Source organism: Solanum lycopersicum, chromosome 9 (assembly GCF_036512215.1).
Source record: "Solanum lycopersicum chromosome 9, SLM_r2.1".
Lineage (NCBI taxonomy): Eukaryota > Viridiplantae > Streptophyta > Magnoliopsida > Solanales > Solanaceae > Solanum > Solanum lycopersicum.
The window spans coordinates 64,711,438-64,783,526 of NC_090808.1; the positions used below are offsets into that span (position 1 = coordinate 64,711,438).

The 72,089-nt window shown below is 32.1% G+C and overlaps 4 protein-coding genes and 1 pseudogene across 7 annotated transcripts; 3 read left to right on the top strand and 2 right to left on the bottom strand.

Moving 5' to 3' along the window:
* Nucleotides 1–4,604: 4,604 nt before the first annotated feature.
* On the top strand, nt 4,605–14,415 carry LOC101255032 (long chain acyl-CoA synthetase 6, peroxisomal-like; annotated as a pseudogene).
* A 1,390-nt stretch (nt 14,416–15,805) lies between these two features.
* LOC101257894 (chloride channel protein CLC-d) lies at nt 15,806–29,400 on the top strand. 3 transcript variants are annotated; one of them, XM_004247322.5, is made up of 23 exons: nt 15,806–16,688; nt 16,986–17,058; nt 20,618–20,839; nt 20,926–20,972; nt 21,058–21,156; nt 21,508–21,582; nt 21,951–22,039; nt 22,441–22,581; nt 22,656–22,726; nt 22,809–22,888; nt 23,036–23,185; nt 24,016–24,075; nt 24,168–24,242; nt 24,841–24,992; nt 26,056–26,191; nt 26,273–26,404; nt 26,904–26,981; nt 27,063–27,118; nt 27,240–27,326; nt 27,415–27,571; nt 27,791–27,892; nt 28,109–28,155; nt 28,940–29,400. In XM_004247322.5, the coding sequence occupies exons 1-23, from the start codon at nt 16,512–16,514 to the stop codon at nt 29,013–29,015; spliced, it is 2,382 nt and encodes a 793-aa protein (XP_004247370.1). In that variant the 5' UTR covers nt 15,806–16,511; the 3' UTR covers nt 29,016–29,400. The 3 variants fall into 3 exon arrangements, with proteins under 3 accessions (XP_004247370.1, XP_069144807.1, XP_069144808.1); XM_069288706.1 differs by having other exon boundaries at nt 28,109–28,150; XM_069288707.1 differs by lacking the exon at nt 28,940–29,400 and adding an exon at nt 28,234–28,504 and having other exon boundaries at nt 28,109–28,150.
* A 151-nt stretch (nt 29,401–29,551) lies between these two features.
* Nucleotides 29,552–31,573, bottom strand: LOC101258187 (mavicyanin). The gene is made up of 2 exons (XM_004247323.5): nt 31,228–31,573; nt 29,552–30,105 (listed from the first exon to the last, which is right to left on the bottom strand). The coding sequence occupies exons 1-2, from the start codon at nt 31,412–31,414 to the stop codon at nt 29,741–29,743; spliced, it is 552 nt and encodes a 183-aa protein (XP_004247371.2). The 5' UTR covers nt 31,415–31,573; the 3' UTR covers nt 29,552–29,740.
* Nucleotides 31,574–35,279: 3,706 nt separating this feature from the next.
* On the bottom strand, nt 35,280–41,296 carry HT2 (hexose transporter protein). The gene is given in 5 exon segments (NM_001247856.2): nt 35,280–36,415; nt 37,184–37,475; nt 38,338–38,462; nt 40,084–40,406; nt 41,056–41,296. Coding segments are annotated over 5 exon segments (1,572 nt in total). The 5' UTR covers nt 41,192–41,296; the 3' UTR covers nt 35,280–35,719.
* Nucleotides 41,297–63,073: 21,777 nt separating this feature from the next.
* LOC101257597 (protein TIME FOR COFFEE) lies at nt 63,074–70,430 on the top strand. 2 transcript variants are annotated; one of them, XM_010328252.4, is made up of 13 exons: nt 63,074–63,664; nt 63,743–64,288; nt 64,391–64,587; nt 64,670–64,904; nt 65,004–65,388; nt 65,486–65,546; nt 65,633–65,740; nt 65,826–66,135; nt 66,211–66,277; nt 66,396–66,465; nt 66,555–66,914; nt 67,054–69,589; nt 69,730–70,430. In XM_010328252.4, exons 1-13 carry the CDS (start codon nt 63,562–63,564, stop codon nt 69,771–69,773), a joined length of 5,022 nt encoding a protein of 1,673 aa, XP_010326554.2. In that variant the 5' UTR covers nt 63,074–63,561; the 3' UTR covers nt 69,774–70,430. The 2 variants fall into 2 exon arrangements, with proteins under 2 accessions (XP_010326554.2, XP_010326556.2); XM_010328254.4 differs by having other exon boundaries at nt 69,759–70,430.
* The last annotated feature ends 1,659 nt before the right edge of the window (nt 70,431–72,089 follow it).

Consider the following 72,089-nt stretch of genomic DNA (forward strand, 5'->3'; position numbering starts at 1 on the left):
ACAACATACAAACTCATTTAATAAGTTATCAAATAAGAAACAATCTCTTCTCTGTTTTAAGCGTGTCTTTTTATCTCATTACCGAAACCTTTCCTTATCTCTTTACTCAATCAAACACCATTTCCCCACTCTTGAACTGGTAAGTTTTCATAAATCATTTCAAGTTTTTTTTATATTAATAATTTTCTTGTGTTGACGGTATCAAGAACACTGTTGGTGTATTGACGTTTATCAAGGTTTTTGAATGAAAAAATTGTACTTCCAAATCATGATTATTAAAACTTTTAAAACTTTTTTTTTAATCAAAAGTGATATATTTTGTTGAAATGAATTTTTTATGAAATTTTATTAATTTGATGTTAATTTCACATGCACATTCAGATATTAAAAACAAACTACATTAATTATTTAGTGTTCAAATTTAGAGACCACATCTTAATATTCAGATGTGTATTCAGATTAAATCACCTAATTTTAATGCAAATTTTAATATTCAGATGTGTATACAGATTCAGACCTCTTAATCTTAATGGAAACAAATGAGACCTAAGAATGACAATAATATTGAATATTTGTACTTTAGTTTTACATTGGTTTAGACAATTAAAATACATAATCTAATTTAATTTTCCTTAATTATTTAAAAATGTAACTAATACTTATTAAACTTATTTTAGCATGATTTAGTACTTTTAAATTATGATTATTTTCATTATAACTTTACAATATTTATTTTATATGATGATTTCATTATTATTTTTAGTGAATATTTTTGTGTCATCAATACTCATCTCATATTTTGTGTTATTTTCTTAAAAAACACCTTAGATAATTGTATTTTGGTTGGACTAAATAAATATTTGAAGCACAAGTTCATAATATGTTTGAATGCAAACTTTACCGAAAAATTCAAAAACCTGATAAAATCCGAAGTTTATTAGTTTGGTTTGATTTATACATTAAAAAATTCGACATAATGGTTGATTTGGTATTTGAAAAACCCGAACCAACCCGAGGTTGAAAAATCCAAAAAAATCATAACTTTATTGATTCGCTTTGGTTTATAAATTTAAAAATTTTAGATGAATGGTTTGATTTAAAATTTGAAAAACCCGAACTAACCCGGTCATATGCACCCCTACTTCCTCACATCCCTATAATGTACCTCATCATCCTTAAAATGTACCTGAACTTAGATGAGGCATGTTATAGAGGTGTGAGGAAGACGTCATTAAATTTCGTACGGATAACCCTCTAAAACATGACGTCTATAACATGCCTCATCTAGGCTAGAATGTGTCATTAAATTTCGTACGGATAACCCTCTAAAACACCAAAAATTATCTCAGGTGTTTGGAAGGATATGATTGGAATAATTATTATTATCCAACCCTTTTTGAGAAAGTTGTTGTTTTAGAGGTTATCTTCGTGACGGTCAGATAACCTCTCCGTCACATCGTAATCCTTAACAACTTTATCCGGCATATTGAAAGTCCCAAGCCAGGGGTTTCTCCTCTAAAATCTCTAATCTCTATTGCGTACTTTCCCCATAATATCTTTCTCACATCCCGTACCTTATAAACCCTATAATGTACCTCATCTTAGATGAGGTATGTTATAGAGGTGTGAGGAAGACGCTATGGGAAAAGTGCACGACAGAGATCAGAGATACAATGGGAGGATCCTTCATTAGCTTGGTACATTCTAAACACCGTAGAAAGCTGCAAGGGCTTATGATGCGGCGACGAAGTTGTTTCTAGGCTAGAAGATGTCACTAATTTTCGTAAGGATAATCCTCTAAAACACCAAAGATTGTCTCTGGCTTAGAGGGATAGGATTGGAATAATTATTATTATCCAATCCTTTTTGAGAAAGTTATTGATGTTTTGAAGGTTATCTTCGTGAAGGTCAGACAACCACTCCGCCACATCATAATCGTTTACAACTTTATTCGGCATATTAAAAGTCCTAAGCCAGAGATTTTTCCTCAGGAGTCTATGAACTCTATTGCGTACTTTCCCCATAATGCCTTCCTCACATATCTATAATGTATCTCATAAAACCTATAATGTACCTCATCTTAGATGAGGTATGTTCATCTTAGATTAGGTATGTTATAGAGGTGTGAGGAAGACACCATGGGAAAAGTGCATGACAGAGATCTAAGATTCAATGGGAGGATCCCCTTTTAGATTGGTACATTCTAAACACAATAGAAAGCTGTAAGGGCTTATGATGTGTCAAAGAAGTTATTTCTACGCTAGAAGGTGTCACTAATTTTTGTAAGTATGACACTCTAAAAAACCAAAGATTATCTCAGGTTTTGAAGGATAGGATTGAATAATTATTATTATCCAATCCTTTTTGAGAAAGTTGTTGATGTTTTGTAAGTTATCTTCGTGACGATCAGACAATCTCTCCGTCACATCGTAATCCTTAACAACTTTATCCGGCATATTGAAAGTCCCAAGCCAGGAGTTTCTCCTCTGGTTGAGATCCTCAGTTGTGTACTTTCTCATAACGTCTTTCTCACACACTATAATGTACCTCATCTCAAGAAAATCGTTTCCTTTCTTTTTCATCTGAAAGGAAATAATTTTAAAAAAATATTTTTGTGTATATAGAAGAATAAGTGAGTAAAACAAAAGAAGCAGAGTGGTTTATATAGCTGTCTCTAAAGGGAAATTTGTGTGGTCCACTTAATTACATGAAAATATAATAGATTCTTTTAATTTCGAAAAATGACTACATTCCAACTTCAATGTTTATTAGATTAGATATACAAATTAAAGAAAGATTTTTTTTATGTTGAAAAATCTTAATAATAATGTGAATAGACAATATAAGATTTATTTATTTATGTTACAGAATCCGGATAATAATGTATATTGATATTACAAGATATTTTTATTTATGTAACGGAATCTGAAAAATAAAACATAATTTATTTATTTATTTATTTTGTGTGTGGGGGTGGAGTGGTGGTGGGGGGGGGGGGGGGAGGGGGGAGATAAGAAGGTAATGTTAATCCAATTATACCCATGACTCTTAATTAACAGAAACTGAAAATGTTAACTTTTTCTTACACAAACTAAGTAGTGCTACTCCATATTTGAACTTGTTATGTTATATAACATGTTGTACATCTTATTTTTATGTTATTTACTTAACCATATATAAGAAAAAAGAATTAATGTCCCTATTATATTCTTGGTAATAATTGTTTTCGAAAACTATAAGTACTTTAATTATGATATGATGTTATGATTTTTCAAATACCAACTAAGGATAAAATAATTAAAACCCTTCATAATTAATGTTTCCTTAGTACAAGGTAGAGATACTATAAAATAAAATTTTAAAGTATGAAACCATTTCATAGCAACCTAAGATAGATTTAACAACACAATTGGTTGCAACAAATATTGAACATATGGAAAATAAATTAACCATAATGAAAATTTGAAGAAACAAGAATATTATTGATAAACAATATTATAGGTACAATTTTGTTCCTCTCTTGATTCTTCTCTCTTGAAAGTTCTCTAATTTAGTTGAAAAAAATTCTCATTGAAGGTGAGTTTCGAACTTGGGCCACTCAAGACAAGCATAACACTATATATCGCTAAGCTCAATTATGTTAAACTTAGGCATGTTTTACAAACTTCAAAAAGGCAAAATGATTACAGAAAAATGAAAATGCTCAGGCAGGGAATCAAACTGGGGCGAGAGTTTGTTTGTGACTGCTCTAGCCATCTACACTACGGGTTATTTTAATTTATTATTTTAGGGTGTCCATAATACACTATATATCAATATAAGTGAAAACATTACGTGTATATATCGTATAATTTTTCGACGAAGGGTGTCCAAAACAAGGTGGCTCCGCCCCTGAGAGTAGCCTCCTGGAATCTTAACTAAAATCGAATACATCTTGTAGAGTCTCAACTAGAGTTGGACACCGTCTTGTAGAGTTCCACAAATTTGCAGTGTCTATAAATGTCTTCGACTTCAAAACTTCTCGAAATGCAGACTTAATGATACTCAAAGACGAGACTCAAGGTACCTTTCACCTTTGCAATTTTATGGCTTTAGATTCAAAGATTTGATTTGTACTAAGAGAGGAGATGGACATATTTGGTCTCATTGGGGGTGCCATAAATCGTAAACAATAAAATTTGTTTCTTCTGATTCGTCTTTTTAAAAATAAATTCACTGCTCTTGTAGAGAAATGTGTGACGTTTGATCCACAAGCTTTCTTTGGCTTCTTGACAGAATTTTAGTGTGATTTCTAAATTATGTGGACTTCTATTTATAGTTATAGAACAAAGAATTTATGATGAGAACATGCTTCAATTTAAGTGATGACATAGCAAAAGAAATAGTATAAAAACAAGTTTCTTTCGATCGATCAGATTTAAGTGACATAACAATATGATTGATCGAAATACACCACTAGTAGATGTGATACTTATTTTGACACATGAACTTTGATCAAATAAATTGTAAAAGGATTACAACAATAAACTTTATATTACAATTAAAATAAGGAACTAGTGTTATATTTAAACTTGTGTAGTGTATTGAAGTTGCACATTGATGTCACTCATTATGTAACAGTAACATGCATTTGTAGTTGAATTTAGGTGGCAAAACACTACATACAATCACAGTGACGTCGTTTCAAACGGATGGATTCCCAAGCTGAACGTCGTTTTCGAACTATTCGCAACCACCTCACTTCCACCGCCGCCGTCGATCAAGAGCAGCCGTCACTTCTCCGCCGTAAAAATGCCGCCGGCGACTTCTTCTTCGGTATTCTTGCGCACCCACTTTTCTAAATGAGAATGCAGCTGTATATACCTTCTTTGAAAATTCAATTTCTTAAGTAGCATTTCAACTTTGTGTAACTAACTGGGGAACTATATATGGGGAAATAAAAAAACAAGCTAAATCTCCGTATATGCTGTAAGATGAAATTAATCATTAAAAGATTTGGATAAAACAAAAAAAAATGCAATCTTTAGTTGAGATTGACATACACATACTCCTCAACTCCATGTTTAACATGAGTTGTACCTGCGTTTAAATCTGAGATCAAATCATCCACAAACATAATCAGAATTTAAGCTATTTACAATGTGCCACATCACTATCCTTTTAGGCTATAATCGATCAACATAAAGTCCGAATTTAACATATGTAGGTTTGATTTGGTCTACAGCTGTGTAGATTTGGGGGTGGGGGTGAATATTGATGATCAGGAGATTCACATTTCCAACCAATGTACTTGATCATTATCAGGGCTGAATCGAAGTGTCGGTGAATAGAGGAGATAATGAGTAGAACTATGAGTCTTGAAGAAAATGATCATTTGCATGTTAGGTACCTGAATAGAGACCCAAAAACAAATCAAAGATTCACCAAAAACTATCTGTATTCTTTGTAGTACCAACTATGAAGAGTAAATCCTTTCTCCTAATAATTGTTGTTTGGTTTGTCATTTAGGACATGAGGCATCTCCTCTTTTTGTCAACTAGGCAGTGTTGAAAAAGGAGATACTGCTATATCTGGATAATTCCAACTGGTATCCCAGATCTCTTGGTACCTAGTCTTGCTTCTCCAACTCCCTAGGGAAAGCTAGAGATCTTCCCCGTCCCCAAGCCGAACAAAACTAAATAGATAGCAAATGGTCCTTCAAAAGTAGTTTACATCTTACTTTATATCAGACTAGATCCATACCAGGTATAAATTTGGAGAACTTCTGTATGCAGCCTGGTAATGTAAGTTGAACTATTTGTTGGATTTACTGATTTCGTATTACACTTCCTCTACATGTTGGTCTGACCTCCATTTTACCTAGCTTGTTGTTTCAGCTTATTACTTGGAGATCAGACTACCCTATTTTCTGTTTCTTTATCTATCTATCTATCTCCCCTCCATTGGTTCTTTGCTAATTATTGAACTTTCACCAGAGCAAGGATTTAGTTATGCGCTCCCTGAAGAATTGAAGACAGGAAAATGGAATGTGTACAGGTCAGAACAGTTAGTTCAAACTCTTCATGTATTCGACACATTACTGATTTCTAGTTCTTTTAAATCCAGATCTGCTCGCTCTCCAGTGAAACTTATTAGTAGATTTGCAGATCATCCTGAAATTGGTACCTTACATGACAATTTTGTGTGAGTAATCAAACTTGCTTGATTGACTCCCCATTTTCCTTTTCTTCTCAAGAAAATTCACCACAATTTGAATTCTTTTTCATCTTTTTTGTTTTGATTTGTTTGTCTGGTTAGGCGATCGGTTGAGGCATTTCCAGACTGCAATTACGTAGGATCACGAGTTCAAGAAGATGGAACAGTAGGAGAGTATGTTAGCCACTGGAAGCCTGTAATTGAGCTTATGATTTATCTTCAAGGCATACTCATCCAATGTAACATACTCTACAGGTACAAATGGATGACATACAAGGAGGCAGATACTGCACGGTCAGCAATAGGTTCTGCACTAGTTTGTCATCAGATACCAAAGGCAACTTACTTTATCAATTTCTTAAACCAATTTGGAAGGCTTTCTGTTCTCTTTCTGAATTTACTTGTTCTCATTTTTCAGAAAAACTATAAGAAGTGAATATTTTCTGTTTATATACTAATCATTTTGATTCCTTCGCTTCTTGACAGGGATCTCGTGTTGGTTTATATTTTATCAACCGACCAGAATGGCTGATAGTCGACCATGCCTGCTCTGCGTATTCATTTATTTCAGTTCCTTTATACGATACTCTTGGTTGGTCTTCAGACATTATCAAAAATAAATTCATTTGATATCTTACCAATGTTGCTAAATCTCCTAAGCCATAAAATTTGTAGGTCCAGAAGCTGTAAAATATATTGCAAACCATGCAGCAATTGAAGCTATATTTTGTGTGCCAGAAACATTAAATCATGTGAGTTTACTTGCAAGTTCTGTTGAGGTGACATGGAAGTGGAAGAATCAAGCAGTTACCAATATAGGCTTTAGACCATTTTTGAGGTTTAACTGTTCACTTGCAGATAGAATATTGGAACACGTTTTACTTGCTATGATTGTCCCATTTGAATTGAGAATCTGATGTTTTGGATCTTCTTTCTACTGGCAATATTTTGTTTTTGTTCTTCCTGATGATTGATTTACTAAAAGATCCTAACTTTCCACCGTCATAGGTGGATTATATATTTTAAAAAAACTTAAAATCAACATCCTGGAATTTGGCAAACTTTAAATGCAGGGAAATAGAAAGAGATGTACGTGATAGACCTTTCTCTTCTGTACACTGCTTTCCTTGAAGTCACTGTTGAGGTTCTTATTTATGGGATTACTCTTCAAATTGCAGTTGCTTAGCTTCGTATCGGAGATTCCTTCGCTGCATTTAATTGCGGTATGCAAAACTGTCGCTTTATGGTGATTGAAGTGGTGCATAACTATGATATTGCCGATCTGCAATTCATCGGTCCTCATCTGGCTTGGGTATGATGTAGGTTGTTGGAGCAGTAGATGGGAGAATTCCATCACTTCCACCGTCATCTGGAGTGGAGATCATATCATATTCAACACTACTTAGTCAGGTGATTATATATACTCAAAGTCGTATTTTTATGGTATGAGAGTTTTAGATTTTGTGCCTAGTAGGAATGAGAAGATGCAGAGATGTGAACATGGTACGTATGGTAGTTTTGTGCTGCATATGATCTTTCACATATCTGAGTTAATGACATGGGTGGAGTTGCAAGAGATATATCTATAAGTTGTAATTTCACTAGCAGCACTGAAAATGCCTACTAATGTATTTGTACTTCAATACTTGATTGTTAAGGTTTCATAGTATAGTTAATGATTTTCTTTCAGGGTCTCAGCAATCTTCAGCCCTTTTGCCCACCAAAACCTGAGACTGTTGCTACGATATGCTATACGAGTGGTACAACTGGGACCCCAAAGGTACATCAGAATATCATATACTCAATTCTAAATGTTATTGCTTTCCAGAATTGAAGCAAATTGCATTTCTTTTATCTAACTGATAGGGTGCTGTTTTGACCCATGGAAACCTGATTGCAAATGTTGCTGGTACGAGTATTGGCATCAATCTATACTCTTCAGATATGTGAGTACTAGTGATTATAATAGCCCAAATATCAGCATGAATCACTTTTTTGTTGAAAGTTCTGGAGCTAAACATCTCTTACACTCAGTTGAAACTTTCTAATGAAAACTGTAGATTTTTCTGAAACCTTTATCTTAATTTTAATAGTTACATATCATATCTTCCGCTGGCACATATATTTGAGAGGGCTACCCAAGTATTGCTGGTCTATTTTGGAGGAGCTTCTGGATTTTATCAGGGAGTATGAGACTTACCATAGAGTACTTTCTGGATTTTCTTTTAGCAGTCCTTGCATGAACCGTATCTGTCAAGTCTAAAGATTATTCTAGCTCGGATTCGTCGATTAATTTTTTTCAAACAATGGCTTGAAAACATGAAATAAAAGTAATACAACCATTGGGGGGGGGGGGGTATTGCAAAAGCATAAAGCTGTTCATTGCTGGAATCAGTATGTGAATTGTAGGTTGGAAGTCAATGATATCACTGTACAAGAGACTTAACTTATATAGATAACGTGAATTGCTTGTTTTAGATTCATTTCATTTTTACTGATCATGATATTTGCTACTTTGTTTACGCTTTGTCATTCTTTCTGCTCCTTTTTGTTTCTAATTTCTGAATTCCTTCTTCAGGAATACTGCATACTTGTGAAATCAAAGAAATAGGACTATAAAAGTAAAGGAAACTAAAGCCCCTTAAACCTTAATGAAGTCCAGCTTTAATTAATCTATATAGCATTTTCCTCCTCAAACTTTTTAAAGTTTTTGGACTCTCCATTTGGACAGGCTGTTGCAAGTACCCCCGGGAAAAAGTAGAAATTCTATGTATCTAAATTGTTTTCTTTTATTCTGAAGTTTTTTAGTTTATTTTTTCCCTTTTCGTCTCTGTTGTTTTATTCTTCTTTCCTTCTACCACCATTGCACCAGAAAGTGAATTCCCCTATCCTTCTCCTCCTTGTCCCAATCTCCCTTTCCTGTTGCTTTAGCTCTATGTCTTACTCTTCTACTTGCCTGATCATATCCTCTTAAGGCTTCCTTTCATCTTCCTCTTGCTTCTTCGCCAACAACAACTTTCCATTAACTTTCCTGCTGGTTACTGCTACTTTTGTTTCTTCTTCACCTGATTATCCACATCCCTCCTTGTCCTTATTCTTTTCCACCCTGTTGTCTAATTTTTACTCTTTTTGTTTCTCCCTTTGTCTTGTTCACCGTGCCTAGTGAAGTAGCTTGGTAGTATGAAAGTGGTGAAAAGGTAGAAAACCAAAAAGGGAAATGTAAAAGAAATGAAGTAAGGGCTGCATTTGTGTTTCTACTTTCAAAGGGGAAAATTTTCCACAAAATTATGAAGGACAAGAATTAAACTTAAGTTGATGGAGGGAAAATGTGCACCTCCTAAAGGTAAAGGTTTTATTTTTTGCTTGATGACATTTAGGAGATATTATTTGGACAAAAGATAGTAAGTCTTGAGACTCAATTGTCTACAATATTCTAAGCAATGTCTTCACACTTCTCTAAGGAAATACTTTGTTTAACTTTACTATGCATTCAGGATAATCTGAAACTAGTGGATGATATGGCTGTATTAAGGCCCACTGTCTTTTGCAGCGTTCCTCGGTTATACAATAAATAATATGCCAGGTAATTGACTCTTGATGCTGATTTGCTATATGTGGTAATTTTAGTTTTATGTGATCCTCAATTAACTTAGATGCTTCCTTTTGCAGCATTATGAATGTTGTGAAGACATCTGGTTCTCTGAGAGAGAGGATATTTAATGCTGCTTATAATGCTAAGAAGCAAGCAATTTTTAATGGTGAGATATTTTTACCTCTATCGAGTAATAGATGGCTGCACCTGTGCATCTTGGACTTTTTCTATCTGGGTTGCATCATATAATGTTTCTTTAGGATTTAAGATTGTTTCCTTAGAGGTCTATTTGTATGGAGATCGGTGCATATGGGAGTTAAGATACACATTGTTTCTATTATGTTCCAACACATGTTTAATGTCCTGTTGAATCGCTAATTGTCTCGCAATTGACAAGAATCATTTTTTCATTATGTGAAGTGACAAGAACCTTTTATCAGGTAGCTTTTGATAGTGCAGCAGCATTACAGATAATACTGATTAAAGCTGACAAAAATGTGTTTCGGTTTAGTGAAATTTCTCGAAACATGATCACTGCATGTTCTAAATTAGGACTGGTAAATTTTTCATTTCTCATGGGTTTGGAATATAAAATTGGTAAGAGTTTCAACAGCATGCTACATGTGCTTGCATGGGTTTGGCCCTGTGTCAGCTGAAGATGAGGCTTCAACAACTATTTGTGTCAAGTCTCGCATTAGTGGGATATGGTGAATTTGGACTCCTTGTATGGACTTGGGCGATCCTTCCATCATAAGCTAGCTTTTGGGGTTGAGTTAGGCCCAAAATCCATTTCGTTACATCGTAGCAGAGTCAGACCCTTCCCCAATTTATGATTTACTGACGTTGGGCTTCCATATTAAATTGTCTACGCTCTAGATGTTCAGTCTCGGGTTTGGAGCGGGCTGTTAAGTCCCACATCGGGTGGGATGTGGTGAATTTGGACTCCTTATACGGACTTGGCAACCTCCCCTCATAATCTAGATTTGGGATTGAGTTAGGCCCAAGACCATTTCTTTACAATTTGTAGCTTGATCTGCAGTCAGTCCCTTTACCAAGTCCACCATCCATGTCTAGTATCTCTCGATATTAATTTAACAGCTGTTACAGAAGTGAAAAGTTGGTGGATTCATGTTAAAAACCACCTGTAGTATGACATAGCCACAACTTTTCAAAAATGAAACACTATGATCTAGGCAGCTTGTACTGAATGCTTCAGCCCTCAATTACACCAGTGAGGTAATTCTTTTTTAATTATAACGCTTCTTGACAAGTTATGTTTTGATGCTGACATGTTATTCTATACGAAGCCCTTTAGTACTTCATTGATTTTGTGAGTAAATGTATAAAGTTCAACTACCTTGGAAGCAGCTCTTTGATATGGACTCTTGACGTCTCCTTAACTGTAAATTCATTTCTCTCTTCTCGGTAAGATGGGAAAAGGGAACTAACAACAACTATACCTTAGTCCCAAACAAGTTGGGGACGTTTATATGAATCCCACTTTCACTTAAACTCATTTCATATCATCATACTCAATAAAATAAAATAAAATAAAAAAACAAGGGAACAAAGGAAAGAAAAATAACAGAAACGTGGGAAACAATCAAACTCCTGTGCCTTTTTGTTTGGGCAGGGAAGCTACTTAAAGGGGATAAAGACTCACTCGTTGACTATTTTAAGAAAAGGGAAAATGAGAAAGTACTTTAATGGACGTATTAATGTCTTTGTTTATGCGGTTGGGGATGGCGGGCTTATATTTTCTCTAACTAGCTCGCAAGATAACAATTTGTGCTTGCATGTCAGGGTGCTTTTAGTTTTGATGCTTTATAGTTGGATTGCGCCGTTGGTGCATTTTTAATTAATAGTATTGACCTTCCAAACAGCTCTGTAGGTTGAAATCCCTTGCATTTCTAGTAGGATTAACTTATGAAGAGAAGAGAAGGAAGACACATCTCTCTTTGCTGTGATATATATATATATATATAAGATTCATATTTCCTTTTCCAGGAAAGAATCCATCCCCATTCTGGGATAGATTGGTATTCAACAAAATAAAATCAAGGCTAGGAGGAAGAGTTCGTTATATGGTCTCAGGAGCTTCACCGTTATCTCCTGATGTAATGGACTTTTTGCGGGTGTGAGTTGAACATGTTTGACTTCATCAAATTTCTCCAATTATGATCAACTTATGAACTTAAACTGAGACCAGATACTTTTATTGTATGAAATGAGCTAAGCAGTTTTATTGTTCAGATGCTTCGGTTGTCAAGTTATAGAAGGTTATGGAATGACCGAAACTTCCTGTACTATAAGTAACATGGATCAGAGTGATATCTTATCTGGTCATGTGGGCTCTCCTAATCCTGCATGTGGTTAGTACAACTTCAAGCAAGTACTTCTTTCCATTTGTCTTATGACTGGACAAGGACTAATTATGTTTTTTTTTTTTTCATGTTTTAGAAGTAAAGCTTGTTGATGTCCCTGAAATGAACTATACATCTGAAGATAAGCCTTGTCCCCGTGGTGAGATTTGTGTAAGAGGCCCCATAGTGTTCCAGGGATACTACAAGGATGAAGTACAGACGTAAGGGCATTTCTTTAACTGATTCACCCTTTTGTAGTTTGCATATAAGCAGGGAACCGTCCAAGTTAAATTTTGAAATTATCCAATTACATTGTTCAGGCGAGAAATGATTGACAAAGATGGATGGCTTCACACCGGAGATATTGGAGTGTGGCTACCTGGGGGGCGCTTAAAGATAATTGATAGGTGAGAGGATATCTTATAGTACCTGCCTTGGAATTATTAGAACGATCCCTAGGGTTCATAGAGGTATTGTGAAGTAGTTTTTCTTCCTTTGTTGCAATCTAATTTATGTTCCTTGAACATGGAGAATTGACAAGGTTGCTTCTTGTTAACTATAATCCACTTTACTGAAGTTGCATGGTATATGGAGGTCAGTGGCTGCTTGTAGAAAGTCTTACATTTTGCTATTTGTTGGCAGGAAGAAAAATATTTTCAAGTTGGCACAGGGAGAATATGTAGCTCCTGAAAAAATTGAGAATGTTTATGCAAAGAGCAAGTATGTTGCACAGTGCTTTATACATGGTAAGAGCAGAAAATCCCATAATCCCCCCCCCCCCCCCCATGTATGGCACCTTTAGAAGACCTACTATACTCTTGTCTGCTTTGTCAGGTGACAGCCTGAATTCCTCTCTGGTAGCCATACTGTGCGTGGACCCAGACATGTTTAAAGCATGGGCTATAAATGAAGGCATCAAGGTGACACCCTGAATTCCTCTTACATCTTCAACCTGCTCCTATGAAAAAACTGCACAGATTTACACTATTTGGTTTATGTTGTTATACAAGGAAAGAGATGAGAAAGATCAGAACAATATTCATCATAACATAAGCTGGCCAGAAAATATAAGGGAACCTGAAAGACCATCTACCTTCTGAATTAACTATGTAGAACAGGAGGTGTGACCGGGTTCTTTATGCCTCCCATGTAAGATGAATTTGTGAATAAAGGGATGAAAATATTCATTACTGATTCCTCTCCTTAGAATATACACATCCTGAGAGTAGATGGTAGAAAATCTTGAAAAAGAACAAACCAAGTCCATTATCTTTTCACCTCCTTACCAAACTAGAGGAAAGACCCCTCTTTGATTATTTGTCTTGTCTACTCTTCCCTCTAACCTACATGTTTCCTTAAGAAACAACTCCATACTTTATCGACGACAAAATTTTCTTTCTTAACAGCTTGTAAAATCATAATATCATACCTTTATTTTGGCATTAGTTAGTTTCTTTTCTTTCCACAATCGTACACGACATTTGGAATGTAAGAAGTATGCTTGCACTTGTGATTATATTTATTAGTTTTGTTTGTGATTATATTTATCTTGGCGGGAGCAGAATAAAGACGTGAAACAGCTCTGCACTGATCCAAGAGCAAAGGCTGCAATATTGAAAGACATGGATACCGTTGGAAAGGAAGCACAGGTAATTTGAATTCCCCTGCAATGAAATGTAGTTCCTTGTCTATTCAACATGTTTTTCATGGCAAACAATTTGCAGTTGCGAGGCTTCGAATTTGCAAAAGCTATCACTTTGGTGCTTGAGCCTTTTACTTTGGAGAATAATCTGCTTACTCCAACTTACAAGGTAAGTGTTGTTTCGCGATTATTATACAACTAGATAAAGTCTCCATTGCTCAAATCCTTTTCTGTATTTCTTGTCCTTTTTTCAGATAAAAAGGCCACAAGCAAGAACATACTTTGCTAAAGAAATAGCTGACATGTATACAGAACTCTCAACATCCAATTCTTCTCCAGATAAAATCTTGTGAAAGACACAAATAATATTCTGATCTTATGCTGTGGAAATGTTGTCCATCTCCCAATGGAACTGTATATTTAAGTTAAAGTTAAAAATTGACGTGTGGATATTCCTAGAATTTTAACACATGAGTTTGTCACAATAATTTGTTCGTTTGTACACCTTTTAAACCGTCAGCACTGCTCCAAGATTTTGTGTATATCGATCGAAGATCATGATGGAGCGATAAGTATTTCTCCATCCTTAATCAAGATATTGGATTTGAGCCTTGGTGTATGAACTCATCTTTGATAGGGAACACTTTATCCTAAAGTGGAACTTTGAACGCAATTCCAAAAGCTGGACAAAATATGTTGCACATTTATCTGCTTAAATTTTAATTGACAGAGTTATACGGTATGTTTACTGGTCAAGCCGTGGGAAGTGAAACTCCAAAACACTGTCCTAAAACTAAACATTTATATAAGTTGAAGCCTGCTAGTGAAATTTCATTATCTTGGAGTTAGAAATCTACACAGATTTTGAAGTTTGAAATTGTATAAACTCACGAACTATAACTTATACTAATAAAATTCAACAACATAGTTCTATAGTCCAATTCTAACATTGAGTAATACTTAGAAAATTCTCCAGAACTTTCACTCACATTTGTCTTTGAAGTCGTCAATATTAAGCAACTATATTAAAATTTCAAACTAAAAAATTAAATTTTAGGACATTATTTTTGAAGTTTTTTACCCAAAAAATGAACTTTAGGAAACAATATCCTGAAGTTCTTAAATAAGAAACAAAATTTCAATAAATATTATTATTAAGTTTTGAACTAAAAAATTGATTTTCAAAACATATTATTCTGAAATTTGAGGAGAGAGAGGAAAAATAAGCAAATATCAACTCTCCTTTAAATTGTGGCTAAGTATTAGAAAGGTATGAAATGCGGATCTCCGGTAGCAAATGAAGTTTTTGCCATGACATGATTTTTACGATTTTCTTCGTGATTTTAAAGAATTACAAATACACTTCTATTTTTATATATATTTTTTCATATCGAAAAAAATATATATAAAAATATTAAAAGGAAAAACATTATTATACTTTTTTTTTCTATGCTGTGATCTAACATTTCCACTTCTATTATTAACCTTATCAAAAAATAAAAAGATAGCAAAATGATGTGATCAAGAAAGTGATTGAACTGGTCCATTATGTTTGAGGTATATTCAAAATCATCATCTAAAATATGCTTCTGAGCAATTCAGTCCTCTACATTTATCAAAGTGAATACTTTTTATTTCTGTCAAATATTTAATATTTACCAAAAAAGTTTCATTAAATCTCAAAAATATAACACTAAAAGCCACACAAAAACAACAAAAATTGCACTTAAAAGTTGAAATACCAAATTCAAAATGTTGAAAAATCACACCGTAAAATGTGTTATTCATGTTATTATTCCTTTTCTTTACGATTTTCATAAATAATTCTATTTTGTATTTAATAGTGACCAAAAATGTCTAAAAAATCAAAATTATTAAAAAAAATATATTCAATGACCTTTTTGGATAGCATCCTAAATATAAAAGCACTACTTTTATAGTTACAAAAAGAATCGTAGTGCATGATTAATTGAATTCACTCTTATAAAAGTTATCTTTTCCAACAATAATTATGTGGCTCATATATGATATGTCCACTAAAATAAGTCTTTTTTGTTGATAAATAGTTATTATAAAAGAAATAGTAGTGCAGGATCTAATTTATGCGAAAATTAAGATATATATTATGTTTTAAGTTGTTCTATGTTTTCAATTTTATTCACTTATTTTTATACTTTTTTCATCATCTTTGTGTTCACTGAAACTATTATTTTAACTTATAATTAGATAAACTACTGTTACTATAACAAACTCCATTATCATTGCAATTTGCAAAATGAAGTATGATTTGAAAATTAAAATATTCAAATTTAAATTAACATAAATACAACAATATTTTTTTTCATAATTTTGATTTTGTTAAAAAAAGAACACCCATCTCCCCCAAAATATAATTTTACCCCAAAAACAGAGAGAGTAAACTTCTGGTGGACTCACCGGACTGGCAGAATCCACAGGGAAAAATACATCAATTTGACGAATCTAAGTTTACTCCTTTACGCATCCGTCACTTTCCTCCATTATTCTCGAAGAAGAAAAGGAATTTCTCATCACCCATAAGTAACATTCACACCCAAAAACCCAAAAAAAAAAAAACCAATCTTGATCCCAATTTTCTCAAAACTCGCCTCTAATTTTGGGGTTATTCGACGAGGGGTTCGAATTTTTGAGGTTTTGGGGGTTCATAAGACCTATATATAGTGTATCAGGGAGGTTGAAGATGTTATCAGATCATTTTCAGAACGGGGTGGAGACGGCGAAGCTGATGTGGTCACGGATTCCGGCGACAGAGGAGGAGGAAGTCGGTGAGGTGGGTCCATCAAGAAAGGGTAATGGGAGCACTGTGGAAAGTCTTGATTATGAAGTTGTTGAAAATTTTGCTTATAGGGAAGAGCAGGTGTGTCTTTTCTAAAGCTCTAGTCTTTTTCTCTGTTCAGTTTCAACAAAAAAGATAACAGCTTTATGTTGCTTATTCAAAAAAAGTACTAGTTCTATATTAGGAAAATCTGGTACTATCTGAATGGAAACTTACAGAAATGCTCAGTTATTGTTCTAAATATACTTGTTTTTATAGTTTATACTAGTATTGTAAATGGAAAAAAAAAAAGAGAGAAAAAAAAGAAGAGGCTAATTGTTTTACATTTGGAAAATAAGATAGCTGAAGTTGTGTTTGATGTGTGTTTTATATGGACAGGCTAAAAGAGGAAAGCTTTATATGGGATATGTTGTTTTGGTTAAGTGGTTCTTGGCGTTGCTTATTGGAATTGGTGAGATTTTTTATCAACTTAATCTATGGTTATTTCTCTCTATGCCCTATAGAAATAGATTATCTAGGGTATGTTCTTATCCCTGGTACCCCATTTGCTTCAAATTAAAATTGTTTAGAGTTAATTTTTTGCTTCACATGGATGTGTGGGAAGGAATGGAATTTTATGATACCAATTTTCTGCATATGAGTAGTTCTAACCTTGAGGAAGGTAGAATGGTTGTTTCTGATTGATCATCGGCTCAAGAGAAGTTTTTTCACAAAAAAGGTTTGGCAAATACCAGAACAAAAGATATAGTGGAAATATGGTAGAAAGAGAAGTAGTGACAACAAAATAATAAAAATAACCCAAGTTAAGGAAACACCAATAGTAATACAATCGAAGCATAAGAAATAATAAAGATACTGATAAGTAGAAGAGGGAGCAGACAAGATGCTCTAAGCTAGAACCATGCTTTCCCACAGAAAGAGAGAGATCGCTCTACTACCTGCTAAACCTCTACCCTAATTTTTGACCTCCATGTTTTCCTATTTAGAGTCATGTCCTCAGTGAGCTAAAAATGTATCATGTGTGGAAGCAAGCTGGGCCCTATTTTGAGAAGTTGGGGCGAAGAGTGCATTTCCATCACAAAAGAATAAAGCCACCTACAGGTTCTGTGATGATCTTATTACTTTGTCGCATCTCTTCAATATGACTACAATAACTATCATAGTGATCTTCTTTGGTACCTACTTTTATGGCAGGATCCAATTGATCATGAAAATTGTAAGATGTTTGTCTTTTGTATCGTATCAAGAGATTTGACATAGATAAGATCATCGCTTAAAGAGTTACGTTGTCAAATTGATCTCGAAATCGGTTTCCAATAGTAGTTGCTGCCCAAAGGTGCTTTATGAAAGCCTGTCCCCTATGGTTCATGTCTAATCACCTCTCCAAAATTCAACTCTGTCTACTTTACCTCGCCTTAAACCTATTCTTGCACCTCCTCACTGGGGCATCTGTGCTCCTCTTTACATGCTTGAATCATCTCAGTTTCGCTTCCCTAATGTTGTCCACAACTAGAGCCACTTCCACCTTGCCTCTTATATATTCATTCCTAATTTTATCTCTCATTGTGTGCCCACACATCCACCTAAGCATCTCCATCTCCACCACATTTATCTTCTCAACGTGTGAATTCTTGACTGTCCAATACTTTCCCCCTACGACATAGTTGGAGCAGCATCCACTCTATATAACTAATTTTTAGATCTTAGTGGCGCATTCTTATCACATAGGACACCAAATGTAAGCCTTCATGTCATTCACTCAGCTCTAATCGTTGATCTTCCCATTTCCTTGTATTATTGACCCAAGATACTGTGTATCAATCTAACTTCCACATCTGCCTCATGTGATGGGCCACTGACCTCACACTCTATATACTCTGTCTTAATCTTGCTCAACCTAAAACTTTTAAACTCTAGGGTTCGTCTCCAAACCTCCAGTCTATCGTTAACTTTGCCACGTTTCTCTTCAATCAATACTATGTAATTTGCAAATAACGTACACCATAGTACCTCCCCTTGAATGTGCTGTGTCAATTGATCTATCACCAAGGCCAATAAAAACGGGCTAAGAGTTGATCCACGATGCAACTTTTGGGATGTGTCCGAGTCTCCTTCCATTATTCTTACTCAAATTTTGGATCCATCGTACATGTCTTTAATCGCTCTACTATATGCCACAATTACACTTCCAGACTCGAAGCATCTCCATAAAATCTCCCTAGGTACCTTGTCATATGCTTTTTCTAAGTCTATGAACACCATATGCAAATGTCTTTTCGTATCTGTATATTGCTCTGACGATCTCCTTAGAAGAAGTTGAATGGTTGCGTTAGTTGTTAGTTAGAAATAGACACACCCCTCCTCATCCTCATCTTCATCTCTATTACCCTCTCCCAAACTTTTAAAGTGTGGCTCGGTAGTTTAATACCCATGTAGTTGTTGCTATCTTGAATATCTGGGGCCTGTTGAAAGAAAAAACTCAGTTGTTTAGCTTTCATATATGCCATTTGGAGGATCTATTTTCACACGATTCAAGATTGCACCTGAGCAGATCCTTCTAATATTTAGGTCATCGATAGTAAGGCTGCGTTATACAAATCAAGGGACAGAGAGTAGAGTTGAGAAGAAAAAATAAATTTCCATAATCACATGTGACATGTGTCATATGAACTATTTTGTTTTGTTGACTCCTGAATGGTGCATGTCGATAGGTTGACATATAACTATTGTCCATATTAAAACTTTAGCTGAAACGTTATTGGAGGAACTAGGAAGAATAAGTTGTTTATTTTACCTGCTTATATCGTCAGCAATAGAGAACTGGCAATCTTGAAAAGGCATCTTTTGTCAACCTTTGGCATGTCCTGAATGAAATGGAACAGAAAAATTGAGGTGGAGGATCCATATACCCTGCCAAACTAATTTGGATTGTGGAGTAGTTGATTGATTGATTAATCTTTGCCTGGTTGATGTTATTATTTATAAATGTAAAGCCAAGACAAATATAAATCTAAAGCTAAGACAAAATTTTCTCTCGTTCTGTTTCTATTTTTGGAGCCATTAAAGTCCTTCATTTTATTGTAAAGGAATATCTCAAAAATCATTAATTACTGTGCTGGGTTTAGCTTATTCTTCATTAATGGCAACTCACATTTAAAGAAGAATACTGCAATACTTTTGAGATTTGCAACTTACATTATATATACTATATAGCGTAAATAGTTATTGTGATAGCCAGACATATTTCAGAGTAAATGATTGTATACAAGCCATCAAGGTAATAATATTATTATAACCTTACCATATCTCAGGAAAATGAAAGAAAAATTTAATTTAACCAAATGAGATTATAGTGCTTAAGTCCATTTTGGCGGTTTCATATGTTGAGTAATGCTTCATATTTTAGATCGTGGGTTATTCATCATTTTCCAAACTATTAAACAGGTAAAATTTTCTCATGTAAAATTCCAAATGCAATGTTCATTATCCATGGTTTTGGTGTGTAGAATAGCTTTTAGAAAATGAACTTGTCACTGCCCCTTTGTAACTTGCCAAATGATTATATTTATTGCATTAGTTGGAGCTTTATCATAGTTTAGCACCTCAGAAGTAATCTCTCTCTCTAGGAAAAGCCCTTTTCCAGATGGAATGATTCTCTTTTCATGGGCTGGAAGTTTCAGAGTAGCTTAGTTCATCATCTGAATCCCGTCCTTCAACGTGGATGTTAGGACCAATCTTGTTGTAGGAGTATATGGGTGATTGATGAGCCATGAGTTTATATCAATTATGGAAAATCTGGTGATTAATATTTTGGAGGGTTGTGATTCATATTCCCTTCTTGTTGTGTTCTGAAATGGTGGAGTTGTGAGAATTAATAACATGCCTCAGTGAGCAAGACTTGGCTACCATTTCGTTCTAGTAATCTTATTCTTTTCTATTTTTGTAATTCAATAAGCATTTGATCTAATAATCGCTTTCTCATGAACTGAGTCCTATTCCTTTGCTCTCAGGCACAGGACTTGCTGCTGTTTTCATTAATCTTTCTGTTGAAAATTTTGCGGGATGGAAGTTCTCATTAACATTTCAAATTATTCAGAAGTCATACTTTGCTGGATTTCTGGTGTATATTTTGATCAACCTGGTTCTAGTATTATCTTCTGTATATATTATCACATGCTTTGCACCAGCAGCGTCAGGATCGGGAATTCCTGAAATAAAGGGTTATCTAAATGGTACACTTGTACTTTCTGGTATTAATTGTTGAGTCTCTGGCTAGGATAATATCTTATGGGTTACTCATTTTGGTCTGTATGTGTAGGAATTGACACACATGGTATCCTTCTTTTCAGAACTCTGATTGGAAAGGTATGATAGCACACCTAAGCTTTGATCGGGATTCTCCATCACTCTTAATCAGATAATTTGTTGTTATTCTTACTCGGTCTTTTAGATTTTTGGAAGCATAGGTTCAGTGGGAGGTGGTCTTGCTCTTGGCAAAGAAGGGCCTCTTGTACATATTGGTGCTTGTATTGCTTCTTTGCTTGGACAAGTGAGTATTACTCCTATTTTTTTATTCTATAACTGCATTATCCTTTTTGATTTGTCATGAATACAAATTTTATCTTATATCTTCTTAGTTTTGGCAATGGAACATTTGTTACTATATTCTATGCTCTGTTACTGCACTTACATTTTGATTTTCCATGAGCCCAAATATTATCTTATATTCTGAGTTTTCGCAATGAAATATTTGTTGCTGATTCTATGTTCTGTTTGTTTTACCTGGTCATTTGGATCAATGATCTGATACTTGTTTCTTTATTGGTGATCATCTAAAATATGTTCAGTATTAACTTCCAAATGTCATGCTGAATGTTCATGTATTTTGATGTAATTACAGGGTGGATCCACAAAATATCACCTTCGGTCAAGGTGGCTCCAAGTTTTTAGCAGTGAACGGGATCGTCGTGATTTGGTGAGTGACTGTTGTCTTTTTGGATCTCTGAATTTTGTAATATAAGAATATTGTTAAGGATCTCTGGACCTGTAGTATAATATCAATCCATATAATTGTGATAAGGATATGTGAAAATCTGTAAAAATGTTATCACTCTTTCCAATTTAGGTTAGATCGTGTAAAGCTTGAGGTACTAATCTAGCTGAACATTCTTAATGTGTTCTTTTCTTCTTTTTTTTTACTTAAGGTGTCAACTTTTTATGAATCTTAGGAAGTCCTAAAAAGATTTGGAGATGAAAGCTAAGAAATGGTTTTTAAAGTTCTCATGATGAGAGGGGTTTCCTGTGCTGTAAGAAGTGCTTACTCCTTTGTATCTGTTGACTCAGGTGACTTGTGGATGTGCTGCTGGAGTTGCTGCTGCCTTTAGAGCTCCAGTAGGTGGTGTATTATTTGCTCTTGAAGAGGTCACTTCTTGGTAATTGTCATCTCTCCTTTGAGCTTCTTTCATGTTCATCTAGTGCAATTTATGAGATATCTTCCGTGTTGAACAATTTCTACTTCTGCATACTTCAATTTTTGACATTGCTAATGAGCAGTATCTAAACCATCAATGTTAAGCCCATTGCTGTTATGATTAATCGTTATATTTGCTGGTAGACTGGTTTTTGAATAAGCACAGACACGGTTAGCTTTCACTTTGTACCTATTTCAATGTGATGCTCTTTACTAGAAACTATAATCTATTTGAATTATTTTATTCTATCAATCATAAACAACACAATGCTTTTACTTCCACTTGAGTAGTCGTTAGCATGTTCTGCAATGTGAAAAATTATATGCTGTCTGATCATATGTTGTTTCATTATTGATCAAAAGGTGGAGGAGTCAACTAATGTGGCGGGTGTTCTTTACCTCTGCAATTGTAGCTGTTGTTGTCCGTACTGCAATGGGATGGTGTAAAGATGGAAACTGTGGTCATTTTGGCGCTGGAGGCTTCATTATATGGGATATCTCTGGGTTAGATTCTGAACTCATTTAGGTCTTCTACACTATATCCTAGTTACACTTTTGACATCTTACAATTCTCTCAGTGGTCAAGAGGACTATTCTTTTGAGGAGTTGTTGCCCATGGCATTTATTGGAGTTATAGGAGGTCTCCTTGGTATGTATGGTTGATATTAAGATGTTGAGACACCAGAAGAGTATGGTCGGTAAATTAATTGGTTACACGTTGACTTTTGCAGGAGCGTTATTCAATCAGCTTACTCTCTATATGGCACACTGGCGTAGAAATTATTTGCACAAGAATGGAATTCGTGTGAAAGTAAGATTACTTGTTAAGAACAAGAATTTCTACTTCATCAAAAAAAAAAAAAAGAATTTCTTGCAGTTGTATATTCTCGTCTTTGAAAATGAGTATGCATTTCCTTGCTAAGCTCGATGAACTAATTTTATGGTCTGCCACTCTCAGATTATTGAAGCTTGTCTCATCTCTGTGATAACTTCAGCTATTTCATTTGGATTGCCACTCTTTAGAAGATGTACTCCGTGCCCTGAAGCCGATGCTAACTCTGGCATTGAATGTCCGCAAGCACCGGGAATGTTTGGAAATTATGTTAATGTAAGGTCCTCCATGACTTGTATGAGTTATAACTTCTGTTTTGTTTTATCTTTATTCAATCATTTAATTTCTGTTACTTTGCTTTTATGATTTTATCTTTTACATATTTTTATGCTTGAAATCTGTTATGCTGCAAGTGGTTGTCCTTTCTAAATCCAATGCACATAGCCACATACATGTTAATGCATATCAAACAATCAATGTCTATTAACGGGCCCACAAGCTGTGACATCTGGAAGATAGAGTCAACTGTCTAATTCTTAACTAATCTATTCTTTCAATGGTTATTATTGATACTTCTTATATTATTCTTCAATACAGGCTAGGTCCTGCTTGGGTGCTTAGCATGTAAATCACTTGTGAAGAAGTAGAGTAAAATGTGTACCGTCTCTGGGATATGGTTCCGTGATTCCTATTGTCGTGTTTGTTTCAAGTCTATGTTTTGTTAAATAGGTCAAACATTTATCCCTCTAGCTCCAAGTAGAAAGTTCTAAATTAGAACCTGTTTATGATAATTAGGCATTTGCTGTGCATTTAAATCTGTTATGCATACTCCATCCAGGACTAGCAGTTGGTTTATGATCCTGGCTTGATTAATTATGTGCTGAAATTTAACATCCAAATAAGTACTATATAGTATTTTCTCTCAAAGAAGTAGCAATTATGTGCTGAAAGTTCAAATCCGATTCCAGGCTTCACTGAAATATCGTGAAATGTTTCATTTTCCTTTGTGGTGTTGTGTTGTATTGTTATTGCTTCTATATTTTTCTTGATATCCAATTTTGCTTTCTTCTTTTGGGGGTGATATTTGGATTTTGTGCATTTTGCAGTTTTACTGTCAGAACAGCAAGGAGTACAATGACCTCGCAACCATATTCTTCAACACTCAGGTCTTTAAACAATTCCTGAACCTGTGTTTAATTGAATAAAAAAGCTGTGGATTTTCCTTTCACTGAGCTGTATGCATCATGCATGTCTGCAGGATGATGCTATAAGAAATTTATTCAGTGCGAAGACAGCTCATGAATTCAGCGCTCAAGGCCTACTGACATTTCTGGTATTTCTACTTGTTAACTTTCTCCCTTCCCATTTGTGTGAATGATAGCTTCATGTATTTTATGTGTTCGTCCCGACTATTACATTTGGGTGAACTGTAATTGCGAATTTGCATGAAATTCATGTGCTGAAAAACTTGGCAAATTATGGTATCAGTATTGAGAATCTGAATCCCCATTGAACTGCTGCTTCTGAAATTTAACATTGTTAAAAATTTCGTAATGTTGTCTTGAGTTTAATTCAAATCTTCTTCCTTCTACCGGGATGTGAGTTTCTTGTGGGGTGGATAGGATTTTCTTATCTGCGCTTGAACTTCCTTTTTTGTAAAGCTATAATCAAATTAGTGTTCAGAGCCACTCAATGCTATTGTTGTGCTCAGAGTGTGTTGATTGAACTCTAATTGATGCTCGAAACACTTATCTTTTTCAACTCTTCAAATTTTATGCATATCTGCCAATACTGCTAGAGTTCTGTGCTTAAGTGCACTCTGTTCTCATGTTTATGCAGTTCAGGGAAGAAAGCTATAGCAAAAACCTCTCTCGTGTCTTCATGGGTTACAATTATGTGGGAAATTAATGTTTGGTGTATTTGTCTCTCAGGTTATGTTTTATACCTTGGCAGTGGTGACCTTTGGAACTGCAGTTCCAGCAGGTCAGTTTGTGCCAGGCATCATGATAGGATCAACTTATGGACGTCTTGTTGGCATGTTCGTGGTTAGCTTTTATAAGAAGCTGAACATTGAAGAGGGGACGTAAGCATTTCTTTCGTATTTACTCCTTCGTTTTAGCCATATACATTATAGATTTATTCTCTGGTGAAAGCTTCGCATAGACGTACTGGAATTAAGTTCTTTTTTCCCCTTCAGTTCAAAAAGTGTGTTCCGCTTAATTCTGAGTTCCTCCAAGTATTTAAGTACATGATCACTATTGGCCTCTCATCTGTCACTTCTTAAAGAGGTGAGATATCACAATTGACTGGAGCAGATCCCCTGATGTTCAAGGAACAGAGCATAGTATGCTTCTTGACTTTTGATATAGTAAACAATTGGAGGATTACTTTTTCGAAACCACAACCATGTCTGGAAATCCTACATTCATTTTGTTTCTTTTATTTTTTCTTCTGGTATATTAGGGGGTGGGGGTGCAAGAAGAGAGTCAATTACTAGGCCTCTGCTCTATTCTTAACAAAATCAGACCTAGTCTCAGAGGATGTTCTGAGAATCTCCCTTGCAGTTTACCTCCCTCGGCAGAACCATCATATTACAATGGTGTCAAAGGAAATGTGAGTGTTTCTGCATTGTATCAGCTTGACTTGACTATCGTTGTGGATGATCATCAAGATAATATCTTTTTAGTTACTACTGGTGGTGTGTCGTACTCTCTTTATGCAATATACTGGGATTGTGTAGTCTCTGTTGTTGTCCATTGGATCTATAATCAATAAGCAAATAAAAGGTTATGCTGATTCTGCAACATTAGTCAGTTAAGACCGGCTCGTGTCATAGATGGCAATTAATCTAAATTACCAGTTGAAAGTGGTTTGGTCTTCCACCAACTTGATGTCGTTAGATCTGCAAGCCCCCCCTCCCCCCCCCCCCCCCCCACACACACACACAAAGAGAAGGCTAGTAGGTGTTTAAAATATTTTATCTTACGTTATCAAAGGAAAAAAATATGTTCAGAAATTTTTAAGCTATTCCACTTATTACTTTAAGGTTTTAGATTCGATATTCTGTTGTTTTTTTTCACATGACTCTACTCCTTTCTCTTCACTCACCTCTAAAGTCTACTAAGCTTCTTTTGTTGGAATTATAGGTATGCTCTTCTAGGTGCTGCATCTTTTCTTGGAGGCTCTATGCGTATGACTGTATCTCTCTGTGTCATCATGGTGGAGATTACAAACAACTTAAAGCTTTTACCTCTAATAATGCTGGTTCTTCTCATCTCAAAGGTGCTTTTTGATACTGGCTGGCTAACAATTCTCTCCGGCTATCTTTTTATTCACATAGGACTAAGGGTTACCCATGTGTAGGCTGTTGGTGATGCTTTTAATGAAGGATTATATGAAGAGCAGGCTAGATTAAGGTCAATTCCATTACTTGAATCTAGACCGAAGTATCAAATGCGCTATATGACGGCAAAAGAGGCATGTGGGAGTCAAAATGTAAGAATTTCTTCAGTGCCCTTGTCATGTTCTGCTCCAACTAGCAGAGGCTTGTTTCCTTCTTGTTCAGAATCACATTTTTTCAGAATTGAGCTAAAAGACGACTAGTGGTTTCTTTACGTTTTTCTAGTTGGAGTTAGTAAACTAGCATTTCTGCTAAAAGCAAGTGAAGCAGCAGCTCTGTATTGCAACAATTCCATGATATTTCAAGAATGAACTCTACTTTTATGCAGCACCATCTGATTTGACCATGACTAGTACCTTAATGTTAAAAAGAAGCAGAAATTTACTAGAATTCACAGAGTCCCTCTAAGATTAGAAGAGGGTTATATTTTGTATTTTTTGCTCACTTGTACAGAATCCCAGCACTACCTTTGGGGTTTTTATGAATACAATTATTACCATTTCAAAAAAGAAAAATCTCGTCTGACCCACACCTGTGCAGTTTCTGCGCAAATTCTAGCTCGCTAATCACACCCCTAATTCCTGCATCTTTTAGGTTGTATACTTCCCTCGGGTTGTGAAGGTTTCAGATATAGTTTCTATTTTGAGGAGCAATGACCACAACGGGTTCCCAGTAAGTTAAACTCTGTCCCTGTGCTTTGTTCAATGCAAGCTATCTGCATGTTGGATCATTCTTCTGACTCATTTACTTTAGGTTGTTGACCACTCAAGAAGTGGGGAGACACTTGTCATTGGACTTATACTAAGAAGGTGAGAGATAGTAATGATCTTTTCTGATATTGATGGCCTTATTTGGAGATAAGATATTTCTAATGCCAGAAATCAGTAGAGACTTGAACAAAATATTTATTCAATCTTGTTGTTTATGCAGTCATTTATTGGTACTTTTACAATCAAAAGTTGATTTTCAGCATAGCCCTTTACCCTGTGATTCAAGAGGTGATCTTTTGCCAATCAGGTAAACTCAGTTTAACTATTACAGCAGATCATTAATTGGTGCTTCTTTGTCCACTACATGAAAAATTTACAGATACTGTATTTCTCAGGCACAACCTTTGTGAATTTGTGAAACCCGTTTCTAGTAAAGGGATATCTCTCCGTGATATCCATTTCACACCAGATGATCTAGAGATGTACATTGATCTTGCCCCATTTTTAAACCCATCTCCGTATGTAGTCCCAGAAGACATGTCATTAACAAAGGTAACATTGTAACTTATTCTAATTCTTGCTCCTTCGTTAATTTGCATGGAGTTATTTTGTCAATGCTTGCATAGAATTGAAGACAACATGACAAAAGTAGGCTTAATTGTTGTCTTAAGGTTGAAAACAAGAATTCGTTCCTACACATGCCCTTGAGATTAAGTTTAGCCATGGTAACATCAGATAATCAAAAAAATTATTATTCTGTTTCTGCTACAGGTATATAATCTTTTTCGCCAACTAGGACTGAGGCACTTACTTGTTGTTCCACGTCCTGCTCGTGTTATTGGCATGATCACTCGAAAAGATCTGATACTTGAGGTACCTTTGCTAGACCACCTATCTTCATTTATATTTGATGTTGTGATTTTTCAGTTCAATCAATGCATCTATACAAAGTCTGGGATTAAGGTAGAGGGGTGGATCCATACTCCCTCGAGTTTCGAACCTGTGGACCAACTGGAGATTTCTCAGCTAGCTATTTGAAAAAAGTGGTTTTTTTTAATTGCTGTTGATAGTCTGTACATTATAATGCAGGATAATGATGATCCAACGGCTGTAGAACTCCAATCAACTAGTGTAAGGTCTCTTTCTTTATTCATACTGATGGCCATCTATCTTGTTTTGATTTGCTTAAAAAATATTCTGTTTCAATTATGTAGATGTGCGCCTAATTTTTCCCCAGCCTCCAGTGACAGCTGCTACACAATTACCTAAAATGTCTAATCATACTCTGATTTCTCAGAAATGAAAAAAAAAAAGTCTGGCAGCTGGTCTGGACACCATACAACATCAAAATCAGTGTAGTCCCGCAAGTGGGGTCTGGGGAGCGTAGTGTGTATGCAGTCTTACCCCTACCTTCTGAAGGTAGAGAGGTTGTTTCTAAAGGACCCTCAGCCCAAGTAACACATGAGAAACAGTATAAAAAGGAAATACAGTAGTGAAGAAGCATTGTTGAAAATAATGGAGAAAAGAACAGCAAGTCATAAATAATATGATAACCTTAGCAAACGGTAATAAAAACGAAGTACTTCAAAAAAAAACAAAGAACAAGGTAGTTGGAGAGTGTAATCATGTAAAGCCATTGTGCATCATATGTAAGTCATCTCTCTTCTGTTTATCCCCTTCTTGGTTCAACTTTATAGCAGATTGGTGAACTCCATTGCATTCTCTTCACTTGTAAGAAGGTTGTTGTCATTGCAACTCACCTGTTGCATTGCCTGTGCATTCTTGTATTGTTCTTTCGTGCTAAACTTACCGAATAAATGGAAAAAAGGAGTCATTATTCCATCAAATCAATAAATGGCTGGTCCTGTATTTACTCCTATAAGTCGAAAAACTGACATGACATTTTTGTTTGTTATTCAGAGGTACACAATCTAACCATAGAGTGATCAAGAGGAAAGGAGATGCACAACAGCCGCTTCTTGATGGTCTTCTTTAAAGTAGAATCCCAGCGATGCACTGCTGTTTCTGCAGTGAAAAGTAACCTTCAGCGTCCCCTCTCAAGATTTGGTGGCAGTAGATCGCACTTCATAATCTATCGTCATTAGATTCCAGGAAATGTATAGTGTATTTATTTCCCCTTGAGAGTCATGGGATTATTATAGCAATCAGTTCAATTTTTTATTTTATTTTTTGTATTTCTTGCCAATGGTTGTATGCGAAATTAGTCGAAAAGCTGTGCTCCTTTTCATGGAGCAATAGTTGGAAGAAAGTTGACACTGTTACACATATTCTTGGAATTCTGAACCTCTTGCAGCTGAGGCTCTCTCTTTGTGTGTCACATTTATTGTCCATGGAAGGAATTTAAATGTCTTTTGACCAAACTTATGAGTAGTTATGAGTTAAAAGACAATGTTTTTAACATCTTTTAATTTTGAAACATATTTACACATGCCACACTACATATACAGTGTGTATGTGTGTGTACAAACATTAAAATTCTGTTTATTTGTCAAACTCTGTGCACAATCAATGTTGTTGTAAATGCTTTTCATTAAGGGTAAAATGATGAGTACAAAAAGGAAATGATATGAAACTGAAAATACAGTCTTATACAAGTTTTGTGTTGCCACATGACAAAACTGACAGAAAATTGTCTTACAATTATTACATTTCTGTAAAAACAAGAGAAATGAGTGTACTAAAAGACTATTTGTCCCCTCCTCAAGCAAAATTGACAAGAAGAACTAAAGCAACAGCCAAGACAAGACCAGTTTTGCTAGGAAGCCAATAAGAAGCATGACTAGGAGAAGGTGCAGGCACTGCTACAGCAGGGATGTGACTCAACAACGAAGGAGATTGAGATGGAGACACAGATGATGAGACACGAAGAACATTGATGTCGACTTTCTGTCCTGCTTGGCAATGACCAGGCACACCACAAAGGAAGAAATGATGGCCATGAGCAGTTATGGTAATAGAGTCTTTCCCAGTTGTGTGTGTTGCAATAGGAGCAGATGCATTGCAAGATTGGTACTCAGCATGTGTTACTTGCATCACATTGTGGAATTGTGGGCTGTACTGGAAAACTGTCACGAAAAAGAGTCTTTGACTTCTATGCATCATATATTAAAACAAATTTTTATGTACTATCAGTCAGGTTAGATCATTTAAAAGAAGAATCGCGCACAGAAAAACAAAATGACCAATATTAGGGGTGTTAGTGGGGGGCTTTCAAATTTGAATAATGAAACCGTGCAAGTGCAACACTCAAATGAATTGAATAGTGATAGGTGTGCATTAAGTGGAAAAGCTATTACACCTAAAAAAAATTAAAAAAATGCAACTTGATATGTATCTTTTTCATTTAAAAAGTAGTACTATAGTTATTAAAATTTATTTAAACAGATGTAATTAAAATATTAAATGATTGACTCCCCACAATGACAATATTTCAAACAGAGAAAGATTATGAACTTTTGGTAGCTATTTCAACTTATAAAATGTGTGCTTTTCTGTTAAGGTTTTTTTCACTGAAACAAAAATAACATTTAGCAGCAATAAAAAAGAGCGGTAAATTCATCGGCTATAGTGAACTATTATTAAATTCAATGTCGCTATAAAATTTAAAAATTATTAATTAATTACTGCTAAAAATAATTTTAAAAACGATTTGATGCATAAAACATTTCGCGTTAATAGAGACCAGAACCACACACCAACATAGACGGTCTACCTTAATGCAATCACTATTGCTTCAAGACTAGCTTTCCTATTGTATGGAATAGGCTAACTTTGAGCAGTGCATGTGTCATGTGTGCCTAAAACCTAATTTTCAGGCTACAATAAAGATAAAGCTATTATTAAGCAGAGCATGTGTGTCTATAATCTTTTAAAAAATCATATTTTTATGTAATTTAAGGTGTATAGTGGCAAGCACAAGGGACTGATTCTTGTTAATGAGGTTCCCTAAAGTCAAAACAAATACTAATTTTTTAAATTTCTTTCGTCCTTAATCAGAGATCTATGATTAAGTGAAAAAATGTTGGTACATGTCTCATGCTCAACTACACAAGGAATTTTAAATTTTCACAAAAGAGGACCACAAATTTTGGTAAAGATTAATCAAAAGTTTCAAACTTTATCCTCCTAATAACAATTAGAGCACATAAATCACCAAGAATTTTGAAAACAAAGTTTCATGTTTTTACCAATCACATCACCAACTTGAAATGTTTTGCTAGCAGCCCATTGTTTGTAATCAACATTACCAATAGTTGTCCAACCAGCTGATTCTCCAACTTTATAAACAACACCAAAACAAAGTTGCATAAAACAAGCCAAAATCAAGAAAAGCAAAGTCATTTTAGGTATGTTTTCAAGAATACAAAAGGCCATATGGATAGATAGGTAATAAGAATTTGACTTTTTTTTTTGAGTAGTTATTATTTTTAGAAGAGGAGAGAAGTGAAGAGTTTGAGTGTGATCTAGCAGTTATATATATCTTGAAGAATTTAGGACTAAGGATTTTTTCTTTTAGAAAACTAAATTTGTGCTGTTTATGATAATGATGTGTCTCTTTAATAAAAGCACCACTACAGTACTAAGAGGCAGTCGTCATGCCTTGTCAAGATTACCCAAAAAGAACAAAATAAAAAGAAGAATAAAGGAAGTGGTCCTCATCGTGACTAGAAAAGTGTTAGAATCGAATTCACACACATTTGATAACTAAAGAATACTAAAATTTTAGAGAGAAAGAGATGAGAGATCTAGAGAGAGAAATCAATATTTCGTGGTAATACCCGTGAGTGAACTTCCACGGCGGTGGGGTATATATATTAATGAATCAGAGTATTTTTTGTTACAGAGAATAAATGAAGAATATACCGCGTGAACATTAATATATGACATTATATCAAATATTAATTAGGCTCCATAACCTAACAAAAAGGTCATGTGTAACACCTAGTGACGTATTTTAAAGTCGTGCAGAGACCTAGTAACGTATTTTAAAGTCGTACAGAGACCTAGGTTCAAAATAGCAAGTTCGAGACAAACTTTAATGCTAAGACTAGGTAAAAGTCTCATGTCGACAGATAAAACACAGAGAAATGTTTACATATATAAGTTAGTATAGATATTTTTCATTAGTGATGCGTTTTAAAGTCATATAAATTTCACTCAAAATGAACAATATCACTAACGGACTGAGTCGTTACAGCATGTTTTTATAAGTTAGAATCAATAAATTATATTTCTAAAGCAAAATAGAATTTAATTATATATATAAAAAAAAGACCTTTTTCTAAAGATTTGTATAAAACATCTCACGTTTCACATAAATGAAAAAAAATATAATGATATAGGTGGACAGACTCCCTTAAAGCAAATATAAGTGGTTGATTTTCAACGTTATACGAAGATAATTTTATCGTTGAATTATTTTGTTGAAAGCAACGTGGGTACATAGAATAAACATTTATGTATAGTTGGCAGTTGGGAGAAATACAGTTGGAAGACTTGAAAGGAAAGGATGTTTGGGTATATTGGGTGGGTAGTTAGGATCATACCACACAAATTAAAGTATATATATGTTGTTTTTTTAGTTTAGAGGTCAAATTTATTTGTTTGGTATGAAAATCAACAAACTTTATTAATGGAGGTAATGATGTATGTCTAGATGAAGAGTAAAGCCTTCAAGTTTGGTCCAAGTACGAGATACAAAGTTATCATAGAGAATTAATTAGTAAATAAAAATATTCGTACGTAGTGGCGGAGCTAAGTCGCGTAAGGGATTCATTCGAATTGTGTAGATGAAGTGTTTTTTTTAACAAGGTCTATATAGCGTGGATTTAAATTAATCTGAATAAAGAGGTTATCATCTAATTGTCCACGTTTATTGTCCGTTTACAAAGACTAAATGAAAATAAATTTGTGTTATATAGACCGAATAAATAAAGGAAAAATAACTTAAATACACAACTATAATTTTTATATTCTCCAATTTTTCCTACTTTTTTTAAATATTACATAATTCCCTTTTTTTTTTATTTTAGTGTAAGTTTTTAGATACATTACATTCTCTCTCTTATAATACACATTTACCCATTTTAATGCCTATTTTTTCTCCATTAAAACACTCAACCTCTTAAATCAGTTTTTAAATTTTAAATTTTATCCATTTAAACACTCAACTTTTTAATCAGCTTTTTGATTTTGAATTTTTAAATTTAATTAATTTTAATTAAAAGACCAAATTTTGAATTTCAAAATTTGAAAAATTTGAAAATTAAAAAAGTAAAAATATCAGGAAGCAGGACAACTTCCATTAACTTCTACCGTCTTCTTCTTACTCCATCAAGTTTCAGTTCTTTTTTTTCCTTAATCATCTTCATTCATCTTAATCCATTACATTTTTTTCTTTTCTTCTTTTTATACTTAATCCATCATCGTCTATTTCTTCCTAATCTGTAATAGTTTGAACCCAGCATCTTTTTATTATTAATCCATCATCAATTCGTATATTCTTCTCTTTTTTGTTTTTGTTAATTGTTCTATTACATCATAGTAATGGATCCGTTAATTAATAGAAGGATATATGATTCCGACGATGAAAATTGGAAAGAAAATAGAAAAAAGTCTTTGCATGATTCTATGAATCTTCAGAAGGATTCAAACGAAAACTCTGGCGAAACATCAAATCAAAGGTTGTCAAAATACAACAAAAAAAGGAAAAAAGAAGCAACAAACATTGTTGTTAGGCCTACCTTGTCTCGGGTTAGTATTTTGGCAAAACGAAATGATACATATATACCAAACACACACTAAAAATAACTGATACATTGGCTAAACCGTATGTATCATGTACAATATGTTACCCTATAATCCTTAAATTTTACATGATATTTAGGTAATTGAATAGCATATTCATATGAATTGGTATTATTTTTTAAAAGTAAAGTTATTTACTGTATATTTCAAGAAAAGCATAACAAAAAAAGCATTACACAAGTTAAATTATATAAATTCACATGATACATGATTTATAGTCATTGTAAAGTACACAATAACCTCAATAATATTTTTGTATTTTTTATCTAATGGAGATGTATCATTGTGCAAACCAATGATACACACTAAAAAGTACATGATACATTAGATAAACAATGTGTACCAAAAACACACAATAAAAGTACATGATACACTAGATAAACCATATGTATCATGTACATTATGTTACCTAATGATTCTTAAATTTATGTATCTTACTGTAGCATAAGATTTATAAAATTTTATATTTAAAACAAATATTGACACAAGTATATTTATCAACACCAATAATAACAAAGTATTTATAATCAAAAGCACGACTTCAATATTTAATTACCACATGTTTGTAAGTTTATTTATCTAAACACAAAGTGTTCAATTTGCAGTTGTAATGAAAACTGAAATTCATTAAAACGTTTACGTTATAAATTATTCTTGATATCATAGAAACATTACGACTAATTCACTTCTCTTTTGGGTAGAAAGTACAAGTTCTTCTGTGTGCCCTTCTTGTCCACATTGTCCACAACAGTTTGTGTTCAAAATCTTTTCATTTGCATTCTTTCTTCTTCTTTTTCTTGGTCGTCCAGATGATATAATCTTTGATATTTAGGTAAATTGAATAGCATATTCAAAATAGATGATATAATCTTTGATTTTCAAATTTTAAAATTAATATCCAATTAAGTGCTGATTTAATGCAAATTAATGATCTGTTACCACAAATTAAGCTGTTTTAGTAACAACATTAACTTTATCGTTTTTCTCCCCTATTTTTTCTTAACAGTTTTAAATTACCATGTATCACTACAGTCTAAAGTATCACGGCTCAACAAATTTAAGGGATTTTTTGTAATTAGTAAACTTATCGGGACAGAATGTAATTATTGAATTACACTATGGGATTCCTTATATTTATACCATATAATAAAGGCTATATCACATAAGCATGGCAGCTGGAGCCCAAATAAATAGGTGAACCACAGCTAAATATTCCAAAATAAAACATATACTTCATGGATATAACAGATATACATGATATACAGGACAGAAATGGATATACAAAAAAGATATACACAATATATATAATATCGTCCTTCGTACATATCAAGTTTAATAAATTTTTTCCCCATGGATAACAATCCTTTTGATTTTTGACCTTGAAAGTTTATATAAGACGCTAAGCAATAGTCAAAAAGTTCAAAATCAGTCATTTTCAAGATCATTGAGCGTAATTTTTTTTCATTTTTGTGTCTCAATACTCAACATGCAAACCTCTATGGGGCCTTATCATTATAACTAGACACCTTGTCATACATACATAACAAGAAATTAAACATATCAAAGTGCTTTCCCAAAATGAATTATACCAAATCTCTAATATACATAGGCTATATGGTTACATAAATTATCACCATATTGCATCTCTTACACTTTGGCTAAACAATTTCTACTACATTGAACGATATAAAGGAGGAAAACAAGCAGTAAAAAAAATCCAAATGCACACCTATTTTGTGAGAAACACTTATCGATATCACTAGACTAGACAGTAGACTCTGATCTCTCTCTTGCATGTTTGATTTATTTCTACGCATCTTTACTATGATAAAATCAACGTAAAACACCGCTAATATTCTTTTATTTTTTATTTTACAACCGAGAAGTGGGATCATATCCGTTAGCATGTCCATTCTTTTTAATCATATCAACATCATCTTCATCCACCATAAACCTCTTCCACAGCCAATGTTGCTTCCACACCCTCTCCGTCATCTCCTCAATAGGAACATTCTTCGTCTCAGGCAACAAGAAGAAAACGAACAACGACATCACAAAAATCCACCCCGAGAAGAACAAGAATATCCCATACTTGAAATGACAAAGCATTGAGAGAAATGCTTGTGCCATAACAAACGTGAAAAGCAAGTTAACACACACTGTTACACTTTGACCAGCTGAACGAGTTTCCAAAGGGAACGTCTCGCTAGGAATTAACCATCCAAGTGGGCCCCACGACCACGCGAAAGCCGATACATATGTACAGATCAGAACTACTACGAAGATTCCCCAACCATGGCTAAGGTTGTCTGAATGATCAGTAACTTTGATACCTAGGATTATAGCGATTATTATTTGAGATAGTAACATTTGGACCCCAGCTTCCAGGAGGAGGACTCGTCGTCCGAGCTTGTCAACGGAGTAGACTGAGACAACGGTGGAGAGAACGTTGACTGCTCCGGTGATGACAGCTGAGTAAAGAGCTGCGCTGTTTCCAAACCCTAGTGTTGAAAATAAAACAGGTGCGTAGAACATAATAGCGTTGATTCCTGTAAATTGTTGGAATATCTGTTGCAAAAGAACAAAAAAATGAATCATCTATTATGTGACATAATGTAATAACATATAATATAACAACAATAACAATATATATCCAGTGAAATCCCACAAGTGAGGTCTGGGAGGTTAGAATGTACATAGACTTTATTACTACCTAATGGAGGTAGAAAGACTGTTTTTGAAATACCCTCGGCTCGAGTTTGACAAATTATGGTACAAAGAAGAAGACAATGAAGAGAAATCGAAACAGGAAAACGTGTAAAAATAGCAATAACAACAATAAATCATGTGGTAATCTAAATGTTATATGCAACATACTATGGTAGATTTTTTTTGGAACCCGAGGATAACCAGCAGTCGCTACAATCTCTACCACAACCTCTGCCCTTCCGGTGAGCACTTTGTGCGCATTGAGTAACCCCCCAATGTATAATAGTCTACAAGCCCCACAGGAGATGTAAACCGCACTAGGCAAGCTTTATGAAACAGGCTCGACTCAGAAGGCATTGAAGGGGGATAACCACCCTCCAAATCAACTGAGTCCTTCCGAGGGACTATGGTAGATTATTATTAACAAATACTTTGACAAAATCAAGAACTGTACTATCTACTACATATCCTATACAATATCATACATTACATTATAAAACAATACGTAACTACAGGACACATGCATGTTAGCTTACGAACCTATCTTCCTTTATTTTATTAGTGTGACCCAAGAATTCATACTTCAAAACAAAGCATTAATAAGTCAAAATATAATATAAAACTGACCTGGAGGGCAACAGAGATGATTAATTGAGGTCTATTTTTACGTTGGAGTAAATTTCTGAAAGGGTGTTTGACTTGTTTAGCAACACGACTAGCCTCAACAAGTTCCAAGAATTCAGGTTCAATGTTGTCGGTACCTCTGATTTTTCGAAGTACTTCTTTGCCTTCTTCTAAGTAACCTCTTTCAATCAAACTGTTTGGGGTTTCAACAACAAATAATGCACCCAAAGTCAACAATACTGCTGGAAATCCAGCTAACCCTAATGATAATCTCCATCCCCATCCTCCACTAATCCTGCATTAACATCAATTTCAATATTTTAATTAATTAATTAGTAATCAATTAAAGGAGTTAGTCTAGCTATACCATGAAATTTTTATTACTATGTTTTACGCTTTTACTTTATCTATTTTCGATTTATTTGTCTGAGTTTGACTTTGTGAAATATTTTTGAATATTATGATTTCAAACTAAAAATTTGCGTGATATATCAAAATATTCTTTAAATATTATAAACATGTCATATGAGAACGTGGAACTAAAAGTCATTATATACGGAAAGAGTGACATTCTTTTTTTTAAATCGAATTAAAAAAAATTGAAGCATAAGAAGTAGGAATATACTCCCACAAATGCATTTGTTGATATTTTAATCTTTTAATTGTTCACTCTTGTTTGATAGACAATTCAAACAAACAAAAAAAACTTGCATTTATTAGGAGAAATTTTTGCCAATATATACACTTTTTTTTTTTATTTAGCACAAAAGTGTATAGTAGTAGTACTGGGGTAGTTGAAAAGAAATAATTCTAGTCAAGTGGATGAAACAAAAACAATAAAGAGTACACAAAATATCACACAAGAGTAAATGAAGTGTCAAAATCAGACCCTTTAAAAAATAACTCTCTTTTAAAATGAATGAAAATTAAAAATTAAACAGTCGTTAATCAAAGGCTCCAACCATTTGGACTACTCGTGCATTTTTTTAGACAAAAAACAAAAATCAAAATTAATGACGTTAACTTTTATTTGGTACGTACTCACTAATATATACAGCCAAAAAGCTTGACTATAAACAAGTTACACCTTATATATATTTCAATATCAATAAATATCGAATGTGAATAAATTTTATTGAAGAGGACGAGAAATTTACTTGGCTGTTCCGTAGTTGACGAGATTGGCAAAAAGAATACCAATAGTTACGTTAAGTTGGAACAAAATGTTAAGTCCTCCACGAATTCTTGTAGGTGCTATTTCTGATAAAAATAATGGAACAGCCTGAAAAAAATCACACATAAAATCTTAATATTGAGAAATATAGAAAAGTACAAAAATTTATTTAATGTTTCATAGTGTTAAAAAATAAATAAAAGTCAAAAATTACTTAAATAAAATATTGAAAGAGAGCTTTCCCGTATATTCTCCATATTGTAAAAAAGAGATTTTTTTTTTTCTTCACGTATGACTTGCAAATCCTTTTTAATTATTTTAATCACATTATTAAGAGGACGCTCATATGGAACATGTTAATTAACCTTATAAGGTTTTATCCAAACTACGGTTATTCCAATATCTTCCATTTTTTATTTGCTTTTAATTTTTAGATAATGAAATGGGTAAGATAAAAATAAACGCATTAATATATTTTATTCTTTTAAACTACATCATATCGAGCCATAAAAATATCTGAAATATCCCGTAAAATACCATGTACGTCTTATCTTCAAAAACTTACTAACCTAAAAATGAATTGATCGATCCTGTTCAAGTTATCGTGTCAAAAATAGTAAACGTAACTACTTATATATATCAATCAAAAGGGGTAATAGAGAAAAAAAAGTGATAGGAAAAGAATAAATTTAGTAGTAATTAAAATCAAAGGAATTAGCTTTGCAAAGTGGGAAAGTTACAAGGAAGCTGCCTAAGGAGGACTTTTCTGGACAAAGACAAACCTTTCAATCTCCACCTAAACTTTATTTTTATTTTTTTTTATAAAGTATGATTCTATTAGAGTCTAACACACATGTGTAATACCAACAAAGTCCATGACACAAATTATTTAATAAAGCAAGAATACAAAAAAAAAAGTTTGAAAAATGGTTAGTGAGATTTGGACTTCAAGAATTATATATACATCCGCATTTTCATTTTTTTTTTTTAATTATATTAACGATTTTTATTAATTAAAATATGATAAACAAATTAAAACGTCACTATACTAATGATAGAATTTTTTCACCTACCACGTCTCCCATTTTCCACAACATGGTCACCGTGGTCTATGGCCGACCACAACTTCCGATTATGACCCAAAAAAAATAATTAAAAAATAGATATTTTTAAGAAGAACAATCATATATAAGATTCATGTGTAATAATTATATTATTTTTATTCCTTTCTCAACATTTAATATTTTTAAAAAAATATCTGATTTAACCAGAATATATAGTACTTTAAAAAGATATATACCACTTGTCATATAATCTTTAATAAATAGTACTACTCTCTATATATAATACTTGTCTAATACCCCAAAAAAATAAGGGATAGTTTTTTAAGAGAGATAAAAAATTATTTAAAAAAATATTAGCATCACTATACGAGTGAAATACATGAAGATTTTCCTAAGAATTAATATAACAATTTATCGAAAATTTTCAAAAAAATTCCCATGTAATTGCTCTTTTCTTGGCGTGGCCCTTGCACATGCAATGAAAATTGAATATAATTACATTAGGCTATTAGCCTCTTTATTTTATTTTGTAGTTTGAACTATTAACTTTATATCACTCATCCCTTATTGAGGGTTAGGTGGATTAAATTAAACTTTATATCGAAATATTTTATTTATTTTTAAAAACATATTTATTATAGCAGTCAAAAAATATTCAGACGAACCTGATTGGCGAAACCAACGCCACAACCAAGGAGAATTCTTCCAATAATAAGCATAGCTAAATCTTGAGCAGCAGCATTTAGTACAACTCCAATAATGAAAAAACAACCGGCGATTAACATAGTTAATCTCCGGCCAAGTTTTCTTGTAGTGTAAGAAGCAAAAAACGTCGCCGTTAAACCAGCTAGGTATAACGATGAAGTAAATAATTGTAACCCTTGATTATCGTATTTACAGTAATTACTGTCTAATCCTGGCTCCTTTGTTCTCTTATAAACTGTTGGAAAGAATTTTTTTAAAAATGGATCCATTGATGTAACACCACCTGTATTTTTTTTAAAAAAAAAGAAAAACATTACTTATCGAATTATTTTAATAAAATAATTCACTATACTGAATATATTATTGTTATATGTTTATCAATTTTTTATTATAAATCCATTTATTTATTTGTTTTTCAGTTTCCAGAGAATTGGGAAAATCCCACTTAGACGGAAAAGTTCAAATTTCCTTTTTTTTCTTTTAGTAGGAAAAAAGGTATTTTTCTAAAAGCAATAATGCAAAGAAAAAAATTCAAACTTTGGTCAGCATTAATTAAACCCATAAGGGTAAAAACGAAAAAAAAATAGCTTTTAAAAAAAATTCAAACGGATATATTCAAATTTACATTATATATAAAAGAAATTTTATATATGTATGTACATATTGAATTTTTTTAATTTATTTTATTTTATATTTCGAATTCACTAAGAATCTTGATTCCGATATTGTTTAAATAGCACAGTGTTTTATTTATCCTCTATCTAGTAGATTCACAAACAAAGGAAAAACTTTTAAGATTCATACGAAGCTAAAAAGTGTTCAAAAATTTTGTTGCGTTGATGACCATCATCAATTATCATAATATAAAGATAGCAACTAAAAATAGGTTTATTAAAATGAAAAGCATTATACTAAAAATATAATTTAATTACCAGAAACTCCAACATCATAACCAAACATGAGACCTCCGGTAGCAGCCATAATACAAGATATGATAACAATTGGTGTGATTTTAGCCTCGAAATGCGTGCCTCCGTTACCGGAGGTCGTAAATCCTCCACCGGCCATCGTGTTACTAAGTTTTCCGGCTTCAAATGTGGTAGTTAAAATAACAATAAGAAGATGATATGTTTTTTATATAAGAAAAATAAAATGTAATGAAAGAGTTGATATTTTTTGTGTGATGAAATTATGGGGCTATATATAGAGTAATGGGAAACAAAAAAAAAGGGGGAATTAACAAAGATGGAACCCCACGCCACTAAGTAGCTTTACACGTGGAATATAAATTGAGTTGACTATATTTATTAAAGTTTATAATATATGGTAGTAAAAAGTTTCTTTGCTAGACGGCTGTGTACTAGTCAACTCTAAACGTTTGTTAGTTTTTTAGAAAATAATGTACACATATGGTTGGCGCGACTATTGGATTTTGGGATATTATAAATGTTCGAAATGGATGAGATTTATTTATCTTTTATCAGATGTTTTTGAAATATTGTTTAAAATTGTTATGATTTTATGCGAAAAGAAATATAAGTAGTTGAATCATCTAATTTTATCGATCTTTCGAATTGGATAGGCATCATCAACCTTGCATATATGATTTTATGACTTCTCATAGACATATGTTTTTGATAAACAGTAATCAGTGAGGCGGCCTAGCTAATTTTGAGTTATTGGACTTACGAATGGAGAAACTCCTGATAAAGAAGCATTTTTCCCTTTTATGCTACTAATAAATTTGGATTAGTCAAATGACGGTAAATTTTTTCTTTTTAAGAAAATTGGGTAGGAAAAGAAGAAAAGAGGGAGAAGAGTGTAAAGTGGAAATTGAACCCTCACCTATCACCGACAAAATGAAATTAGTTTAGATATGAGTTGTCAATATTAATTTCATATTGATAGTAAATTTCGAATAACAAATGATTATATATAATTAAAAAAAAATTGAGAGAACAAATTTTGGTTAAATATTGATGTGTGTTTAAGAAAAGTAGTTGCCTTTAGAGTTAAAGAATACTAAAAGCAAAAATACACTTTTCGTAAAACATTAATATTTGAATATTAAAAAACAAAGAAAAGATTAAACAAGTGGATAATTAGGTTATCCTGTCGTGTAGCACAAATTGTACGCTATTTAATAAATCTAATGCAACTTTACAGAGTATCCAATTGTTTTGGACTTTCTTTTAATTAAATTGCCAACGGTATAATTTAAACAACAGCATATTTTATAATCTTATTTTTAAAATTATTTATGAAAACTCGGATGAGGTTTCAAGAAGTTAATGTTTGTGCCGAGATGTTGTTCTTACGTATCGAAAAATTATTTTGGATAAATCTTCGATTCATGAAAAAAGGTATATAAGATAACAATGCAGCATTATCTATTAATATTTGTGATTTTTAAATTTTTTTATTTAAATTTTAGAGAAAAAATTTGTTTTCGAAATAAACCGTGTTTTCTTTTTTCAAAAATAGAAAATATACGTACCATGTTGTTAATTAAGTATTATCCTAATATGATTAACCTAGACTCTAAAAGTTCATTTCGTAATTTCTTAAAATATTAGGAATTATGAGACCCCACGTGATATATTGCGCATTACCAGGCCTAATAGAACAACAAATTATTAATTTTAATTCTGAATGGTTAATTTCTTCTTATAATATTAATTAGTATGAATTATTGGACCTCACATGATCACATGAAAATTTCGTAAATGTAACAATAATTTGGCCATATATAACAACAGTGACGAAATTTTCACCTAATTATGACAAATTAGGTGAAGGAAATATACATGGATTTTGAGAAGATTAATTATAAGAGGATAATTATATTAAATTTGGAATTTCTTCAAAAAGTTAAAAGTGTATGTCGTTAAAAATATAACAAAGAATTACGTACAGAAATAATACTAACCTTCACTGGAAAATTGAACTAACAATTGTCCTTATTCAAAAAAGAGAATCTTTTCGGGTTAAAAAAAAATTATGCGGATAAACAAATATATATTAGTTTATTAGTTAATATAATTATAATTGAATTAATTACAAGTTGCAATTTCGTTTTAGCTATAATTGTATGCATCTCTCTCCTCTATTCCTCTCTCCTCTCTTATATATATATATATATATATATATATATAAATATAAACTATACATATGCATATACAATTATATGAAAAATATACAAATACAATTCGTCTTTCTCCACCTTTGCCCCCTCTCTCGCTAGCCTCTCTCCTCCCTCTCTCAATCTCGCTCGTCAGAAATACAAATACGCATGTATATTAATTACATATATGTAATTATTTGACAGATATACATATATGCTTTGACAAATATACAAATTCACTATTTTTGTCTTTCCGTCTTTCCCCGCCTCTCTCGTCCTTCTTCCAATCTCGCCTCTCTCTTTCCTCTTACATGTAGCTTTAAATCGTACTCAATAAACTATAATTATAGAGCCTAATTAAATTATGTTTAGTGACTATTTGCAAAATTTCCTCTTAAAAAAAAGGTAACTTATATTTTTAATTATCAAGATATTTTGATAATTATAGTCTTTGCGTTATTTGGCTAAGCACAATTAACCTTCATTTAACATTCTTTTATATATTTAGACTATTTGTAGATCTATTTCAACATCAAATTTAGAGTAATTATACAAATTTAACATTATAAATTGATAATGAAATGGTTTAATCATTACTAAAAGACTATTTTTCATTGATATTTTTTACTGGAGGTGGTTACTCCTACAAAAATATTTTATTGAATTAGTGAGGGAAAAAAAAGTATTATTTTGAGGAAGGAACCCAGTTTCTGAATGAGATTTATTTCTCTATCATGTATTTTTTTAGTGAGCTATTTCGATAAAAAATAAATAGAAAAAATAATATTTTATAGTAATAATTAGAATTAATTCTCGAACGGAAAACTTTTTTTTCTAATAGTGACTATCTTGTAATTTTTTAAATTTGTGAAGATTCACTGTTAAAAGGCTTACAAGTTCACATGTTGGTTAATTAAAAAAATAAATATAATTAATGAATCACAAGAACAAAAATCAGAATCGATCAATATTCGGTTTTAAGTTTTAAGAATAAAATATAATTATTTCTTTTTTATCCTTGCACTAACAAATCTTTGTAAATTTAATAAACTTCCAAATATAAAACCATGTAAATGCTCTGATTTCATATTAAAGAAAGGTATATTGATACTTGGACCTACTTCTTATTTTATACAAATTAAAAACCTGTTAAATTCGTGAATATTTATTTGTCTCCGTAGAAAATAATTAAAAGTCCACGACTCTATTAATTGAAATTTTCAATTTGAAAGTTGAATTTTATTAAGAAAAATATCACGAGTACTAAAACCAATTTGCATTAATTAAAGAACCAAAATCACAACTCTCTTTAAAGAATTGTTTTTAATTAATTAATTCATATTCATATTGTGAAACGTAAAATCAATAACTATATATGTTTATCGATCCACATATAATATACAATAAGCTTTTACTATTAGTTCACATAACAATCAATTGCTTCATATGTCTCAATCTATATGACTTACTTTTCTTTTTAGTTAATCCTAAAATAAAGGACACATTTTTATATTAAGTAACAATTTAACTTCAAAATGTTTAGTTTATCCTTAATGAAATGATTTATAGCCATACAAATTTCTATTATTCATTTCAGATCAAAATTTTTTAAAATCTTCATTTCTTTCTTAAATTCCATGCCAAATAAAACTACCTGAATCGAAGAATTATATTTTATAGTTTAATATAAATATTGTTATACATAAACATAACAAATAAAAAGATTCGTTAAAAATATTAAAACATTATATTTATTATTGTTAAAATCTAATATGTGGTTGGGGACACCCTAGTCAAGAACTCAAGATCCTTGAAATAAGAATATGATATAACAACAACAACAAAATAAAAATATGGCATTTATTTCCAGCCATGATTTAATTTCTATATTACAGCGGGATTTTTATAACATGTCTTTTTTAAAAATTATTTTCACTTTTTTCTTCACCAATAACTCGAGTTTACAACTTTAAAATAAGATGTGGAAGTATTTATTGTTCGAGCAATGTTTTCTTGTCATTCCGCTGCCTCCTTACAACAATAACTATTGATATTTTTTTAACAATAGTAATTACACCTCAATCCGAGATATATAGGGGTACTAATCTCTCCTTCATATTATTTTTTTTTATGGGAAATTTGGGTAAAAATGATTCCACAAAACAGAAAATTTTCTAACTTTTTTTTTTTGACTGAAGGTCAAAATTTCAGTTTTAATTAAACAGTTTAGTCGATTACTACTTATCTAAGAATTTAATTAACTTCAAATTCTGCTAAAATTGACTACTACTTAATTCATTCATGTTGTAGCAGGTGTTTGAAATATCTTTTTTTTTTTTTATGTATTTATTTGATTATCGAACAATTTATTTATTTATGCTTAAAAAGTATCGAAGGAGTAAACTATTCATTATACAAAGTCACTTTTATCTGTTAGAAGAAAATTGAGTGACTATGAAATATTTTTTTCATTTTTAGATAACTTAAAAACAACCATTAAATTACACATTAAGATCTTTTTATCAGAGATTTGCTTAAATATATTTGATGATGTAGGAGTGACTTCATTATATTAATGAGAATAAATATATTTTTTTCGATGAGAAAAGGGAATCAATTTTTTTATTTTATTTTTAAAAGCAAGAAACAAAGTCATATATCACTAGTTGTAGGTCCATATATATGTGTGGAACACCAAAATTGACCACGGCAGATATATAAGAATATTTGAAGTCCAAAATAGAAGTAGAATATTCAATATTACTTCTTTTTTATCTTAAATTATTTATTGAATTTCTAAAAATAATTATCTCAAGTTATCATTTTTAAAATTTATTATAAAATAAATTACTATTTTTTTATTTATTTTTAATAGTAATTAGTTTGAAAGTTATAAAACATTTTAATTATAGGTGATAACACATAATTAATAGAGTAAATATCCAATAAAGGAAATCATATCGTAAAATATAACTAAGAGTAAGTGTAGACATTGAAATTTTGTGGGGCTTTATAACATGCATTTAATTCGAGTTGGATTCTTCAAGGCATGTTCGATTTCAATTATGATTCTTGGAGGCTACTTAAATCTAAACTTTAGTTCATGCCTATTAAAGGGTACTAATTTTCCTAAAAGACATCTCGAAAATTCTAGAACGAGATTTCGAACATCTCGATATACTCCACAAAAGTCACGGAATATTCATATAGAGGTCAAACTAAATCACGCCACTTATAATGACCCTCATGTATAAATCTTATAAGAGGATGGGAAGAGAATCAAGGAGGGACAGAATTGTACTCGCACTAATATCAATAAAATATTCATGTTTTTTCGGATTTTATTTGTGTGTTTAATTTATTTCTATGCATTTAAAATTTAGGGATAATGCCCAAGTACCCCCTCAACCTATGCTCGAAATCTCATAGACACACTTCTACTATACTAAGGTCCTATTATCCCCTGAACTTATTTTATTAATATTTTTTTACCCCTTTTTAGCTTACGTGGCACTATCTTGTGGGCCCAATGATGGTTGACTTTTTTTTTTGAACTAGTGCCACGTAGGCTAAAAAGGGGTAGAAAATTACATATAAAATAAGTTCATGGGGTAATAGGACCTTAGAATAGTATAAGTGTGTCTCTGGGATTTCGGGCATAGGTTGAGGGTGTACTTGGATATTTTCCCTAAAATTTATTGTAAACTTAAAATAGTTAAAAAATAAATTAATTAATATTTTTTATAGGCGTGTTAAAAATAAGTAAATAGATAATTTAAGACGGATGAATACGAATTTATTGCTCGAAATTATATAGATTTGGATAGGAAAGAATATGCCTAGTACAGCAAGAGATGCAAAAGTTGTCATTTTTAGTTTTTTTAAGGCATATTTACTTATTCACACGAGAAAATAAGTATCAACAAAAATTGTTTGTGGAATACTTTTATTACAAGAAATTTCTTCCACAGAAATATTTATGATGCAGATATATGACTTACGAGCGTCTTTTTCTAAATTTATAATCATTTAATACATGATCGTACTTTGTGATTAGATTTTGGACTTTTGAATGTATTTGATGTGTTTAGATAAATTTTGAATAACTAGCATGTTTGATACAAATATTTAGTGTAATTCGTATATATTATAAAATTTCATTCACCTCTGATATGTATTTAGATGTATTTGACTTGAAATTTGATACGAAGTTAATAATTAATAAAATAATATGTCATTATTTCACACTAAAGCGATAATTAATATATATGATAGAAATATTGATCTAATTAGTAATAATTTAATTTTTCAATGTTTTAACTCTTAACGTACGTAGGAGTATATGATTTCTTCTCCAAAAGCCTAATTACAAGATATATATGCATATGATCAAATAGTTACGTAAAGTCAATTTCATACTATATAATAGCGTATAATTACAAATACATTGCTTCAAAAAATTATGACGTGTGAACACAATTACTGATATTAATAAAAATAATACAGGAGAGGTCACTTTTTTACTTCCTTTTTCATATTTTGTCCAAAAGTATAAAGAAGACTGTTGACAAAGGGGAAAATAACAAAAACAAAAAAGTGTAAGAAGACCTTATATGGAGCATGTGTATGGAAACTTCTATAAAGTGGACACCATTCTACAAATGGAGCTAATATTTTTATTTTATAAATTTTTTATTTTATAAAGATGATTTTAATTGCCAATAGTTGAATTTTAAATTTAATGTTTGTACATAATTAAAGAAATTTTTTGATACATATATACTATCTAGACAGAAATTGCTTAATTCGACTCAATAAAATGCGTATCAAAATGTTTAGCTCCGCCTAACCTCCGCCCAAACACAAATTAAATTCTAACAAATATATAACGAAACAAATCAATTTCCACATTTTGTCATCTAATAGGGAGGGAATATGAAGATTAATTAATACTATACTTATAACTTTTAAATTGTCCCCACAAAAACGCACCCATTTTAACGAATCCTTTTCAAATATTTTAATCATGAAATTATTGTTTCTAACAACTATTTAATTTTTATTAATAAAGGCCAACATGGCCTCGAAAAATTAATTTTTTTTAAAAGAAACTATTCAATTTTATTAGTTCACATAGAGAAATATAATTAAGAAATTGATATCTAAATTTCTTTAGAATAAATAAAGTATTTTTGTTAATGATGATTGTTTAGAAAGTAAACGTTTAACATTGGACGACACTTAGGATGGATGTATATTGACATTGCCTAATCATATTGGAATTGTGATCAAGATTTTATCTTATCTTAAATCCTTAATCATCATAACTTTTTCTCACCATCAAAGTTATAGTAATATCGTTTGTACTTAATCATTATTAATCAGATTAGATCGTGAATTTTGAATATAAATACATTTTTTTATAAAAAATTCCTTTATTTATAAAGAAAAACTTCCTAACACAAATTCTAATCAATATCTTCGAAAAATAATTTCAATAACGTTTAAAAAACAAAGGTGCATGTAAAACTTAGGGAGCATTAATACATGAACCACAAGTTTTGGTTTAATGAAAAATTCATACCTAAATGGATTAATGTGATCAAAATTGAAATTAATAAACAAATAATATTTAGAAAAAACATCTTAAACGTGATCAGTTATTGTATGATTAGTCATGATCATGATTAGTTAATATATTTTTATCATCACTAAACTCATTTTAATTGAAAATACCTAAAAAAAAGTATTTACATATTAGTCAATCATGTATGATGTATCTATCTAGACTTTGTACGCCAATAAAATATTAAAATTCAAAAGTCAGTGCGTAGACTATGGGTAGCTCCTGCTAACGTCCTTTTTCTTTTTTTATTGTATTCTCATTCTCAATTTACGTAATACAATTCAAATTTCTAGAGTTAATCGATTTTTAAATCATAATTTTTTTTTATCTTTTTAAAATTTATTAAGTTGTTAACTGGTGTGATTTATATTGTTATAATTAAGTAATTTTCAAATATTTTTTAAAAAAATAATTAAGACTTTTATGTCTAAATTCTTGAAGTTTCAACTATGACATATAAATTGAGACAAATAAAATATCATTTTTCGTTTGATCAAGTAAAAAACTCGGTGAATTGTGTAAATGGTGTCTATTGTCTAATATGCAATTTAAGTTTCTAACGGAATCTTATGTAACGTGAATGATAAATACTTATTTGCACTCGATGTTTACATCAAGTAATTCAATTTATCTTAATGTCATAATGCATAAATATGATTCTTAACTTCGCGTCAACTGACAACTATGACCTTTAACTTTGGGTGTGCACAAGTAGACACTTAAACTTGTATAAGATTGAACAAATAAACAGATTCGTCCCACATGACTCCGTTAGCTAAATGGCAATTTTGTGTCCTACGTTTGTTATGTTGTGTAAGACAAATGTGTCTACTTGTTCAATTTTATACAAGTTTAAGTGTCTACTTGTGCACACTGAAAGTAGAGATCATAGTTATTTGTCGAAAGATCATATTTATGTATTAACTTAATAAAGTGAAATAATAATTGATTATTTGTATAGGATATTACTAGAAGTTGAGGGTAAGTTTTACCCGCATGCATTAATTAGTAGCTTCATATAAACACTCATGCGGATAGATTTTAAGAATGATGTAACACTCGATGCAGATAAGTATTATGAACGATATAAATGGTGCGTTATTCATGCATATTAAAATGTATATCCATAATAAGACTAGTATAATTGACTATATATCAGTTAATTAACATAATTTAAGCATGATACACATGATCTGACTTTTGAAAAATAAATTAAGTAGCTTTTTCACAATAAACGATATTCAAACTAATATAGTTATGTGAAAGTTTGGTTAATTTCCTCAATAGAGGCTTTCTAAATTTTGAAGTTCTCAATTTAATTTTTGTCGCTAATTTTTTTAAACGTGTATCAAATTTCAATACTTGACATTATATGTTTGAAGTTTAATTATGTTTGCCTTACTTCAAGTATAAAGCTGAAGTTTAGTCATTTTTCATCTAATCACAAGTCAAGAATTCACAAACTTCACATATGTAACTTCAAATATCATACCCAGTATATACGTTGAAAGGTTAAGATCTCTTTGTAGACATTGAAAATTTATGGGACTTTTCAACACATGTTCAATTCTAGTTGAGACTCTACAAGATGTAATCAATTTCAGGTAGAATTTTAAAGGTTACTCTAAGCTTAAACCTAGCTTATGTCTATAGACATCTCAGAGAATTCCATAAATTCAAGGATAAATCGCAAAGAGATCATGAAGACATGAAATTTGAAATATACTTTTGGTATTTATAAAGATCAAGATCTTCCGCAAATTCATATGGAATATTCATAAAAAATCAAAATCAATCAACATTCGAGAAATACGCCACTAACAATCCCCGAATCATGAATAAATCTTATGATAGAGAAATCAAGGGATCAAAGATTTGTACTCACAATCTGAGCATTTCTTCATATATTTGTAATTGCAATTTGTTTTCTTAGGCTATAATTATGTTACTGAATGTTAATTATATTCTTGAATAGAGTTAGAACTTCATCATCTAACATCCCATCCAGTAGATTACCAGCAAACTTATACTATTTAAGTACTTTATCATAACTATAGTTTGCCATAATAACCACTTGCGACTAATATTATACATTAATTACGTGGGTTGACTTCGAGTTTGTGTAATTAGTCACGTTTGTATATGTATAATTCACCAAAATATACAAATACAATTCATCTCTGTCCCATTCTATCCCCTCCCCCCCTCTCGCTCGCCTCTCTCCTCTCTCTCCAAATCTCGCTTTCCCTATATACAAATTTATATGTATAATATACTATATACATATATAATGCATCTCTCTCTCACTGTCTGCCCTCTCTCGCTCCCCTCTCTCCTCCCTCTACCAATCTCGCTTGCCCTATATACAAATTTATATGTCTAATATACAATTATATACATATACAATTCACCTCTCTCTCACTCTCTTCCATCTCTCGCTCGCCTCTCTCCTCCTTCTCTCAATCTCGCTCGCATCTATCCTCCCTCTCCCAGTTTCGATGTCTCTCTCCTACCTCTCCGAATCTCTCTTACCATATATACAAATACATATGTATAATATACGATTACTTAACCAATACACATATACAATTCACCTTTCTCCCACTCTTTTCCCCCTCTCTTGTCTCTCTCCCAGTCTCGCTCACCTCTCTCCTCCATATAACATTTAGCTACAAATTGTAATTATCAAACTACAGCTATGGAGATTAATTAATTATTTACAAGTGGATATATGTCAAAGTTCCCCATTTCTAATCTAATCACTTGGTGGGATGATATCATTTTTCAGGCCCAATAATAAAGGAAAATTGGGCTATCACACAGTCGCTTCAAGGCCCAAAAATCCTTGAATATTTGGGCTTCTAATTGGATTAGCCATCCAATTTTGACCCATGATGATTTTTGGGTTTTAAGCCCATCCAAAGAAAATTTTGAATTTAAGTTGAGTTTTTCTGGATAATGCACACTTTTAAGTTACAAACTTGTGATCATTTTTTTAAAAGTTAATTCTTAATTTATTTCATCCTTTCTAACCAAAATTTAATGAGTTGATATCAACTTTATGATAGTAATAAAATAAGTGTCGAAGAGTTCGTTTTGTTGTTAGTCAGTAAGAAAATTATGTAGGTATTCAAATCAATATAGTAAGTATGGTGTTTAGTTATCAATTTATAATCGCACATAACTAACACATATATGAGATATGAGAAAATCTATATGCAGTCTAGAAGATAGCATAACTATTTCTTACATAATTAATACACGTATGATTCTTAAACAATCAAATGAGCTTGTTTATTTTTTAAAAATATCGTTAAATGAAGTCAAACTTACTCTAAATATCTTTCTAAGAGAGCTAATTTTTCAATTTAGCCACCTCTGACCTAGAGAGTAGTTAATTTTATCAACAAAATTAAATGTTGTAAATTAATTGAAAGATTTCTTATCATGGAAGACTTCAGCTATTGAAATATTTAAATTATAAATCCAATGGACAAAATAACTAACACACAAATAATTTAATTCCGTAGGGTTACAAATAGGGGCCAACATTTTAAAAAAAAGAATTGGGGCCAACATAGACCCTGCTCTTTTAAATTCTTTTTCTTTTTTACCCTAGCACTTTCCTTATTGTTTTAACAAATAAATATAAAAATATATGTACAATATTTATAATAATAAAAAAGAAAAAAAATAATGGTATTTAACTCTACTGGTAGAATTATTTTAAAAAATTAATCATTGTCTTTAGCCAAATCAAAAGAAAGTTGTATACCAAGTATATCATGACGAAACAATGGAGAATAATTAAATAGGCTAATAGGTGAATTTTTAGCTATATAATATTATTAAACAAGATCGAAAAAGACATAATAATTTTAATATTATAATGTCTCAACTTTAACCTAATAAGCTGATCATTTCCCTTCAAACTTTGCTTTTTCAATTATGTAAAATAGATGTCTAATTATCAACAAAAGACACCGTTTGCATGTTTGCTAATAGTGTATACATTTTTTCATAACATCAAGTTTATTTAACTTAAAAACAAAAAAAAAAATTATTTTTCATGAATAAATACACGATCTTATATATTTTTGTTATTTGTATCCTAGTATACACTTATACTATATATTTTTTGATACAATTTAAATGCGTGTACAATCATCTGACATCTTAATATTTTTATTTTTATATTTTATCTTACATATCAAACACTTGCAATGAATGATAAATACCTAAATTATACCTACAAATCATTAATAACATCCAAACTACAGATATTTATGAAAAATCTTCATAACTTATTCCACTATATATACTAAAATGAGAGATAAAATGATTTTGATTGAAATATTCCATGAATTGGGATATGATATATATATCGTTAATGACTTAAGGTCATGAGTTAAAAAAAATAAAAATCTTATGTAACATAAATTTAGATTAGTTGAGACTTTAATACGGACAGTGAATAAAAATTTAAACTTTTAAATAACCAATTAAAATAGTATACAATTGATATACATATATTCAAACACATTGATTTTGAATTCTTGATCCTGCAACTATTATTTGTATTTATCTCTTGGTCTTCACACTTTTTTAAGCAAAGTATAATTAATGAGTATGTAATAAATTTGGAGAATATAATGTTATATAATAAAGTCCATACCCAAAGTTTCAACGTGCCCTATCAAAAGTCATCAACACATTTGCAGATTTTGAGTTTTTGATTGATTCTTTTGTCTTTAAAAAATTATATAAAATAAAATAAAAAAGAAGAAAAAAGAAGTCTAGATGGATCTTTCTCTTTTAAAAAAATATTATTTACTTCATCTCCAAAACATAATTATGTATCTTTCTTGACAAAATAAACCACCTAGCATGACCCAACTTGTCGTGTGCCTATACCAAAATAATAATATAATATTATATATGCACATAAAACTATAATATATATATATAATATTAATTATTCTTGAAAATTATAATATTTGTTATGGTTAGGTTAGGTCAAAATAATGCTGCATTTTTTGTGCTAAATTGGAATAACAAGGACATATATATATGATTATTTTAATCTCATAATATTTTATTCAAATAGAAAATTCGTTTTAGTCATCTTGAACTTTTTTTTAATGATTTAATATTTATATTGCCCCAAATGAAAGCCAAGATAGGCCCTACACTAGGCCACGAAACAAGTACTTCCACTTTAATGAATTTAAATAATTTTAATATTATATTGTATTATACAAATATATTTAAATAGTAATACATCTCACATAGATAAGATCACAAAAACTTTGTTTACTATTACATACACTAAAATAATGCCAACTAAAACGTATATTAATTTAATTAAAGTACTTGTAAAGTCAGGGTATCATATTACACGCTTGTCGCACTTTGTGGAACTTTTTGTATTTTTATATACCAGTAATTATCGATATGAATCGTGATAGAATAGTTAATTATAAATTTATCTTTAAATTTAAATTTTTATGAATTAGTCAATATCGCATAAATTTGATAATATATATTGTAGGAGAAATCTATCGTTTGATGTCAATATTTTTCTCTTTTTGGTCTTTTAAATGTGGAGAATTTTCTCTCTTTTTTTTTCTTTTTATCTTTTAAAAGAAATACAATTTGCTTAAGGAATAAAGTGGACGATTTGTTTTCCCTTTATCTAAAACTATATATAAAGTCTAAAAGCATTTTTCTCTCACTCTTAAATATTTCAAAAGGTAAAAAGATGTCTTTATTTTTATTGCCTAGATTCAATCGATAATGGAATCGTAATATTGCAAGGAAGCTTGCATTATCAAAATTATTTTTTATTTTAAATATTTATCGATTTAATGATAATTTATAAGGAAAAAAATTTTTGACCAAAAAATATGGCCAGAATTTTATCATAATAACATTTTACTTATATTATTTTACTCTTTTGAAATATTTTAATATTTTTTTAAACTAAAAAATGAAAAAAAAATATTAGCTTATTTTAAAATTGAAAAAATATTATAACTTTTTTTGATTTTCTGGCCATTTAGCATTATTCAATTTATAAATGTGAATTTTATTATAAGTGAGATAACTAATTATTGAGCTATGTACTTTAGGTACTTGTAGATTTAATATAACAATTAGTGTAGGTTCAATCTAATGAAGTTTGTAATTAGAGATCTCATCAAAAATTTATTAATAACAACTAGATCCCCTATGTAATCTTTATAATATAAATATACTATCAGAGATATTTTCATTATCGTTTTATGTATGTGCTTATTAATCTCATTTATTCTTAGTTAATTATCAAAAAACTTAAATTAATTTTTTGGTGATATTTAAAAAGGATATGTTAAAGTCCTTTTAATGCTGAACTTTTTTACCTTCATATCTAAGACTTTAAAAAAGGAAAATGTCACCTTTGTTGTATGTGGAACCCATTTATAATAAAATAGTGATAAATAATTAATTATTGTCAATATTAAATCTATATTATTGTTTTTATTTTATTTTATTACAAAGACTGAGAAAATTAAAGAAGAAGCTACGACCCACACACAACTTGCTTGCCAGCCATGTCACAACTACATTATTATATTTACATATTCTAGGAGTAATATAAAACAAATCATTATTTAGTTTATTAGCTTATACTAATAAAAATTATAATAAGCAAAGCCAAGAGAATTTCAAGGTGGCATATTCTATATTTGATGTTAATATTAAAGTAGTAAATGACATTATATTACATAGTAAATTTTATATATAGATATAATTTTTTTATTTTTTAAGGATAGTTGTAAGTATTGTTTTCATTATACTCTTTTTGTAGAATTGATTTTTAATCAAAATTGTTACTTTTTAAAAAACTTATGGGATAATATTTGAATGAACATAAAATTTAAAAAATTGTAGTCTACATGAAATTGTAAGATTTTGTCTGACTACATATTATATCATCAAGGATGAATTAAATTACATCATTAAATATTAAAATAATTATTATTACGATTGATTTGATTTATTTTAATTAAAAGAATTGCCACAAATAAAAAAACGAGTGCTAATTATAGCAGATAAGTCAATAGCCGTGAAGTAAATGACAAACAGAAAACAAAGATAAAGAAAACGAAACAATTGAGAATCAAATGATTTTGACAAATATAATCAAATCACAATTAGCTTAATTCTTCTTTTGGGGTGTTTATCTGATGTTCAATATTTATATTAAAGTTCGATTATGAAAAATCTGTTTACGTTAAGCCTTAAGAAAATATTCTTTGCTAAAAATTATATAAATATCAAAATTTAAATTTGAAATCAATAATTATGAGATGAGCAGACTCATTTACGATACGAGATTAACAATTAATATAGTACCGATGGGGTCCATGTTATTGATGGCTAAATCTTTTTATCACACCCTCGCACGGTCATAGGGTAAGCCACGTAGGCAAAGATGACGTAGCACTTCGTTAGCACACGTGGCAGAATAGACCGAATTTTTATAGGATTAAAAAATTCACAACCGACAAATAATCAAAAAAAATAAAGTGGTGGGGTCCACGTTCGTGTGGGCCATCCATTTTGTTCATGTGGTCCCCAGTATGTAGGTCCCACTAATTCCTACGTGGCTTCAACAGTCTTTTAATTAATGTTTTTTCGATATCAGAGGCGGTGTTATATTAACGCGGCTGTGACACAAAGCTGCGGAGATATTTGACCAACACGTGTTCGTGTTCGTATTAACCCCCTTAAAAACTCGTTTCATCGTAGTCGATATTTATATCAAGTCAATAAATATATCAAATTCATCACATTTACGTAATATATTTCATTAAATCATTTAACTATAATACAGTACTTAAAATTGAATTTAGAATCTGAAGAAGATTTTTTAAACTCTATCTACCTCTTAAATCTAACGTAACATTTTTTTGAAGTGATTCGTATGAACATCTCTCCAGAGGCGAAGCTAGAGTTATTCAAGATATCTTGAAAAATTATGTTAACAGCCAACAACCATTATTCTTGATTATTTTTTATTAAATTTCTGACTCTGTCGCTGCTGCTGTTTTTTTTACTCTCTTAGGTACTCACCCGACATATTATGGTGCACCTAGTTGGAGTAGGCAATGACGTTATATTATCTTTTATTGATATTAATAAAAAGATATTTACATATGAGTGAAAGATGAGAAAGTAGTGGATAGCCAATAGCAAGATGTAAATTTGTATTATTTTTTAAAGATATTTCATAGGTGGCAATAAGATAAGTGGACGTGTAATAAAAAAGATATGGCACGTAATAGGGGCAAATTTAGGTGGAAAAAAGATTAGGTTCAATGAATGTGAACCGCAATAGTTGCCCTATTTAAGCACTGTATAATAAGCAAAGAAAATTAGTACCTTCTTTGACCAACTCTAAATACAAATAGTACGTCCACTATATAAGCGGCTAACTAATAATATCATAATTAAAAATTAAAAAAAAATGATTGTAAAATATGTATAGTAAAAGTTACTTCTAAAATAAAATAAAATTAATATCTTGGTTTATGGAGTAAAAGTACTTTATCTTGGATAATATCATTTAGTGAAGTGACAATCTCTTTTTAAACTCAAACAACAAATCATAAACATGAAATGCATTTTTATTCTTAGTCATAGTAAGTTAATATATTATGAGTTTTATGCTTGAATTAATCATGATACGCATATGCTAATATTTAGTTATTTTATTAAAATATAAGACAAAGATTACTTAAAATATTGTATTAAAGTTAACCTATTATTTTTCCAAAGGTAAATTATTTGGTTGAAGATTTTAATCGCCGTATAATGCAACTAGCTCAGATAAGTCAACTTTATGTAGTAAAAATGCATTTTTTTCAATTTTTATTCTATGCCTAAGTCAAATAGTACCTATCCTAAAATTGTAGTGTGTGTTTTGGTAACTTTTAAGACTTCCAATTATGAAGTGACGTAGAGACTAAGGAATGCAAGAAAGAAGAAAAAAAGACAAAAAGTATGTGTGCTATGATCGAAAATAAGTAAGTGTAAATGTGGAAGTTAGCAAAACAAACCTTGAAAAATCACAAGTAAGAAGACAACAAGAAATATACCAAAAGACACAAAAATTTAACGTGGTTCGTTCAATCGACCTACGTCCACAAAAAGAGATAAGCAATCCACTATAAATATGAGAGTACAAAATACAGAGAGAAACAACCTCAACCAATTCACTCAGAATACATGGAGGTTCACACAAGTGATAACGTATCAAACTTGTGATCCATAAATTCTCCCCCTAACCAAAACTCTCAAAGTCTTTAAGACTATATTGTGAATGTTGATTAAGTTAGAAGAAGCATGCCTCTATTTATAGAGCTTTAAACCTTTTCCTACCAGAAAAAGAATTATTCAATCTAAAACCTTTTTTCTATAAGGAAAACCTTTTTATGGTAAGAAATTTAGGGCAAATAAAACCCAACAGTGTGTTTGCGATATGTTTAAATTTTAATACTATCGACATAGATGATTAGATATGACATGATGCAAATTTATATTATCAATGATATGATTCTAAATAGAAATGAATTTAAGGATTGCATATTAGAGTAGAAAGTTAGTAGGATTAGAATTTTTTCTTGCTTTGTGAAAGTGTAGACTTTGTTTATGTGTATCGTAGTATTAATTGTTTATTGTAATTCTTTCATTACGTAGTTATTATTTCTTCCTTGTACAATTAACATTGTTTTTCTTATTAACGACAATGCTTTTAACTTCTTCCTTTATTAAGGTTTGATACACTTGAATCAGATTTATTTTAAAAATAATCTTTACTTTTATAAATATAATGATACGATCTGTGTACACCTAACTCTTGACAAATTTTACTAGTTGAAATATCCTTGAATATTGGTATTGCTTATAATATATCATATGCTCAATCAGTTTGTTTTTTTTTTAAAAAAAAGAGATGTCGAATGTTACCATTAAATAATAAAAAATAAGAGTGTAATGTTGATTGGAATGAGTAGGGAATTTTTATAGAATAAGCGGAATATAAAGTTTTAATCAGTACTGTTGTGTTTATCAAGTTAAACAAAGAGAACGAAAATTATTTAGTTAGAGTGGTCCTCCAAAGATCCAAAATAAATTAATGAAGTCAAATATTTTTTATATGTTTTGCTTATTTAAAGTATAACAAGGAGGGGAAAAAAATCCAAATACATTCTTTTTTTTACAAATTAACACAAATAAAATCAATTTTTAGATTTAGATTACAGTAAGATTTTAAAGGACAACAAAATTAATTAAGTTATATATATATGTATGACAAAAATAAAGTATTAATGAAGTCAAATTGAAAAATGAAGTATTAACTCCTCATTTAATTGTGACACGTAATGCAACAAGTAACTTGTATTGAGGTAATCTAATTAGATTACCGTGAACTTTTATTTTAAACACATTAATGTAACAATACTAAATCAAATTCGAAATAATCGAAACAGTCTATAAAAGTATTACAATTATTATGAAAAATAATATTATAATGTTGATTAAAATAAGCTGGAGATTTATACAGGAGGAGGAGTATATTATATATATATATATATATAAATTTAAGTAGTATTGTGTTTATCAAGTTGAACCAACAAAGGAGAATCATTTAATTAGACATGACAAATACATATAAACATCATTTACCTAATTTTTATGCATTTAATTTTTAGCGTTGATTCATCAAATTAGAGAGTTTTTTAAAATATAAATAACAAGTCTCCGCACTTGATGTATCAATAATAAATAATACATCGACAAAGACTTATTAATAGGACAATCATAATATATCTATTAATCATTCATTTTAATGCCAAAAATAAACTTCAAACAAACACACATTAAGAATATTCAAAATACAAGAACTATACGATCTATCATCGGTTCAAACAAAGCTATATGATAATTGTATAATAATTGAGATGAGCCTACTAGTAATTTTGATTCTTTTAAATTTAGACCTACATAATTTTAAAATACATAATAATTAGCGCTAAAATAAATATCTTTGATTTACTTTTGTCACTAATCAATGGAGGTTTGTGCTTTGAGTTATTTCAGATAATATATCTGACAATACTTAAATAATTTTTGTGATTTATATTGTTAGTTTTTGAGCATATTTTTTTAATTACTATCACTATCTCAATTTGTAAATATAAACAATGGTAAATCATTATTAGTTTAATTTTTTTTAAGGGGTAAAAATCAAATTGTGTGATAAAATTGTTATTTATTATTCATGATCTTTTAAGGGGCATATAAAGGAAACATTGAACAATTAATATGTATGGAGTGAATATCAACTATGTATTTAATGATAAAAAAATATTTAATTTTATATTTACAAATTGTATACGTTAAATATTTATTATTTTCTTTACATATCTAAAATAGTCTGTCCTTTTATATAAAAACATCCCGTCATTGAGTTGATCAAATATTTATTACCATCAATTACTCTTTAACAAAATAGAATTTAGTCATTGTTAAAAAATTTAGACGTATTAAAAACATAATAAAATATTCTTATTATATTATTTTTGTTGCAAAAAACATATAGAAAGATTTAGTGGTGATGTGTCAAGATATCTCAACGCTATTGTAATAAATATTCAAGGACAAAGTGACTTTGAATAATTCTTGGCATAATAATAATAATAACAACAACATAACACCACATCTAAGTTATGAATTAAAAGTGCAGAAAAATTAATACGTATCATTTGATATTTTAATATAACAATACATAAATATATGTAATCATAATACACATATATTTATATAATCAATTTAATTATATTTTTTAAAAAATTCCTTAAAATCCAATGTTGATTTTCAGGATTTAAATTCAAATAAAAAATTTCATTTGTTAACTTCAGTTTTGGTCTTATAAGTTTGTCAATATTACTATAGGTGTATGAAATAATCTTGCATTAAATCTTTTTAGTTATATTTTCAAGAGTGTATTTAGTAAATTTAATTCCATTTGACTCTATTTGATTTTAGTAAATACAAATCAAAATCTTAAAAAAAGTCAAGATCAAAAAATTGCCAAAAAATAAAAAGGAAAAGAAATTCAATTCGATTTCCTACTTTTTTTGCATTTTAAACAAAATTAAAGAATGTAGTATTTTAAAAGTATTTTTAGTGAATCTATTTGGTTTGACTGTATTTGATTTTTCTAAATACAAAATTTAAAACCAAAAAAAAAAAGTCTTCTCAAAATTTGCATAAAAAGAAAAAAGTAAAAGAAATTCAATTCAATTCACTTCCCCCTTTTCCTATTTTTTATCTATACTAATTTCACTTCAACCATAAATTAAAAAAATGTTATATTTTAAAAGTGTATTTAGTGATCTGTTTGACTGTATTTAATTTTCATAAATACAAAATTTAAACCCAAATAAGAAAAGTCAAACTTCACAAAATTGCATAAAAAGAGAAAAAAAGTAAAAGAAATTCAATTCCCTTTTCCTACATTTTTTCTTGCCTTTACTATTTTCACTTCAACCATAAATAAGAGTAGCATTTTTTAAAAAATAGTATATTTAGTGAATCCAAATGCATTAAAATTTGTAGAAAATAAAAAAAAGTCAAACTTCACAAAATTGCATAAAAAGAAAAAAAGTAAAAGAAATTCAATTCACTTTCCTACTTTTTCTTTTTTTTGGTGTGTCTTTTCTATTTTCACTTCACCATAAATAAAAAATAAAATAAAGAAATATTTAAAAAAAAAAAAGAATTGTGGGTTTTGGGGTCCACATCTTAGCTACCACAAACTACAAAGCACTACAGAACGTGACAATATGGCTAACGCAAAATATAAATTAAAAAATAATAAAAAATATTAAAGAAAATTAAAATAAATTTCTGGGTCCCACTTATTTTTCTGGGAAGTTCCGTGACCGTGACTGCCCCTTTTTTTCCCTCCGCTGCCCGTCTTTTTACCACCGTCCGATCTTTAAATATCAACGGTCCAGATCTTGCCGAACTTGCCACGTAGGCTCGGCCTTAATTGTCGGAATCTAATAAAGCATTTAATTAAACAACCGCATATGGCCACGTCACTTATTCATCTAACGGTTCAGATGATTTCCAACTAGACAAAAGGATGATCTACACCGTTGATTTAAGTTCTAGATCTTCATTAAGGGGGACCCACCTGTCTTTTTCTAGGGAAAAAAAGAAACTGGACAGTACTAAATATACTCACTTTACTTAATAATAAAAAAATGCAAAAAAAATAAAAAAATCATAATTGTTATTATCATTTCTGAAATGCGAAAAAATTGCAAGTGAAACCCGAAAATAAATGAATTTGACCGGCTGGAAATGATATTTTTTTTGCAGTCACCTAGATTCCTTGTGATCGTCATGTTTTTTTGCTTTTACCTAGAATCACATACATTTACTACCGCCTATAGCCAGTCACCAAACCCCTTTTGGTACGCGAAATGTTTACGTATTCTACCTGACATAATACACGTAAAATATCATATTAAACATAAAATGTGATATAAAATAGGCCAAATTTATCGGTCGTTCTTTAAATTTGACATCAATTTTTACATAGACATCTTAATTAGGCGATGTTCCTATGTAAGATTTTGTTATGTCATTTTGACAATTTTTGCTTACATGTCAAAGTGAGTGTGATACATTCAACAATAGTGTGTGAAAGGATTAATTTAGCCATTTTTAATTTTATTTTCTCTTCTTCTTTTCCATTTTTCAAGCCATCATCCCTTATCTTTTTAATACTAATTTATTTATTCATTCATCCTGGATAACATACTGCATGTAAAAAGTGAAATATTGTGTATGTACATAAATTACTACGTAAAATATCAAGTAAGATACATATTTATTTAAACATCAATATACTAAGTTAAAAAATATATTTCTATTTTACGTATTTAATTAAAGATATAATTTTACGAAGTGAAGAAATAATAAAGACTAGGGGGGTAAATTTTGTTTTTGTTAATTCAATCGTGAAAAGTGGCCCACAAGCGGCAAGAAAGAATTTTTTTTTAAAAATTTTTCTCTTGAAAATAAAAATAAAATACTTTGTTGTGAGAATAAAACTCGTTATATTAAGTCATACCCCACCCAATTTTATTTAAATCAGGAGCATGGAAAGCGATGACCGACACGTGTCAGTCAGTGGAACCACATGCCATGCTGGCACTGTTGAATATGAACCGTTGGATGAGATGGTGAATGGACGGTGTAGATGAAAGTAAATGTCAAAAGTGATAGATCTTAACCTTCCACGAGGGTTTGAAGAGTGTGATATAGCCCAAAAGCTGATGAAGATAGAGAGCAGAAAAAGGAGAGAACCAAAGATAGAGAGAGAGAGAGAGAAGAGAAGAGAGGAAGAAGCAAAAACAAAAAATCCAAGAAAAAAACACCCATTTGTAAAAAGATAACATCTTTGCAAGTATTGATTTGTGGGGTTGTTGTTGTTTGCCGGACGGAAAGTTAGTAGGTGAAGAAAAAAACTTTCATTTCCGGTGAAAACCACCATTGATTCCGGTGAATTATGCTAGAACTCATCTGGGGTTAGTTGATTTATTTCACCGGAGAAGAAAAAAAATGGATAGGAATAGAGAAGCAAGAAGAACTGGTATGGTAGCCGCCACATCTAATGGATTATCAAGACGCAGACATAGAAGTAACAGTCTTAGAGATTCCCCTGGTAAACATCATAGATCTATAATCCTTATCTGATTCTTTTTTTAAAAAATTAATCAAAACTTGATTTTTTTTGATGCAGATGAAGAAGGGGGTGTAGAGATACAAGAATCTGTCAGGTTAAGGGAGAGAGTGAAGAAAGATCGAGATCGAGAGAGAGACAGAGAACGGGATAGAGAAAGAGAAAGAGATAGAGAAAGGGATATTAGAGAGAGGGATATTAGAGATAGAGATAGAGATAGGTCAAGTCGGAGTAAAAGAAGAAGAGGTGATAGATTGATGATGCACAGAGGTGGTGGTGGTGGAGAAGATGGTGGAGATGATAGTTCAGAAGAAAGTGTAAACGATGAAGAAGATGAAGATGATGAGGAGACGACGACAACAACAACAAACGTTGTTTCAGCTAGTACAAGATTGTTGCCGCCGCCGAACCCGGCACCGGCGACGATGGGAGGGTCGGCGATTTCAAATCATCATCATCACCATAACAACAATCATAACCATCATCATATACCGCCTCGGAAAAATTTTCCACCAAATGTTGGTGGAAAGGTGTTTAGAGCAGCACCTGTATGGAAAACTGGTGATGAAATGATTGGTGTTTCTGTTCCAAGAAAAGCTCGTTCTGGTACTGTTTTTTTTGTTCTTGTACTGTTTTTCATCTTTGTTGTTTTTTGGGGATTTTCTGATTGACCCTCTTTTCCTTTTTTGATGTTTTTGGTGTTTTTAGCATCTACAAAGAGGTCTCATGATTGGATTTCTGGGACTAGTGGTGGTGGTGGTAACAGTGGTGTTGTCACCGGAGACCAAATTCATCAGCAAGTATCGACAGCTTCGCCGGTGGGACAGAACATCCCGGCTACATCACCATCGCCGGCAGCTCCTTTATCTCCATCTTCATCTAACGTTTCAGTCAGAAAAAAAATTGTTAGTCTCATTTTCATCAGATTTTTCATTTTCTTTGTTTTTTCATGTTACCAGAACTGATTGTTTGTTTTTCTTGATGCAGAAGCCTAATGGACAAAAGCGGCCGCCGGCAAAGTCACCTCCAAAAGCTTCTTCATCTAACCCTGAAGAGCTTGAGATTGAAATTGCTGAAGTTCTGTATGGATTGATGACTCAGTCACAAGGACCTTCAAAAAAAGAAAGTGTACCAAATGATACAAGAGAAGTTAATAACAGATCCAGAGTTTCATCTCCTGCTTCTAATTCAAACTCATCAGCAACTCCTTTATCTGTTGTTGGTGAGTTATAATAAAGTTTCAATCTTTGCACAATTGGGATTTGAGAAAAAATCCAGTTCTTGTTGTTTGTTCTTACGAGTATTGTTCTTGTTTTTGTAGCTCCAAAGAGGAAAAGACCAAGGCAAGTCTTGGAAAATCCTGGAGGATTTAGTGTAAGAAGCAGCCCCATTTCATCTTCTACAGCTAAAGTTGAGATGGATCAGACAACAATGAAGTTAGAGGTTTTTTCACCTAATTTGGAGAAGAACCCACAGTCTGCTGCTGAAAATGTTGTTTCTTTATATGATTTAAGTGGTTCTGCTCAAAGTTTGCCGGCGGCAGTAGATCCGGTACCGGAGCCGATGAAGATGGAATCTGACGTCAAGAGGAGGTCTGATGAAACTGAATTTATGGAGAGTAAGGAGGAAGTGAATTCCCCAAAGAGGGAATCTTTTACTTTGGGAGTAGATAATAGTATTCGTGAGGATGTTGCAGTTACCCAAGTGTGAGTATCTATTCAAAGTTTTGATCTTTTTCTGATTTTGTAACTTTTAGTTCTTCTTCTCGAGTCTGATGATTTATGGGGTTTCTTGGAATTTCAGGAGTGGGATTGTTTCAGGAGTGGAAAACCAGAGAGAGGAGAAGTTCCAGATAGATCTTATGGTGAGGATGGAGATATATGAAGATAATACCTAAAAAGTCTTTTTCTTTGTAATTTGTTTTAATTGATCTCTCGAATCCCATTTTAGGCTCCTCCTCCACAGTTAAGATCATCACCTGAAAGAGAAGCTGAGATGGGTTTTGGCTCAGCAGCTGTGGATAGTATTAAGCATATTATATCATCAGAAAATATTGTTGTGAGTAGTCACTTTCTTTTCTCCCCTTCTCTGAGGTTATTGAGGATGATCTGATTATTGAATTGGCTGATATTATTTTGTTCAGGAAATTAAGCCTGCTGTGACAGAAAATGATGATGAAAGGATTGGCAAAGCTGAGAAAGATGAAGGGATGGTGGTGAGTGTTGAAGCTGAGGAAAAGAAGACTAAAGCAGCTGTAGAAGAAATTAATGCTCATAAGATAAGTGAGAGTAGTAGGGGTAGGAATATTAATCTTGATCTTGATTTGGAAAAGCCAGAAAAGGATAGTGGTGTAAGTGGCAAATTTCAACAGCACAGTCAAAAGTTGCAGCAGCACCAACCACCTCCTCCACCACAAAAAGCTACTAAAGAAGAATCAGTTCCTGAAAAAACTGGTAAGTTGATATTCTTGAATCTGCAATGAGTTCTTCCCCTGGATTTCACTGATGGGGTGATCTTTCTTTATTCAGGTCAATCCAGCTCTTTGCCTATGCCAATGTCTATGGCTAGTTGGCCTGGTGGGCTTCCTCCCATGGGGTACGGTCGGCTTGACTTATTGTGTTTCAGTGCTCTCATTTTATTGATATTACAAGTATTAGATCCATGGTGTAAATGGTGTTTCACTGGAGAAATAACTCACAATTCCTGTCAGCAGATACATGGCGCCGTTACAAGGAGTTGTCGCTATGGATGGAAGCACGGTTTCTTCTGCTGCTCCAATGCAGGTATTTTTCTTTGTATTTCTTTCACTTCTATGATTCAAGTTCTAAAATTCATTCTTCAACCCCCTTTTTAACTCGGAAATCTTATGCAGCCTCTGTTCTCTCAACCAAGGCCAAAAAGATGTGCAACACATTGTTACATTGCTAGGAATATACATTGCCTTCAGCAATTTATGAAGATGCATCCTTTTTGGCCACCTGCTGCTGGCACTGCACCCTTCTTTGGAGCCAAGACCAATCTTAATGTTATGCCATCAGCTGATCTCCATGGAAACTTAGCTGGTAGAGGAGCAAGTGCTGGGCCTGATAATAAAGGGCAGGGGCTTGCTATCTTCCCTAGTAATGGTGGAAAAGACAAAGTTCAACCAGCTAACATTGCAGATGCTGCTCAGAGAAAACAGCAAATGTTACTCCAACAAGCATTGCCGCCTGTTGCGCCCAATAATCTACTGGTACAATCATCTTCATACAGTTTATTTAACAACTTGATTTCTAGATTTTCTTCTATTTTTTTCAACTTCTTAATGAGAATGAAAAGATTCCGAGACTATCACTTTTTTGCTGATTCTTTCCCCCCCAATGAATTTACAGCATGGGCCTGCTTTCATCTTCCCTTTGAATCAACAGCAGGCAGCTGCAGCTGCTGCTGTTCGACCAGGTCCTGCAAAGTCACCTAGCACAATGGGCCCTTCTGTCCCTTCTAACACAACTAATGCTGCTGCTGGAACTGCTTCAGCTACAGCTGGTGGAGCGGCTACTGCAATTAGCTTCAACTATCCAAATATGTCTCCTAATGATGCTCAGTATTTGGCGATCTTGCAGAATAATGCGTATGCTTTCCCAATACCAGCTGTAGGACCACCTCCGAATTATCGGGGAACTCATCCTCAGCCCATGCCATTGTTCAATGGATCTTTCTATTCTTCCCAGATGATTCATCCTTCCCAGGTTCAGCAGCAGCAACATCAACAGCAGCAGCAGCATCAACAACAGCAGCAGCAGCATCAACAACAGCAGCAGCAGCAGCCAGCAACATCGCAGTCCCAACAAATGCAACAAGGTCAACAAAACACAAGCATGTCAAGTGGATCCTCTTCATCCCATAAGCATTTGCAGAACCAGCAACAGAGGTCCCAAGGCAATGCTGTTAATGGTGGGAACAGTGGTGGTAATTTACATAGTTTTCCTGGGACAAAAAATCATCCATCTCAGTCCCCAGCACAGTCGTCACAGAATCAGCATATGCCTCCACAGACACGCCATATTGAAAATGAGGTGGGTAGTGAAGATAGCCCAACTGCAGAGAGGAAAAGGTCGCATGGACCAATTAATGTGTACAATCAGAATTTTGCTATGCCCATGCATCCCTCAAACTTTGGTATGATGACTCCTCCAGCTAATTTTGGCGTTGCCTCTTCTGCTGGTGGCGGCAGTAATCATCAAACTGAGAAGAAGCCACAGCAGCAGCAGCAGCCAGGTCTAAAAGCGAGTCTAGAGTCAGCGCCTCCTCAACCTTTTGCCATGTCGTTTGCTTCATTTAATGGAGCCACTGCTGGACCTGGCATTGACATGTCCATGGCACATAATCATGCTATTTTCCAGAGTCTCCCGGAAGCTACGAGGCAAAATTTACAGATGGCCGCAGCAGCTGCTGCTCAGGCTGTGCAGCAGAAGAAGAATTTCAGGGTATCTGAGGATGGTAAATCTGGATCTGGTGACCAGTCTGGGGCTGATGCCGAAAGAAAAGGTTTAGCAATGAAGCCTTCCGGAAATGCTGGTCAGTCTATTGCATTTTCAAGGTCCGATACGTCTGATGCCTCTGGGTCTACTATTGCAGCCAACAGTGTCATTGATAGCTCAACAAGGTCCTTGAATCTTCCATCTGGTGCTTCATGGACTGCTAGAGCTGCAATGCCAAATGCTATGGGATCTGTAAATGTTCCTAATGCACAGTTGCAAGCTCAAATACAGCAACAGCAGCAACAAATGCTTCAGCTTCATAAGCAGCATCAACAACATCAGTTTGCAGCGGCTGTTGCTGCTCGGAGTAAGACATCAGCCTCTAGTAATGGGAATGTTTATTCGGAACACTTGACTTCATCTGCTTCTGCTGCTTCAAAATTTCCAAATGCAATGTCTGCTTTTCCTCAAAATCTTGTACAGAGTGGTAACAACAGCAATCAAGCTCAGTCACCTCAGTGGAAGAACTCTACCAGAACATCAACATCTCAAGCTCCATCATCTTTGTCATCAACGTCTTCTCTGAAAAGCCTTTCTCAGCAGCAGCAACAGCAGCAGCAGCATGTTAGATCCCAGCAAAGTCACACACAGATATCTTTTGGCACGAATCAGAGATCCACTCCTCCACCACCAGGACAACAGCCCCCAAACAGTAATCAGTCTCCCTCTTCCCCCATGATGGTTGGCTCTCCTACCACTTCTTCAATCTCAAAAGGTGCCAGTGGTAGCCCAAGACCTACAAATTCTGCAACTACAAGTAATAAAACCGGCCAGAACTCATCATTGTCAACACAGCAGGGTAAATCCTCATCTTCAGTTCCCAACCAGAAGTCATCTCCAGCTGGTGGGAGGAATGTGCCATCAATTCTTGGAAACCCTCATAATATAGCTTCAACTTCTGGTGGTGGAACTAAGCCTCAAATGTCACAGCAGCAGCAACAGCAACATTTACATAAGAGCATGCAGCAAGCACAGCTGTTCTTCTCAAGTCCATATGTGCAAGCTCAACCTCCACATTCTAGTGGTACAAGTTCTGCTGGTCAAGCTACTGGGGGTTATTATCTTCAGCAGAGACGGCGTCCTGACCAGCCTGGCCAACAACTGCCTGGTTCATCAGCTGCATCATCATCAAGTGGGATGTTGACTTTGTGTCCTGTTACACTAGGTGGTGGCACCACTTCTGATCCTGCCAAAGCAATTGCAGCTGCTGCAGCTGCTAATAATATGAAAGGTGGTGTGTTGCCTTCGCAGGGCATTCTTCATGCTGCCCAATATACAACACAAACATCAGGAAGTCAACATCAGCTTTTGCCTGCTGGTTTCTCTTATGTGCACCCTGTTCCTACTGCAGTTCAAGTAAAGCCAGCTGAACAGAAACAACCTGCGGGTGAGTAGTCTCATGATCATCCTTTATTTACATTTCAGTTCCATTTTTCTAGGTAGAAAAGTCTAGGAGTTGACGCCAAAAATTAACAATTTAGATTAATTGGGAAGTAATTCATGAAGTGAAACATAATTCTTGACCAGGAAATGACAATTTGCATGCGTGCTGGCAGCCTGAGAAGAAATGAACACTGTACAACTTGATGGAGCACAGCCAAGCAGAGGCACATCAGTGAACCTCAGAAGTTGGAATGAAGAACTCGCAGTTTTGAAGGAGGCACCATATGGGTTTTTTGACGACTGATCCTCGGAGAGATTTTGCACGAAACGCAAGTCAATCAACATGTCGATTGACATCGTATAACGCATTCTCGTGGTGTATAATCTGACTGCCTAATAGGGATATCACAAATGAAAGTGCTGCTGCTCGACTGGTTGGTTTTTTGATGATCACAGGATGGTTTGCTGGAATATTGATCAGCCAGCTCTTTCCTGCATTTTGATGGTGGTGGTTAGGTTCAGGAAAGAAAAAGGTTTTTGGTTCCTTTTTCCTCCCCCCTTTTTTGGGGGGTTAGGGGGGGAAAGCAGGTCAGTGATAAAAACTAAGAAAATAGTGAAAAGGTTGTATTGCCTTCCAAGTTTTTCAGTAGGAACTCTCTGATGCTTCAGTAATTCATTATTCTTTTCCTTCTCTTAAAAGGTGTTTCTACTGGCTTGAATTATTATACAGCAGTTTCTGGACAGTAGTATCTTTTTTTGGACATATTATAAGTATATGCAAGGTGTATATGTGTATGTCTTGGCACATATATAAATGGAATAGCCCTCAAGATTTTCTTTCAAAAGTTTCAAGTTTTACATCATTCTTTTACCTTCGCATTCTTTACTTTATATGGCTGAAAATAGTCTCTGTCATGACAGAATGACAGTAGTCCGTGAATGAATGATGCTATCAGTTCTTCTTTTTTTTTGTTGTTTTGGGAAAAGGGCATTATTATATCATTGGCTCTCTCTTATTTCCTTTTCAAGCTCTCCTTGCAACATAATATAAGAGTTTTGGCTATCATTAGGGAAAATTACTCTCTCCGTCTTCTAACATGTAGCTTATATCTGGAGTTTGTTACTCGGTTTACACTTTACATAAGGTTGATATGTATAGTATTGTAGTTAAATATCTGTATATTGAGTTACAAGGGGTAATAAGTTCAAATTAGTTGGAGTTGGCTTTACATAGATCAAGATTCATTTAATGGCTATTCTCTATCTAGAGTTCAAACATAAGTGTAATAGACTAGTGAAAAAAGAAGAAATGAAGCATCTTAGCAACTTCTAAATAAGGGGGTAGGGAGTTGCTTTTATCATTGGTTGGTGTGATTTATAAATAAATAAAAAATAGTGTAAAGGGCAAAGGTGGGCTATCTTTGAACACACCTAGATTTTAGATTGGGATGGGTGGCTTTAAACAAGAGTTGATTTTGTTGCATTACATGTGTGTGAACTATATAGTAAAATGTAGGACCTAATCTATATATATATAACATTTCATTTTCAATTGAGGTCCCCATTTTCTTGCAATTACTATACTCACTATTAGTCCTTGGAATCACTTTCACTATACATACTTTACCTCAACCAAGAAGAAAAGTTAAGTTTGTTGAAAAGGCCACTTCTCTTTTGGATTCCACAACTTGCCTTTCTTTATCTTTTATTTTACTAAATACGTTGAATCAAGAATTTTCTTTCTTTATCTTCATTCATATCACGGTATACAATTCTGTTTTATCATCAATAGTGAAAAAATATACTGAAATTCTCAACTATACACTTATTCTTCATGAATTATTACCACCATAAACATGATGTTGCCAATGAATCTATGTTTTGGTTTAAAAAAAAGTTAGTTTTACTATATAATATCATTAGATGGTGTGGATATTTTGATAATATCTCAATGTTAGATAAATTGGATTATTATATGGATTTTGATATTGACAATTTTGACCTTTGTATATTATGGTCCCATTTTTCCAAATTAAACAGCATAATAGGGCCCTTGAAAGATCAGCATATGTTTTAATGTTTTTTTTTTTGGCTTCCAGAAGGTCACTTGTGTCCAGATATCTTTTTGCCTTGTAGGTTTGGATACTTTTTTGGGTGTCCTTTTGTGGGCCCTACTAACAAAAAATTATTTGCCAACAAAACTTTAAAAAATTCCATAGTGGGACCCACTATATTATTTTTCTTAATTTGCTCTCGCCTTTCCAAAACTTAAAAAGTATTTATGGAAATCTATCACTATTTTAACCATAGGATTAGGTAGTTTGCTCTTGTTGTATACTCTTGGTCCACAAAATTAAGATTATTTTTTTAATTATTAAATTATAAAGTAGTTTAAAAATAGAAGAAAATTCAATCATTTTCTAAAATTTTGTTTTATTGAATTACGTAAAATGTTGAAATAATTCACTGAATATGAATCAGATGTTATTTATCTATATTTGACT

What these genes read in the sequence shown, in the direction of transcription:
- LOC101258187 (XM_004247323.5), bottom strand. Translation starts at nt 31,414, where the DNA reads ATGGCCTTTTGTATTCTTGAAAACATACCTAAAATGACTTTGCTTTTC. An exon ending in TCAAGTTGGTGATGTGATTG is followed by an intron (nt 30,106 to 31,227) that starts GTAAAAACATGA and finishes TTTTCGTGACAG; the next exon opens with TTTTCCAGTACAGCCCACAA.
- LOC101257894 (XM_004247322.5), top strand. Translation starts at nt 16,512, where the DNA reads ATGTTATCAGATCATTTTCAGAACGGGGTGGAGACGGCGAAGCTGATG. An exon ending in TGGTTCTTCTCATCTCAAAG is followed by an intron (nt 26,192 to 26,272) that starts GTGCTTTTTGAT and finishes ACCCATGTGTAG; the next exon opens with GCTGTTGGTGATGCTTTTAA. An exon ending in CTCCAATCAACTAGTGTAAG is followed by an intron (nt 28,156 to 28,939) that starts GTCTCTTTCTTT and finishes TTTGTTATTCAG; the next exon opens with AGGTACACAATCTAACCATA.
- LOC101257597 (XM_010328252.4), top strand. Translation starts at nt 63,562, where the DNA reads ATGGATAGGAATAGAGAAGCAAGAAGAACTGGTATGGTAGCCGCCACA. An exon ending in TTTCAGTCAGAAAAAAAATT is followed by an intron (nt 64,588 to 64,669) that starts GTTAGTCTCATT and finishes TTCTTGATGCAG; the next exon opens with AAGCCTAATGGACAAAAGCG. An exon ending in AACTCCTTTATCTGTTGTTG is followed by an intron (nt 64,905 to 65,003) that starts GTGAGTTATAAT and finishes TTGTTTTTGTAG; the next exon opens with CTCCAAAGAGGAAAAGACCA.